The sequence below is a fragment of the Gekko japonicus genome, unplaced genomic scaffold, assembly GCF_001447785.1.
Source record: "Gekko japonicus isolate JY-2015 unplaced genomic scaffold, Gekko_japonicus_V1.1 scaffold366, whole genome shotgun sequence".
NCBI classification, from domain to species: Eukaryota; Metazoa; Chordata; class Lepidosauria; order Squamata; family Gekkonidae; genus Gekko; species Gekko japonicus.
This window is the reverse complement of record NW_015159721.1, coordinates 1,124,603-1,189,796: the sequence shown is the minus strand read 5'-3', so window position 1 is coordinate 1,189,796 and position 65,194 is coordinate 1,124,603. Positions and strand designations below refer to the sequence as shown.

At 45.2% G+C, this 65,194-nt stretch overlaps 1 protein-coding gene across 1 annotated transcript; it reads right to left on the bottom strand.

Annotated features, from left to right (window-relative positions):
• Positions 1-5,615: 5,615 nt before the first annotated feature.
• Positions 5,616-56,508, bottom strand: LOC107118855 (enoyl-CoA delta isomerase 2, mitochondrial-like). The gene is made up of 7 exons (XM_015421273.1): positions 56,397-56,508; positions 42,510-42,579; positions 41,243-41,333; positions 34,713-34,833; positions 17,916-18,005; positions 10,857-11,000; positions 5,616-5,771 (listed from the first exon to the last, which is right to left on the bottom strand). Exons 1-7 carry the CDS (start codon positions 56,493-56,495, stop codon positions 5,616-5,618), a joined length of 771 nt encoding a protein of 256 aa, XP_015276759.1. The 5' UTR covers positions 56,496-56,508.
• Positions 56,509-65,194: the final 8,686 nt, after the last annotated feature.

Below are 65,194 nucleotides of genomic sequence, written 5' to 3'. Positions count from 1 at the left end.
ATGCTGTCTGTTGGAGAACAAAGGATTGCTTTGTGACTTAAAGCACATGGAGTGCAAGGATGGGATTTCTCTTCAAAATCCCTTGGACTATTTGGACTGATGGATTCCTGAAGTTGGTAAATATGTATCCTTTACTGTGTAGTCAAGACAAATCGCCTAAGGTTTATTGTTTTTCAATCTTTATAGTCTAATTGCAAGGCTCTGTGCTGAATAAAAACTTATTCTTGTTTCTAAATGGTCTCTGATGTGTAACTGAGTTCTAAGGCTAAACTCCTATGCCTTCTCACCATATAAGCTACCTTTGTAAGAATTAAGCATGCATCTCTAGATAGAGGTGCTAATGTGTAAATCCCAGATGCCAACTGAGAGTCTGGAATCTCTAATCTCAGGCTGGTGAGGGACTAAGTGTAGAGGTTTTGGTGGCATATTGTTCTAAATCCAGAGAGGGTAGCCTACCTCTGTGCGTTGTTGTTTAATGTACTGGGAAAATATAGGATTGCTTCTCATCCCTGGACTGGTCTGAGGGGTTCAATCCTATACAGGTTCTTTATGTTGAAAGAGGAAATAACACATATTCCTTCACTAATAGTAACACTCCTTCACTAATTCCCCCAGTTAAAAGGTGACAGACCCATTAGGTAACAAAGGGCCTGGGGTTGCTACTGTGGCAGAGTCCGAATGGGGATGTGCCCCCAGACACAAGACTTCTTGTCCCCTGCCAGGCCCAGTACTTCTTTTAACAGGTGGCTCTCAGAACCTGGCCCTTGGTCCAAGAGAAACCTTGATGGCAGTCCATTCCCCCCCCCCTCCTAAAGTACTAAGGTGCATGATTTCTGATCTCTGGTGGGATAAGCTTGTGCATAACAGATAAAGTTATTTCCATAATTCCACCTATCAGATCCTACAGATAAAAAGTCAATGCACACCAGTTCCATTGCGCCAGTGGTGCTAATACTCTGTAGGACAGCAGCCATAATGGGCAATGTTTTCTGCTGAACACGAGTCTCACACGTCTTGGCCGCAGAGGCTAACAGAATCTGTCCATCAGTGCACATTTTTTTTAAATATCCCACAAAATATACCCAGTTATTATGGTATTTTTTTCACTCATTTCAATATTGTGCAATATTGTTCACAAGGGGAATGGGTGTCAGGGAAGAGGACACGTGTCCCTGTTGCTGAGTCAACTAAGCCAATGCTCCTTTCAGTTGTATTTACTGAGCGGTGGGTGGAATTCTGCATACAGCACAATACTTTCAATAGGATATGGATTCAGACACTATATGATCCTAGGCTCACAGCACTTAGTGTGGACAATGAAACTTCCAGCATAATATTGCAAGACAGGCTGCCTCCCTCTGAGGGACATATTACATTTTTCCTCCCTCTTCCACCTTCAAGTGAGGGGATGCAGGGGCATCAGTTGCCTGTAATGACACAATCCCATTGTTAAATATGGTTGGATTTGTGGTGCTGTAAAATCATCATGATTCCTCCATGGTCCCTGACTGGTTGCACTCAATAGAGGGTACTATGGCAGGCCCGCTTAAAACCCCATGATATTCAATGGGGCTTGGTCCCAGGAAAGGATCCCAAGGTTTACAGAATCCCTTTCAAATTAGGAAAGGGTGCTGAAAAGACAGCAATTAGGAGGACAACAGCTGTAAACTAGTGCAAAAGAATGTGTGGAAGATAAAGTTATTTTGGTGACCTCTTCAGCGCTCCCCTCCCAAGGCAATGTTTTCATCAAAACCTGAATTTCACAAAAATTCGGTGCTTCACTGTTCATAAAAGAGAGCTCACTGAAAAGTGACAGAGAGCTTTACAGAACAACAGTGGGACAGAAGATCTGGAAATAAAAATCGTTCTAGGTAAATCTGTGCAGCTATGTTCCTTATACCCTGACCTGGATAGCCCAGGCTAGCCTGATCTTGCCACCTCTCAAAAGCTAAGCAGGGTCGGCCGTGGTTTGTACTTGGATAGGAGACCATCAAGGAAGCCCAGGGTCGCTATGCAGAGGCAGGCAATGGCAACCCATCCCTGAATATCTCTTCCCTTGAAAACCCTATGAGGTTGCAGCCATAAATTGACTGTGACTTGACAGCACCTTCCACCACCATGTTCCTCATGTAAGATTTCCCCTGCAACCCTAAATCTGTTATAAAGGCCAAAATATGTTTTGGGTCTCCCTCCCCAAATGTATACTTCTCAGATAATTTAAATTCTGTTTTCCAAGTGAATTATGCAAAGAAAGCAAATATCCATCTGTGGAGTTAACCGTTTCATGTTAAGACAGACAAGGAGTCTGAAGTCTCATCCCAGCCCAGATTTGCTAAAGCTTTAAGTTTTTTTTCTGCAGGCATAAAGGCTAGAAACTTTATTTATTTTATTTTTAGAAGAAGAAAACTACAACCCTCAAAATTCTTAATGTTTTGCCACATGCTGCATTCTGCATTTGCACAGAAATTATAGTAACAAACAAAGGAAATCATACAGGGCTTATTTTAGAACTGTCATTTATTTTGTTGTTATATCAAATGTATGACTGCATATTTATTACAAACATTTTAGAATGCTAATAATAATCCAGTAGAAGACAGAATCTTGGGTACTTTATTATGGCTCTTGGAGGTGCATAGGAAGTATAGAAGAATTATCACAATGGGGATCCTTCGTAAACATTCAAAGACAGTTTTCCTTATTCTACACAATGTTGCATTTCCACTTTAGAAGCCAATTAGTAAAGTTTCCCCCCCAAGAAGTTGTTACAAGTGAATTCTGACAAGATCAAGTTCATATACACACTAGTAGTTTTATTTGCTTACAATATTTATAGCCTACTCTTCCTTCTTATATATTATCCCCAGACGGCAGAGCCGGCCCATTATTGTTAAATTTTAAACTGTCACCTAGGGCGACGGCTCAAGGAGGGCGCCATTCTGGCCAGCCTCGTCTCCTCCTCGCCCCGCACAAGAAGCCTCCCTTGCTGGCTTTTTGCTTCGTCCCCGGCAAGAGACTGCCCTCTTTGCAGCCCCCCAGACAGAAAGAGAAGCAGGAGGGGGGGACAGGCGAGGGGAACAGCCTGGGACGACGGGAAAGTGCTTCTCGCCCTCTGCCACCCCCGCGGTCACTTTGGAGCTCCTTTTGCAGCCTGGCACAGGCCCCCTCCCCTTGAGCAATCCTGCCCCCCTGCATGCATTTGCATCTTGCCCCCTCAGCCCGCCCGCTGCGGCTCCGGCGCCCACCCCCGTCCCGGACCACACGGGGGGGGGGGCACCAGAATGTATCCTCACCTAGTGGGCGAAAAAAACTGGAGCCATCATTGCCAGGTGGTCATGTAACATATTTTCAAATTACACTCATTGGACAAGGATACTTTTACTACTGCATTCCCTATGGTACTGCCACTCTGATGTAGTAAAGTCACACCAGCATAGCAGGACTATCACAAGTTTACTTCAGCATAAGTTCTTACCTGGTCACACCTATGATAGTAAAAGGGGGATAAATAGTTGGAGATGGTTGCATGGTAGGGAAGGAAGGAGAATCTCCTGCTTAGTAGAATCCTGTTCTCCTCTAGACCTTGTCCCCCATGGCACTGATGAACAGTTACCCCAGTAGAACAGCTGTCACAACTAAATTAACACCCAGAGGAATCAAGAAAACTGTTCTTCTGCCCCCACAGTCACATCAGAGGATTCTAGCAGAGCACCAGCAGTATGAGAAGAGTTCAAATATATTGAAAAGGATGGATCTACATCATTCTGTTCCCATGTCTATAAAATTATGGGCATGATTCTGGGGATCATAATGTTGAAGGGCATTTTGCACAAACTGCTGGAGGAGGAGGAGGAGGAGATTGGATTTATACCCCGCCCTTCACTTGGAGTCTCAAAGCGGCTTACAAACTCCTTTCCCGTCCCCTCCCCACAACAGACACCCTGTGAGGTAGGTGGGGCTGAGAGACCTCTGAGAGAACTATTCTTTCAAGGACAGCTCTCGTCAGAACTATGGCTTGCCCAAGGTCATCCAGCAGCTGCAAGTGGAGGAGTGGGGGATCAAACCGTGTCCTCCCAGTTAACCACTACACCAATATGCAGCTTACACTTAATGTTCTTAGACTCCATCTCAGTACGCTGCTGATAGATTCTAGACATACTTAGAAGATGGGACTAGTGCCATGTTTCTGAGACTAGAGTCTTAGGACTACTCAGAGGAGGTGGGTCCATGAGTCCTTTGTAAGGGCGGAGCTTGAGCCCCTCTCATTCCCATACAGTTAATGCAAAAATGGATCCCTAATTTTTCTAGGAATGTGGGGCAGGGTCTTTCTCATGAGAAAGGGAACAGAAGCAGTGTTTCCCTCTTTTGAAGGGTAAGTACTTGTACAGCTGCTACTATCCACAGCCACCTAGTTTCCAGATCACCTCTGACTATTTGCCAGGATCCGATAGCTCAACCATAGGAACTCTAACTGGCAACAAGGATGCATAGCCTAATACAGCCATCACTGTTATTTCAGGTATGAAATTGATCTGGTTTCACACTATTTTCCAATGCAAAGATTTTCATCATAGGGATGGTTGCCACTTTGTGTTCATAGACAATAACAGGCAATGCCACTTCTCAGCTGAGTACTGTTTTTTTTAAGCTTCTACAAGCAGCTGTCAAGGTTTCCCCAAGCTCTTTAGAACTTTGCCTCCAAACCAGAGTATCATGTATGACATCGCCAGTGCGATGATGTCACTTCCAGGTGACGTCATCACATTGGGGGTATTGCACGCAATGTCACACCCACCCCCAGAATACCCCCCATCCCCCTGCCATGATGGCGAGGAGACCTGGCAACCCTATCTTTAACTCTAACTTCCGTTTCAGGAAATTACAATCTTGAGCAGGTCAATTTCCTTCTCCTCCCTATATTTTATCTTTTTAATCCTTTTATTAATGCTCAACAGCCAACAAGTTTCTGTGCTTGGTGGAGCGTGCTCAAGCTATTTTTATTTTTCTTTGTTAAAACATTTACAAAGTAATATTTCTCCACATACCTGGAAAGTCTTCAAGTATACAGAAACTCTTACCTTATTCCTCAACCACCCACTTGGCATTTAAACAGAACAATAATCTGAAGGCCTCTCATCCTAATATGTATGAGCTATTTACACTACTGGATTTATAAACCAAATTCTCTTGTTCGTTGCAAGGACTCAGTGCTGCAGAGGGAGGAGGAGATTGGATTTATACCCCACCCTTCACTACCCGAAGGAGTCTCAGAGTGGTTTACAATCCCTTTCCCTTCCCCTCCCCACAACAGACACCTTGTGAAGTAGGTGGGGCTGAGAGAGCTTTCTCGAGAACTGCCCTTGAGAGAACAGCTCTAAGAGAACCTGTGACTGACCCAAGGTCACACCAGCAGCTGCATGTGGAGGAGTGGGGAAACAAACCAGGTTCTCCCAGATTAGAGTCTGCACTCCTAACCACTACACCACACTGGCTCACTTGGTGATCAGGACATCCTACCACATACACAACACATACAAAAAGGCTGAAAATTCATGCAGAGTGTAAATACAAATGTAAATTCAGTGATGGGAATAGAAAAGTGTTTCTGGTCAATTTCACAATTTTGACCCCTTCTGGAAGAAGCTTTGAAGGCCATTGTTGCACTCATCTGAAAAGATTTTTTTCGCAATCAGCTTACTCTCTTGCAAACTGACTGCATGCAGGATTTCTTTGTCCATACTTCTCATTAACTGTTTAGAGGTGGCTAGAGACTGGGTTAAAAAGGAAATGGGAAAATTATTCAATCAATCAATTTGTTTATTACGGTCAAAACCCCAGCAAATAACATTTCATAACTAATCTATAATACATCCAAATGTGACCAAATGTGACCAAATATCAAAATATACAGTTCAAAGCAGATACAGCTTAGAACCTGGATATACAAATTCCAATACCAAATCTAAAATTTTAGACCCAAAATTAGTAAAATTATTAGATATTTTTGTTTAGCCGCTTTCTCCAGAGTCTTATAGCTTGAATAGTAAATGTCGCCACTTTTAAAGAAATTTCTTGGTCCCTATCAGCTAAAGTAAAGGTAAAGGTTTCCCTTGCTTGAAAGCCAGTTGAATCTGACTCTAGGGGGCGGTGTTCATCTCTGTTTCCAAGCCGAAGAGCCAGTACTGTCCAAAGACATTTCCGTGGTCATGTGGCCAGCATGACTAAACGCCAAAGTGCACGGAACGCTGTTACCTTCCCACCAAAGCGGTACCTATTTATCAACTTGCAGTTTCTTGCTTTTGAACTGCTAGGTTGGCAGGAGCTGGGACCAGAGACAGGAGCTCACTCCATCACATGGCACTAAGGGCTCAAACTGCCAAACTACAGATCTTCTGGTCTACAGCTCAGCGTCTTAACCTCTGAGCCACAGCACCCCCTAAAAGCTTTTCTAAATAAAATCTGGAATCCCTCCCTGGGAACTGGCTACAAATCGTTGATATATAGACAGTTTGATATTCTGATAAATTTTACACTCAAGTAGTACATGTTCCTCTGTCTCTATCTTACTCTCCCTGCACAGTCTTTCATCATATGGGTGCTTTCTGTATTTGCCCTCTGTAACCGCTGAGGGCAGCATATCCACTCTCATAAGAGTAAATTTATTAGTTTATTTATTTATTTAAGTATTTTTACCCCGCCCTCCCCGCACGCGGGCTCAGGGCGGCTTACAGGGGGCGACAGCCCATGCATAAAATCCATAAAACAATAAAATCATGCTCTTCTATAGTCAGCTTTATCGAGATTCTGAAGGTATGGCATCATTACAACTTGATTTAATTTCTCCATGCCTGGAAGATAGCATTTAATCTGCGATCGATCATGCTGTCTCTCAATAATCAAAATTCTTTGTTTTAAAAATAGTTTGATGGAATTATAGTTTATTTGCATCAAAAACTGTTTAGAGAGACCATAAAAGCCCAATTTGAGCTCTTGTTTCTTTAACCCAAAATGGTGCTGTGGAATCCCTCAGAATTAAGCTTGCCAAACCAGTGGATTTAGACACTAATTTGAGCTAACACAAAATAATAGTAATCCACAGACAAGCCTTTAAAGTAACCATGCCAGTTTCCAGATGGATCAAAGAATTAGAGACACCAGGGGGGACTTGTAAAATATGTCTTTAAAACTTGGATTGAACTGTTTCTAAAGCTTACCAATGAGATTGGTGGGGGGATCTATTCAAAGGAGCCCCATACGATAATTAAGCAAGAGGTTTGGCCTTAAAAATCTTAACTGCTGTCGTTGCGTTCTGACCTCCCAGGTTCCAATAAAATTTCTCAATTGCGCTCGCACTTTTAGTTGCACTTGTAGTAATATAATCCACATGCGCCTTCCTGGAACCTGAGGATTGGAAAACTATTCCTAAATATTTAAAGCCATGAACTTGCTCGATGTCTACTGAATTAATTTTCCACTGGTGTAGTTTTGGGCTATTAGCAAACGCTAGAACCTTCGATCTCTGATAGTTAATTTTCACATGGTTAGACTGACAGTACCAAGCTAAAATTTGCATAGCTCGTCTAAGCCCAGTGGGAGTCCTAGATATTATCCACATATAATAGTAGGGGAATATGTTTCTCCGCAATATTGGGGGCATGCACTTCAGGGCAATTTAGATGTTCATGCAGATCGTTTATTAAAAAGTTAAATAAAAAGGGTGCCAAGATACAGCCCTGCTTAACACCTTTGCAGACCTTTATGGATTCCATAAGATGTCCTTGAAGATCTGTCCTGACCCAGATTTTAGTGGAGGCAAACCCACGCATTTTAAATCTCTACAAAGAACATGATCCGCTGCAGATGTCACCAGTAGATTTCCCTGCACAAGACCAGTTGGTGAATGGGAGCAATATGGTAGTTTCTGAATGATTTTTTCCCTGCTTTCAAAATTGATGCATTAGGTCAGAGATCGCCAACGTGTCTGTGGGCATCATGGGACCTGCCAACACTTTTCGTGTTGCCTGCTAAGTATTTGTAGAAAGTGGGTGGAGCCAGGTGGGGCTTTTGCCCAGCAAGGTTTCTGATTGGCCATTAGTGGTTTGATTGGCTGTGCTGATTTTTTTAAATGTGTCTTTGTCAGCAGCTGCCACCACAGCACAAGAATCTTAACTCTGTGACTGAATGTGAGCTGCAACAACCATTTTGTGGTTGGCTCTACCTCCCGTGGCAGCTTTTTCTGTAGTTCTGCTCACCACACTGTGTCAGATTCCCAAAGGTGCCCTCAGGCTAAAAAAGGCTGAGGACACTTGCGCTAGTTCATTATTTTTCATCTGTCATAACCCTATTTATGATATTTTAGGTGTCAACTAGTATAATATGTTTGATAGAGCAACATGCAGGGCTGCTGAGAGCAGGGGAGAGAAAGACTAGGGGAACAAAATTCCCAAACTTGAGCTGGGAGGGAGAGTCAATGTACTTCATTTTGCAAAGTCCATGTACTTCATTTTGCTCTCATCGGCACAATGTCTCTAATCTCAGGGCTTCAGCAACAGCAGGAAGCCTCTCTAGGAATTTCTAATTACTCATTTGAAGATTTTGTTTAACTTGAAATGAGATCAAGTGCTCTTGTGCATCAAGAGAGCACTTACTGGGTTTTCCAGTTATGTGAAGGGTTAAAGTGAGTGATTACAGATTCCTAGAGAGGCTTTCTGTCCTATTAAGCATGGGAAAATACTTCTGTCCCCCCCCTCACCTTTATTTAAACATGTGGGGGCAAAATAATGTTTTTCTAGGTGTTTGTACTGGGTCTCAGCAGCTCTGGCAACAGGTCAATGCTATGCATTTTGTGAAAAATATTATAGATGATTTATTATTATACTTTACTTGGGTGACTGCAATACTATCCTCTTGGTGGATTCTTCTTATAAAATTTAAAGAGAATGGAAGTCAAAGCAGAATACTGGATAGTATCTATAATATGTTTCAGGAATTATGGCCGTGACAGTCCTCGATTTTTGAGAGTATAGTGAGTAACCAAGCTTTTAATTAGGTTTAAGATACCATTTTGTTGTATAAGCATTATGAATTTTAGTAAAAGGTAGAGGTTCCCTTGCTTGAAAACCAGTCGAATCCGACTCTAGGGTTGTGGTGCTCATCTCCGTTTCAAAGCCAAAGAGCCAGCGCTGTCCAAAGACGTTTCCGTGGTCATGTGACCGGCATGACTAAACACCAAGGCGCACGGAACGCTGTTACCTTCCCACTGAAGTGGTCCCTATTTATCTACTTGCAATTTCTTGCTTTCGAACTGCTTAGGTTGGCAGGAGCTGGAACTAAAGATGGGAGCTCACTCCGTCATGCGGCACCCGGGCCTCGAACTGCTGAACTACTGACCTTCCACAGCCTGCAGTTCAGCGGCTTAACCACTTGAGCCACCACAGCTCCTTTATTATGAATTTTACTGTGCCATAAAGAGCTCTTAAACATTAGAAAACTGCTTTTTAAGACAAGTGAGCAATAAGCGACTGTAATTCATGCTTTGGTAACCTCAAGAAATAGATACTGACCTAAGGTGTACACGAAGCTGGTTTTAAAGACTGCTTAGAAGTTGCAGAACATGTTAGCTTGACTTTAAACGGTGGTCTAACAGAGCACAATGTGCCACCAACCCTCAGCTGCCTGAGCAGAAGGATACACGATGCTGTACACAACCTTTACAGTCTGAACCACCTACGTTACGCTGTAATCCCCAAGACCAATCAAGGGTGCCTTGTTCAGGCATGGAAGACAGGCATCTAAGGCTGAGATCCTAAACCTTCCTTCCTTCCTTCCTTCCTTCCTTCCTTCCTTCCTTCCTTCCTTCCTTCCTTCCTTCCTTGTTATTAAGAAGTAGGAGCTCAGTGGGATTTGCTTCCGAGCAAATATAGTTGGACTGTATACAACTCAAGTTAAAATGTCCCCCTCCCTCCAACAGATCCAAGAGCTGTTGGACCGGGTAGATTTAAATGGTTCTATAACTTGCAGTTGTAGACCTTTGTTTCATGGTGCCCATAGTTATTCTAAAGCTGGATTCCTGTGAATTGCCCCTTTAAGAGAACCCTAGGCTTTCCCTTGGGGGGCGGGCTAGGATTGCATAACATCCTGTTTCTTTTAATAAATAATTCATGAGTGGAGGTGAGCAACTGAAGTATTTCATGGCATGGAAGTAAATAATGTCACCTTGTAAATAATATCCAATTAAGCCTCTATTAAAGCCCTGACCTGGATAGCCCAGGCTAGCCCAATCTCATCAGATTTTTGGAAGCTAAGCAAGGTCAGCCTTGGTTGGTATTTGGATGGGAGACCTCCAAGGAATACCAGAGCTGTGACATGGAGGCAGGCAATGGCAAACCATCTCTGGATATCTCTTACCTTCAAAAACTCCACGGGGTCACCATAGACCAGCTGTGACTTGATGGCACTTTCCATCACCAAAGGGATAGGACAATTTCCCCTCCAAACAACTGGAAACCCTATTTTGAACTACTTCTGTCCAAGACATTTTCTACACATAAGATTTAAACCAAATTCACACATGCCACTGACACTTTGCTCTCCTGTTGCGGCTCACTTGAGAAAGTATGTAATGGCATCTCATCTATCTATCTATCTGTCTATCTGTCTATCTGTCTATCTGTCTATCTGTCTATCTGTCTATCTGTCTATCCGTCTATCTATCTGTCTATCTGTCTATCTATCATCTACCTATTTTCACTAGGTACTGGTGACAGAAGAAGTGCATACTTTTCCGGTAATATATGCCTAACAGTAATCATTAATGATGCGTGTGCAGTATTTTACCATGGATAGTTATTACATACATTTTTAGGAAGATTTGCATATGCTTTCAGCCTTGTCCAAACTTCTCCCTGAAAAGTACTGTCAGCAAAAACTTCAGTCACAAGTCCCTTGGTACATGCTTCATCTGCCATAATTTTCTTATTGAAAAGAAGCATCTCATTTGCCTAAATAAAAAGAACAAAAACAAAGATTCAGTAAAAATAAGGTGTGGCCTGCTTCATTTATATACACACAGCCCAGGAGGCTGAAGTTCATTCCTTATTCGCACTTCCTTATTAGTTCCTTATTCGTTACTTATTCACTAGGGAGAGTGAGTTGGAAAGCTCTGAACCCCAAAATAAGGTCTGGATCACCACATATCATATACCTCCACATTCACAGGACTCTCCCCTACGAGGGGACACATTCTGTGTGCTGGTCCAAAGCACGGTTCTCGTGCCAGCTGCTCCAAAGTGCACTGCCCCTAGGACAATCACACAAGCAGACACTGGAGCCAGGCTGCACCCCAAAATAATCTTTGGACCACCCCAAATGACACATCCCCACGCTCTGGGGACTGGGCCCTGCAAGATGACATGCAGTGACGGCCGGTCCAAACACCGGTTCTGACGCCACCAGCTTCAGTTCGCAGGGCTTCCCCGAGGCCTGTATTTCAAAGGACATTTGAAAAAGGAAGTGCCCCCTGCACCCAAAATGAGGTTAGGACCCCCACACCTCATACACCCCCGTCTTCAGCGGACCCTCCGCTTCGAGGGGACGCATTCTGTGTCCTGGTCCAAAGCGTGGTTCTGGTGCCAGCTGCTCCAAAGTGCAGTGCCCCTAGGACAATCACACAGGCAGACACTGGAGCCAGTCTGCCCCCCAACCGCGCTTTGGACCAGGACACAGAATGTGTCCCCTCAAAGGGGAGGGTCTGCTGAAGACGGGGGTATATGAGGTGTGGGGGTCCAAACCTCATTTTGGGTGCAGGGGGCACTTCCAAAATTGAAACTAGGGGGCAGTCCTCAAATGGATGAGGTCACTGAGCTCTCAAAACTCTTGGCTGACTTCGTGCGCCCCCTTCTGGACGAGATCACTGGCATTAAACAACAACTGGCAACAATTGGGCAGAGTTTGGCAGTGCAGCAGATGCAACTGACTCAATCCTTAAAAGCAACAGAGCAAATGGGAGAGAAGGTGAAGGAAATGGACGTCACTACTAAAAAAGTTAAGAAAAAGGTGCAAAACCTGGAAATGAAGCAAGCTACGGAAGAGTCAAAGCTTTTACAGCTACAAATGGATAAAGCAAATTTGGTCCTATGGTTTCAAGGGGTCCCAGAAATTGAAGGAGAGAATCTGAAGCAACGGTTGAGTGAAGCAATAGCCCCAGTGACAGATTTAACAGCGGAATACCTTTGCAGCGAGATGGATGTGGTCTACAGGTCCTATTCATCGTAAATCAAGAAAAATAATCGGCCTGGGGAAATAGTGGTCAGATTCTCGAAGAGACATTTGAGAGATGCTATTTTGAAAGCAACTTCGGGAACACCCTTGAAAATTGCGGGCAATAATATCAGAATTTTAAAAGACATTCCATTTGATATAAGACAGAAGAGAAAGAACTATAATAAGAATAAATAAGGGCTGAAGGACTCTGATTTGTGCCTGAAAAAATGTTGAAATAATTTGGGGATGCTCTGGGAATTTCTTTAAACAGTTAAAGGAATGGTTAAACGATAATTAATCCAGCATAACTGACTAAGTTCATTGTATTATTAGTAGTTTTTTTAAAATAGCATGGTGTTACGCTGATGTATTGATCTTCTACTCTTGGGTTTTTAGTTAGTTGTGGGTCTTTTTTCTTTTTTCCCTAGATGTAGTTCCCTTCCCATATTTTCTGTTGTAGTTTTGTAGTCTGAAAAAAAAATCAATAAAAACCTCCCCCAGGGGGATGAAAAAAACACACAAAAACCCCAGGATCACGAAACCACGGGGAAAATGGGGCAAAGCCGCGGGTCAAAATGCAGCCACGCGTCTTCAAGTGGGAAATTGACCAATAGAAGTGGGGCAAAGGGAGGCGTGACTGCAGCGCAGCTCTTGTGTGAAACAGTCTCTGTGTCAAGGTTCCTTTGACAACATATTTGTAGGAAGCGCTCAAGCGCATGCCCCCTTCCCATGATCAATGATGTTGGGATGCAGTGTCACTGATCACAGGGAGGAGGGTACACGCCAGCATGTCCTCATGCATTTGCACCACACAGATGACTCGGTGATTGTGCTGTGGCAGGGGGTAGGGCCAGTATGCTTGCATCTGCTCTCCCTTTCTGTGCGGTGAGTCAGCTCATGGACAGGTCGCCTGCACAGGGCTAAAATGCCATGATTGCACATGGAGTGTTTTTTCCACATTTAAATACTATGCATGGTTCTGATTCCCCCAATTTAAAAAAAAGTGTAGAAAAGGAGATGACGTACAAAAGAGAAACTCAAGCGACCGAGAGAAGGGTGGAGTATCATCTCTGAATGAGTGCTTTAGCACCTTTCGTTTATGGGGGGAAAATATGCCATGAGGGTATGTGATAGAGGTTCATGAATGGGGGCTAGAGAGAAGTGACTCCTTCTCCGTTCTCGAAGCCCTGCAATGAAATTGACTGGCATTAATTTCAGGATAAATAAAAAGGAAGTGCTTCTTCACACAAGACATAATTAACGTATAAAATTCACAGCCACCATGTGATGCTTGACATTAAACTTTGATGGCTTTTTCAATGGTTGAGACAAGTGGGTGGCTTTGCAGCAGCCATGGTAAAACTAATACACGGATCTCCAGAGTGAGAGGCCATATGCCTCTGATGACTGGCAGGCAATGCTCCCTGTAAGCTGTGGAGTCTTGTGAGTAAAAATTCTGCTCTGTGAGCTACTGGCATTAAAGTTGTGACCGAGCGATTTGGCTACTGCATAAATGAGTTTGCTCTGGAGCCATCCTTCCTGAGCTAAGGTGTGAGCCAGAGGGTAAAAAACCTGTGAGCTAGCTCACACCTATTCAGCTTAGAGGGAACACTGCTGGCAGGTGCTGGACACTGGAGAGCTCCACTGTGCCCCAGTTCCATCTGTTACATTTCCATCATGCCCTTCCTCCACAGAAATCAAGTACATAGCTTTTTTCTGTCTCATCGTCATAACAACTCTATGAAGTAGTTTAGACAGGGATAGGGTTGCCAGCCCCCCAACTGGAGGCAGGGAATCCCCTACCTCTGGGCCCTGCTCCTTGCTGCCAATCAGCTGGCCGGTGGGGGGCTTACCAGAACCAGGAGGGAGGCCCAGGCTACATCACTGGCAACATGGTAACGTCCAGGGCTCTCTCTCTCTCTCTCTCTCTCTCTCTCTTTTGTGTGTGAAAAAAGAGGTGCTGGAACGCTCAAGAGGGCAATGAAGTTTTCAATCTGTGTACCAAACACTCATGGACTTTTAAACATTGTTAAAAGAATTTTGTCGAAGAGGTTCCAGAACTCTGTTCCGGCACATTCCGCCAGGAAAAAAAAAGCCTTGGCGATGTCACTTTCAGCATGTACCAGAAGTGACATCATCATATTTGCGACATCTGGTGATACTCTGGTATTTGGGCAAAAGCTCTATGGTAGAAGCTCTATCATAGAATTCTTGCCCATATGCCAGAGCGCCACCGGGATGCCCCAGCATGATGACGTCACTTCCAGTACACTCCAGAAGTGATGTCACCACACTGTTGGTGACGTCGCCTGGGCTTCTCTCCAGCTCCTGGTGAGTCCCCCCATCCCCTGCCAGTTGCCAGGAGGGACCTGGAAACCCTAGACTGAGTGAGAACATATGATTGGCCCCGGGTCACCTAGTGATCAAATGAATCTGGATCTCCTCATTCTTATGGTTGGATCCAGGCAGCTTTTTCAAGGAATCTCACCCATCTCCAGTCCCTACTACAGCCCCTGGCTTTTGTACTTGCAAGTCCTGTGATCTGTAGAGTAGATTTTTTTTCTTTTTCTTTTGGTGATCAAAGAGAACCCCTCCTTCCCTGTTGGCCATCAGGAAAGCTGGTTGGATTCAATCTATCCTGACCACTATAGCTTACAGGCTATTTGTGAGCATTGTGGGGTATTTGACTAGCCACAGTTGGAGTCAGAAAAGCTAGAGGCTGATCTACGATGATCTAGCAGACATTCTCCCGCTTCCAACAATCCCTGTTGCTTACCGCATGGATAAAGAAAAACCTCCTATGCAATAAGTTTGGGCCATGTATCAATTTTCTTCCTCTTGTCAGAACATGCAGATATAAGGGAGCTCATGAGTATCAGAATCATGAATCTGATCTTTCCAAGCCACAAGCTGTGGGGATTGTTATATGAACCTCAGAAAATCCAATCTGGCAGGCTTAAAAAAGAATAATCAAGATGATGAAAGGGGAAACATACTGTTAGGGACAGAGTTCAAATATTTTGCATTGCCAGGCTGAGACAAGTCTTTCAATTACTTTTCACACATATAATTAGATGTCTTTAACATAGAATTCCCTAGTCCATCCTGCTACTGCAAAATGTACAAGACGTTTTTTAAAAAAAAAAAAAACACCAAAAATCTGCTGCACAAAAATAGAGCAGTTCTTTGTACAATTTACAGACAAATGTTTAAATTACAGGAAAGTGAGATGACTTGAATTTAGAGTTCTGGCTGTAGAAGGAGAGGGAAACTAAAGCGTAAGACTTCACAGTTTCCATTGTGATAGGAAGAAACTCTGGCCAAAGCTACATGGGATGATGGCTGACCTATGTTTTGCAACACAGAGCAACCCTAAATACACACAAGACAGTCGTGGGGGATCTAGTTTAAAGAGCAAAAGGGATGTACAGGTGAGGGGCACTGCCACCACTCCCCTTCTCATAATTCCTCTTACCAGGTGCTTTTCTTCTGGCCAAGTTCACTTCTGTATTGGGGCTCAGCTGAGCAAGAAGTGACTTCAGGCTAAGGATGCAAGCCTCCAGGTGAGTCTTTTCATGGGGGTGGGTGGAATACAGTCAGTACAGATCCAGCTCAGACAAGGAGGAGGAGGAGGAGGTGGAGAAGGAGAAGGAGATTGGATTTATACCCCGTCCTTCACTACCGAAAGGAGTCTCACAGCGGTTTACAATCTTCTTCCCCTTCCTCTCCCCAGAACAGACACCCTGTGAGGTAGGTGGGGCTGAAAGAGCTCTGAGAGAACTGCTCTCTCCAGAAAAACTCTGAGAGAACTGTGACTGGCCCAAGATCATGCCAGCAGCTGCATGTGGAGGAATGGGGAATCAAACCCGCTTCTCCCAGATTAGAGTCCACGCTCCTAACCACTGCATCAAATTGGCTCTCAAGAGGAGCTGATACATGTGCAATCTGATTTCAATGGGAATGACTCTCAAGTATCTGCGTGTAGCATTTTATCTTGGAATCTGATCACTGTGGCTCAGTTCATCCTACAGAAATGTATTGTGTCTCAGTGGCTGTGGAGATCTTCTTGATGGTCCTTAATTATTTCTATAGACAGCTCTGACCAAACCCCCATCTGAGTTAGAAGAGTTGGGCTTTTGGCCTAGCTGGAGCAGGGAAAAGGGAAGCTGATGGGTCTGTGTGAAAGGAAAATGTAAGGGGGGTTGATTTCAGAGAGAGAGAGAGAAGATTGATGGGTGGACAGCCACTGCTGGAGCTGGCTGAAGGCTCTTGGAGCTGTGGGGCCTCTCTTTCTCCGTGGCGATCTGGAAAGGGCTGTGGATCTGCTGCCCTGTAGGAGTGTCTCTTTGCTTCTACCAGTGCTCTACTTGTATATTTGAAAATAAAGCAAGTACCACAAAGATGGTCATTCCAGTGCTCTCTCTTCCAGGAGAACCAACACAGGTAAGCACAGGCCCGTGGGATTTTTCACCACAATAGGATTGAAATGTTAATGGTGTTCCTCTACCAATGCTTCCACAGATATTTGAAGATACACTAAGGATGACTGAATCACTTTAGTCTGTGGTCTGTATGAGATCATACCTTGAGGTTAGAAGAGCACAAGAAAATCACCCAATCCATACGACATCCTGTAATCCGTTCCTGTTTAGCAAGCCCCATGCTATTTCTGATCAAATTCAGTTTACATCATACTCAGCTCACGTCCAACCACTCTATTTTTCCCTGCTAAAAACTCTTTCAGTGGCTCATTGATGCATGCTTTTTCGTCATGCCGTGACTGGCTATCAAGTGATGGCTTGTTGGTGTGAATCACATCACAATTACAACACTACAGGTAGAGCTGTATAATTTTCTAATGTTATGCTTTTCAGGTGAATCAGTTCATACATCCAGATACAAGTCCTTAAATGTTCAGTATTCCAGAGTAGCAAAAATCAAGTGAGGCACATGCATGTATGAACCAGGCTCACGTGCAGACCAAATTCATGCCAGATTTACATTTACATTTTGTAAAGGGACTGCATTATAAAAGGCACATACAATATAGGTATGGCTTGCATTTCAATTTTTTTGAGTGGGGCATATATAAGAAGAAGAAGAGATTGCATTTATACCCCGCCCTTCACTCAGAGTCTCAGAGTGGCTTACAAACCCCTTTCCCTCCCCCTTCCCAAAACAGACAACCTGTGAGGTAGGTGAGCATCTCTGACAGAACTATGGCATGCCCAAGGTCATCCATGAGGTAAAGGTGGAGGAGTGGGGAATCAAACCTGGTTCTCCTAGATTAGAATCTGTGCACTTAACCACCACACCAAACTGGCTCTAATAATAATACAGCCCAGTCAAGATGGTATGATTTAGTTATTTAGATATATTTACCCCTCTTTTAAGCCAGTGGGGATATTGTTCTCTTCTGCTCTATTTGATTCTCACAACAACCCTGTGAGGTAGGGGCTGAGAGTGTGTGACTGGCCCCAGGTCACCCAGTGAGCTTCCATGGCATGAGTGGGGATTCAAACGTGGGTCTCCCAGGTCCTAGTCCAACACTTTAACCACCATGCTGCACTGGCTGTCTCTCTTCCTGTGACAACAAAGGCACATCATTTGGGCAGAGCCCTAAGCTTTTGTAACCTTTGTTTTTATCTGCTTACCTGTGCTGGTCCCATTATCTTAGGGAAGGTGTAAGATGAGCAACCTTCTGGACTCAGTCCCAGCTGAACAAAAGGAGCATGAATTGTTGCCTGCAATGAAATTTACATACATATGGGATCGAAAACAGAGATATTATCATTGGTCTTTTAAAAAAAAAACAACAGTCTGCAATCCTGTGTACACTTGCTACTTGCAAGTAAGTATTATTGAATTCATAGATTTATTTCTAATAAATAAGCATAGGATTGGGCTGTGATCCAGCAAACATTTGCAAAGTCTCCCCTTTCCTTCTGCTGTTTCCCCCGGAATGATGCCAAAGGACAGTCAGCGGGTATCAAGAGATAGTGATAGAATGCCACACAGTAGTATTTCCAGTCACTTCTATTTATCTCCTCCTCCAACCCCCCCCTACCTCATCTAGGTAAAGGTAAAGGTTTCCCTTGCTCGAAAGCTAGTCAAATCTGACTCTAGGGGGCGGTGCTCATCTCCATTTCCAAGCTGAAGAGCCAGCGCTGTCCAAAGATGTTTCCCACCAAAGCGGTACCTCTTTATCTACTTGCAATTTCTTGCTTTCAGACTGCTAGGTTGGTAGGAGCAGGGGCCAGAGATGGGAGCTCACTCCATCACATGGCACTAGGGTCTCAAACTGCCAAACGACGGATCTTCTGGTTTGCAGCTCAGTATCTTAACCTCTGAGCCACCTTATCTACATTGGCCCAAATTATATATGGGGTGGGGGTATAGCTCAATGGAAGAATACAGAAAGATCCTGAGCTCAGTCCTTGACATCTACAGAGGCTTTTCTGCATCAGGTTTTTGCTGCAGCCCAGCCTCTTAATTGTACAGGTTTTTCCCTTCCTGTTATCATTTGCTGGTCTTGTTCTCCCAGTTTTTCTGAAAGTTTCCCCCATGGTGTTTTTTTTTGGGGGTGGTGGTGGTTATATGTGCATGAGTGTGGGCACCTGGAAATCATGGTGACCTCTGGTGACTGACTGTGTGTGCACCTGCAAGTCGACCTCTGACCCCTCCTGGGGGCCTGGAAGATATTCAGAGAGGTGGCTGAATAAAGCCTGCCCCCGCCTCTGCTATTCCAAGGAGGTCTCCCATCCAAATACTTGCTTCCGAGATCTGACAAGATCAGGCTTGCCTGGGTTATCCAGATCAGGGAGCTTTCCCCCATGTTGATCTGGGGAAAAGCCAATCTGGATCTGGTGTGGAAAAGCTCTAGTCAGGCAAGAGCTTGAGTAGCAGGGCTAAGTGAAACCTCTGCCTGAGAGCCACACTTACATGCTACTGTTTTTAAAGAGTTGGGGCTGATTTCTCCATTGGAGCAGCAAAACACAGGAAATAACTCCCCCCCAAATGCAGGTTTTGCATGAGAAAATGACTGGGGGGGCAGGAGCTCTTCTTCCCCCTGTGGTGCCATTCTGAGCCTGTTTGAGCTCTCCTCTCTTTTTAGCAGCTGTTCCCCACAGCTGCTGTGTAGCTGCAGGGAACCCGAGTCTCTTTAAAAAGAATAATGTGTAGTTTGGCCCCAAGTCCCCGGAGAGCTGCCACCAGGCAGAGTTGATGAGACTGTGGTAGATAGACTAGGAATGTGACACAAGGCAGCTTCATGTGCTTCTAATCTCTTCCCAAGAAAGCATATCATTCACAAGGCTATCCTAAACTGGGGCTATCCAGGTCTGGGCCCCTCTTCAACATGACAAAATTATTTTCAGTAATAATCATGAAATAAAATGAATAATAATAATGGCCAGAAAAGAAACAGACAGTAAGAATTTTCTTGTGTTTAGCTTTGTATATATAATCACATCAGTAAAAAATTCCAATTCCAGCACACTATTCCATCATGAGAGCCAGTGTGGTGTAGTGGTTAAAGTGTCAGACTTGGATCTGGGAAATCCAGGTTCAAATCCCCACTCATGGCATGGAAGCTTGCTGGGTGACCTTGGCCCAGTCACATTGTTCTCAGCCTAGCCCTGACCTGGATAGCCCCAAGACAGCCTGATCTCATCAGATCTCAGAAGCTAAGCAGAGCTGACATGCAGGCAGGCAATGGTAAACCACCTCTGAACATCTCCTGCCTTGAAAACCCTACAGGATCACCATAAGTCAGCTGTGACTTCATGGCAAAAAAAAAAAATAATCCATCACACCACTTGTGTTCTGAGCAGGCCCTTGGAAGGACTTCTTCATTTTGAAGCCAAAGAGCTGACCATCTCAAACATCTACAAGGATTTTTTTTTAAGCTAGAAGACTACCTTTGTACTAACTTTTACTAACTAACACTAGCCAAAGCATCACAAAATAGTGATCATAAGCTTCACCACACTTTAACACACTACCCCACAAAGAAGATGCCCCCATCCTCCATTGTTTCCAAAGGACTAAAGTCAAACCAGAGAATCTCTGCAGTAGAAACTGAAGGGGGGGCATTTTTACAAGCCCAGCAGAACCAGTGCAATGTACAGAGTATCTAGCCGTACCAGTGCAATCACAGGGTGCCCAGCAGAACCCAGTGCCATTGTGGCAACGTCAGCTCAACAGGACTAATGTCAAGCATAGAATCACAGTCCAAGTGGGGTGGGGGTGGAAGCCCAGCAGAACTAGTGCAGTGTACAGTGCCCAGCAAACCTAGTGCTTTCTGTTCATAATATTAATAAAGGTTTGCTACTGTAGTACTCTTTAAATACATTATGTTACCAAGCAGGATAGGGATGAGAAAGTCTTCAGAGCAAGAAGTGAAAAGGGGGGGGGGTCATGGGAAAATTAGGTGAATGAAGAAAGAAAGAAATGAGAAAAGTTTGGAAAAGAGGGAGAGAAATTAGGAGAATGAAAGTTTGTTTTATCTTGCTGTTAGGGCTGCCAAGCTGCGACGGGGGATCCGCACGTCTTCACAGGATCCCTGCCGCGGGGGACAGCGATACGCATTGCACCGCCTTCGCCAGGATGTGACGCTATGCGTCGCTCTGCCAATGGGACTCCAAACAGCCCCGTTGCCAGAGCGACGCGTAGCGTCACATCTTGGCGACGGCGGTGCAACGCGTATCGCTGTTCCCCGCGGCAGGGATCCTGTGAAGACATGCGGATCCCCCGCCGCGGCTTGGCAGCCCTACTTGCTGTAACACCCTAACTACTGCTTTGCAAGATCTGGCTGAGCTGGGTGCAAAGAAAGAACAAGAGAAAGGCTGGACTACAGGAGAAAATGACCTGCAGGCTAGCAATTACTATAGCAGCTATTAGTGTGCTGGCTCAGTTGCTGTTAAGCAAGTTTGCTTCCATCTTGGAGAAAGGGAAGTCTAGTCAATCCTAGAGTGCTTTTTGCTATGCTCAGATTTCCCTGTATCCCTAGTGGCTGCAGCCAGAACTGCATTTTAAAAATAAAACGAAAGATGTTTGCCTGGACGCAGCATGACACTGGTTTTAAGGGCCCTCTGGCTGACTTCCTCAAGCTGCACCAAGGGCAGACCTCACCCCCTGCCCTGCCCTTGGTACGCCACTGTTTAGATGTTACTAGTGCTTGCATTGCAGTAGCCAGAACGTTTCTGCCCAGGAAATACTGCAGCTGGCTAACCAGTCAAAGCTGGTGAAAGGCACTCTTGACCAGAGCTGCCACCTGCTTATCCAGCAATAGGCCTATGTCCAAGAGCACCTGCAGACCACAGACCTGTTCCTTCAAGAAGAATGCAACGCTGTCCAGAACAGGTGACACCTTAAATCCCGGGTCAGACCTTCCACCCCCAAGTAACATTTCCATGTTGTCAGGATTAAACTTCAGTTTATTTGTTGTGGTTTAGTCGCACAGTTGAGCCCGACTCTTCGCGACCCCATGGACCAGATCACGCCAGGGGCCTTCCTGTCTTCCGCCGTCAGTTTATTAACTTGCATCTACTCCAGAGCTGGTTTGGTGTAGTGACTAGGAGCATGGATTCTAATCTGGGAGAACTGGGTTTGATTCCCCACTCCTCCACTTGCACCTGCTGATGTGACCTTGGGTCAGTCACAAGCTCTGGCACAGCTGTCCTTGAAAAAGAGCAGTTTCTGTCAGAGTTCTCTCAGCCCCACCCACCTCACAGGGTGTCTGTTGTGGGGAGAGGAAGGGAAAAAGATTGTGAGCCAGTATGAGACTCCGAGTGAAGGGTGGGGTATAAATCCAATCTCTCCTCCTCCTCCTAAATGTGCGGAGAACCAGGTTTGATTCCCCGCTCCTCCACTTGCACCTGCTGATGTGACCTTGGGTCAGTCACAAGCTCTGGCACAGCTGTCCTTGAAAAAGAGCAGTGTCTGTCAGAGTTCTCTCAGCCCCACCCACCCCACAGGGTGTCTGTTGTGGGGAGAGGAAGGGAAAAAGATTGTGAGCCAGTATGAGACTCCGAGTGAAGGGTGGGGTATAAATCCAATCTCTCCTCCTCCTCCTCCTTCTTCTTCTTCTTCTTCTTCCAAAACTGCCTCCTGGCACTGGCTCACAGTTTCTATAGCCTCTCTGGGATCAGCTGGAAGCATGAGATAAAGCTGAGTGCCATCTACATCCTAGTGACAGCCCATCCCAAATCTCTAGATGACCTCAGCTGAAAGGTCCAGGAGAAACAATAGAGTCACACTTGCTCTGTCCAGCTCCCAGCACAAGTGATTCACCACGGCTGTTTCAGTCCCACAAGCAGGCCTAAACCCAGACTGGAAGGGACCTAAATAATTTACCTCATCCGAGAAAGCTTGGCGTTGTCCAGCCACCATCACCTTGCTCAATAATGGAACATTTGAGACTAGTCAGTAATTAATTTGTGGAAGGATTCCATGCCCTGCACAACAGGTTTTTTTCTTCCCCAAAGCTTAGCTAAGAAGCCAAGGTGTGTGGTTGGGCCATGATGTGGAATGATATACTTAGGCTGCATCCGCCTACCATCTGATGTTGCCTTATTGTTTCACAATGGCAGTCATTCACAACTGGATTGAGAGCCAGTTTGGTGTAGTGGTTAAGTGCACGGACTCTAATCTGGGAAAACCGGGTTTGATTCCCCACTCCTCCACTCGCACCTGGCTGGATGACCTTGGGCAAGCCATAATTCCAGCACAGCTGTTCTTGAAAAAAGAGCAGTTTCTGTCAGAGTTCTCTCAGCCCCACCTACCTCACAGGGTGTCTGTTGTGGGGAGGGGAAGGGAAAGGAGTTTGTAAGCCGCTCTGAGATTCCTTTGGTAGTGAAGGGCGGGGTATAAATCCAATCTCCTCCTCCTCCTCCTCCTCCTCCATACAGAAAAATCCACTTCCCAGTATTGTCATAGCACAATAATACAACAGCCAATGATGTCTGGAGGTGGCTTTAGATACACAGAGCTAAAAGTTTGATTTGTGATACAGCAATTATGACAGATGCCAGGCCTGTGGTTCCAATAACATGTTTCCCTGCAGCATCTGTGAGCAATTCCCATGTTGTTCAATTGTCGGTGATTATATCATGTCATAAAAATGAATGCCAGCACTATCAGCACAGCATGTTATTGCCAGCCTATTATCCTTCAGTTACTAATACCAGCCGAAAACAGCAAGCAGGTCATCTGGCCTTTGCACGGGGCTACTAGAGGACACAGGTTGGCACATTTTCAGCCAACTCATTTGAAGTGCTTTGTGTTGTTGACTCCTGTCATCTCCAGTGAGGCTGTTTCTGTAGGGGACCATGGGACTGTGGTGCATCTGCCAAACATTCCTTGGCTGAAAACAAATTTCCTTTAGGCAGTTTCAGATCACTACTGAAGCTTCCTTGTGCCGTGCAGAAAAGACTTTTCCCTGATTGCCAATCTATTAAGTTTCTTGCAAGCATATCACATAACCAATGCTCCCGCTAAGCTGTGGAGTCTTGTGAGCAAAAATTCTGCTTTGTGAGCTACTGGCATTAAAGTTGTGAGCGAGCGATTTGGCTGCTGCATAAATTAGTTTGCTCTTGAGCCACGCTAACCAGTGTTCCCTCTAAGCTGAGTTAGTGTGAGCTAGCTCACAGTTTTTTAGCCTCTGGCTCACCCATTTCTGTCTTAGCTCAGGACGGATGGGTCCAGAGCAAACCAATTTATGCAGTAGCCAAATCGCTTGCTCACAACTTTTAGAGGGAGCATTGACTCTAACTCAGCTTAGGGGGAATACTGCACATAACCACGTTATCCAAGTCAAGTTATACTAAACTCCTTGTCCATGATTGGGAGACCATGGGCTGCTGCCACACACGCTAAGTAATCCACTTTCAATCCACTTTCAGTGCACTTTCAAAGTGGAGTTTTACTGTGTGAACTGGCAAAATCCACTTTGAAAGTGCACTGAAAGTGGATTGAAAGTGGATTACTTAGCGTGTGTGGCAGCAGCCCATCACTAGCTGCAAGACGCTGCACTTTATTAGGCTGTGTATAATAAAAAGTAAAGGGTTGAGGATAAATTCTAAAACACATCCCAAAATGGATGGGAATGTGCACCTTAAGGATATAAAAATTCTCTTGCAGAGCATGGTCCATCTAGTCGAGCATGCTCTTTGCTCAAACATGCTCTTTGCTCTGAAAGGCCATAAGTAGAGCATTCCCATGCTAGTTATTACACAATCTGGTTCTCAGAGTTTCAGAGGGTAGGCATTTTCTCAGAGGTATATTACCTCTGAACACAGAGACATCATGTAATTATCACAGCTGACTGGTGTTGAAATTCTTCATTAATTTGTCACACCCCTGCATACAGCCACCTAAGGGAATGGTAATCTTTTTACATATTGCACCATTCATTTCTAAACTTTTCAAGCAAATAGCAAGCCCTGCCAAAGCTCAGGCTGCCACTTTTCCTTCTCTGCTATAGTCAGAGAGTTTTGACATTCCCCTCAGTGTTGACTTCTGTCTTGAAGGTTTGCCTGCCACGTTAAGGAGGAAAGAGCAGCTGAGGAGAAGGACTTAAGTCCTGCCCCACCATCAGAAATAGCACCATCTGCTGTCCTCCTGACTGGCTGGGCATCAGATTTTCTGGGCCTGGCTGACCTCGTTTTGCTTGGTACCATCAACAAGGAGGCTCTGGAGGGCAATATCAGTGGGCATGGTCCCTCTAGTATATCCCTTTAACCTGACAGAGGGAATGTCTAAGCCAGGGGTGTCAAACATGTGGCCCAGGGGCCAGATCAGGCCCCCAGAGGGCTTTTATCAGGCCCGCAAGGGACTGGCTATCTCCTGCTTCTTCCTCCAGTTCTCTTGCTGCTGTTGTGCCATAGCTTGCTTTCCTAGACTCTCTCAATCGCTCAGGAGAGATAGATAGGCAAGCTTCTGCTCCCTGCACTGGACTGAGGCTCCTCCCCCTCCCAGATTGCTACAGCACAGACATGTTGATGCAATAATTCAGAGGCAGAAGTGTCAGTTATCAGAGACTGTTAAATAAACAAAATATTGCAAAATGCTAATGTTTCAGGCATGTTTTTATTTTAAGTAAAAAAAAATATCTGTGTTTGTGTCCTTTATAAAGTTTATATCTCTGCTACCTGGCATTACATTTAATGTCACACATGGCCTGGTCTGACAAAGTCCAATTTATGTCAAATCCGGCCCTCCATAAGAAATTAGTTTGATCCCCCCCCCCCGGTCTAAGCAGTGGGTGATGGGCAGATTGTTGATCTGGGAGATCAATCTACACTATGTTTTGTTACTGTTTTGGGTTGAGGGGTTAAGTTCCTAGTTTATTAGGCCTGTTTCCAGGTGGTTTTGTTCAGAATGTATAGGGTTTTGCCTAATGAAATGTTGTATTTTAATATGAAATATACTATTTAGGAAGAACACTGGTGGCTGGAGACAGATGGGGAGATATAGTAGTACTCACATAAGAACATAAGAAGACCCCTGCTGGATCAGACCAGTAGTCCATCTAGTCCAGCATCCTGTCTCTCATAGTGGTCTGCTAGTTCCTCAATTTCTATGCAATCTTTACAGGGTGAACTGCCCAATGGTCCCACTTATGGTTAGGTTCTTCCAGTCAGATAGCTGCTTTGTAAGAACTGAGGTTAACTTGATTTGCAACAATTCGGGGGGTGGGGTGGGAGGAATGTGTATTTTCTGATTCCAATCTCTGATTTCCCCGAAAGGAAATATAAAATCCGAGTCTGAGGGGATGGAAATGTGCAGTGATTACAAATTAATCCAGATCAGCTTGACAATTTATGCAGTTCTCTGCTCTCCCACCCCACACATGAGTTTTGCAAAAAAAAATTCTTTTGCATTTGTCCCAAGGAAATAACAAACAATTGCATAGTTCTTACGGAGAATAATCTATGCACATATCTGAAGGGAAACACTAGGCTACTGTCTGACCCCAAAATGTAATCACTCAGTATTCATGCTTGTACCATTTAGGAATAGGCCCTTCAAGGCCTATAATTATTGACTGCTTTTCGAGAAAAACAATGAAGCAGTATGAAATGGGTCTTCCTGGCCATCCACAAATTCTAGTAAATGTCTTTAAAATAGCTTTTTTAAAATTCCCCCCTTCCCTTGTGATACTGTTTTATTCATTCATAATACATAATAGGGAGGACATGAACATCTCCATGAGTTTAGCTGGAATAAACTGAGACTTGGTTTTTACTCTTTTGCAGTGCTAAGTGCTAAGCAAAGTTACACCCATCTGAACCCCACTGACTTCAATAGAAGAGTAGTTAGATTTGAGTAGTTAGATTTGGGATTTTCTCAGTCAGAAAATTTCATCAGGTCTTCTCAATTTCCTGATAGGGAGGCTTCAGTTTGATCAGGCTCAAGCTCCTGTTCCTTGATTTCTTCTTCCCATCTGAAGGTTCTTTCCTGGAATATTGCCAGATGGTTCCGATGTCTCTTTTATCTTGCCAAATTCCCCCCTCTCATTGGAACTATGATATTACCATGGTACAGGAGACCTGGACAGCTGTGGACCTAGCCCTTGATGGGTACCATGTTTTTAAGGTGGCTGGTACACCAGCAAAAGGCCCAGGAAGATTAAAGGATGCTCTGGGCTTATTCATTTCATTGGCACTCAGTGTTAAATGCCTAGAAAAAATACCCCTTTCTCAGCTTGTTATGGCGGTTCTTCTGCCTTGGGAGAGTAGCAGTTTGATCATTATAAATGCCTATCTTCCACCCACAAAGCAAGAAAAAAAGACATTGAAGAAATGTGGGAGTTCTTTGAACAATATGTCTCACTTATAATATCCGACCATCCAGAAGCTATGGTCCTGCTGATGGGTGATTTGAATCCCCACCTAGGACCTGACGATCCACATTTAGAGACCAAATTTAAGACTCTTATCAGAAAGTCAGAGGGGGTTTCTGGGAATTTCCCCTTCTATCGCCTGTCTAAAGATCAATATTCAAACTTTGCTGGCCTTTGTTTAGCAAAAGCCTCATTCAGGCTAGACCTATATGTGTTGAACAGCTCTTCACAAGGGAATTATCTCAGCGAATACACCTTTATGTCTGGATCGAAATCCAGCACTAGATTACATGCTGGCCTGTTCCCTTCTTATTGACAAGGTCAAGCACTTTGGACTTTTACCATACCTAGAACTTAAAGGAGATCATTTCCCTATATTTCTCCAAGTTGTGTTGTCTCCAGTTGAAGTTTTGTCTCTCGAACAACACGGCGGTCATCTTAAGTGGTCCACTCATCTCAATACTAAGTTGAAAGAGCAGCTTACGCCTGACAAGGTTCATCAACTATGCGCTACCTTCTTAAACCTTACTAATTCTCAAGGTCCTCTACTAAGTTATGACAACTTTATTCAGAAGCCAGGTTCTATCCTTTTTGGATCTCCTAGAAAACAGAGGCTTAAACCATTCAAGCCATCTAAACCCTGGTTTAATAAGGCATGTGTCAATGCAAAATCTGCCCTTTCCCTGGCCTATCATCGTTACATCCAATCTGAGGTGGATAAGAGGAAGGATGCTTACTTATTGCTCCCTATATAAAAGAAACAATATAAAATACAGGTCCTTAGAGCTAAAAAAGAATACTCTAGAGACCAATGGAAGATTCTGTTGCAAGCAGCCAAAGATAAAAACTCATTGATTTCCGGCAAGTTGTCAAATAATTAGTCACACTTGTGTTTTTCTATCCCTTCAGATACATGGGCTGCTCACTTCCAGTCTTTATGATGACTTCTATCAGATCCCTACTTTACTGGATCCAGATACCCTTCCAAGCTGGCCTCTGATTTCTGAACAAAAAGTTAAATCTCGTATAAATATTCTCAAAAATTGCAAAGCCCCCAGCCTGGATGGTATTCCACTGGAGCTATTGAAGGAAAATGCTGATTGGTGGGCTCTCTTTCTTGCATCACTTTTTACTTATATTGATGTGTCTGGTTGTATTCCCAAAAGCTGGGTCACAGCAGTGGTAGTCCCCTTTTTAAAGAAAGGCAGGAAAGATGACTCTTCCAACTACAGGTCCATCAGCCTATTAAGTGTTGTTAGCAAACTTTATGCTAGGCATCTTCTCGCTAAATTTCTATCCTGGCTGGATCAGGAGGATATAATCACAATAGAGCAAGCAGGCTTTAGGGAGGGCAGGTCTACTTTGGATCACTGCCTAGTTCTCCAGCATCTTATTGAAAAGTATCACTCTAAAGGGACATCTTCATTGTATGCAGCCACTGTGGATTTGAAGGCTGCATTTGACTCTATTTCTCGAGTCAAACTGTGGGATAAACTGGAGGCATCTTCCATAGATAAAAGGCTCTCTTACCTAATTCGCTCTCTCCATATCCACACCTCCCTTAGTGTTAAATGTAGTAAAATGGGTCATCTTACAGAACCAATTAATACTTTAAAGGGAGTCAGACTGGGTTCCCTGCTTGCACCTCTGCTTTTCATTTTTTTTTTTACATAAATGACACGGTAAGCCTTTTCAATGTAACAGATCATCACCCCCCAAAACTGGTTCATTGACACATTCCAATTCTACTGTATGCAGACGATGCTGTTATCCTTTCCAGGACCCCTACAGGGCTAAGAAGAGCTCTTCATAGTCTTGGCCTCTACTGCAATGCTCAACAGCTTGTGATCAACCATCATAAAACAATGGTCATGTCCTTTGGCAAGCATCCTAAACAAAGAATCTGGTCTATAAGGAGCCAGTGGCTAGAACAAGTCAAACTCTTTTAGATATTTAGGGATGGTTGTGCAGGCTACTGGCTCTAGAGCACTCCATAGTGATTATGTTGTGGGCAGCCAAGGGAGAAAGATCAGCTCTTAATATCATTAAATTTCTCTGCACTAAGGGAGGCTATTTTTCTCCAGCTGCCCTTAAGCTCTTTCAAGAAAAGACACTCTCTCAGTTATTATATGGGACATTTCTAGGTCCTCCCATTTCATATTTCACTCCTCTTGAACAGGTGCAAGCAACGTTTCTGAGATCAGTCTTGCAAGTCCCAGATGTATCTCAAATTCTACGATCCATCTGTAGATAGGGTTCCTAAAGATAACCACCAGAAATTCACTGATTTCGCTTTTTTATGCCTTAAGATAAACTCTAACCCTCATGGCCTCCTCCCACTTATCTTACAAGATGTCTTCAATCCAACTGGCTCAAGTCTATCCAAGTGAAAATCGCTCAACTTGGATTTTCCTCTTCAGTTCTCCTGCAGATGGGTGGAGATAGCCAGACAGGTTTTGAGGCAGAGAGTTGAAGATACTGAACGCCAATCTGACATTGCAAGATCTCCTAACTATTTTGTAGCACCCAATAGATGCTACCTCTCTATTCCAACTACTTATTTATACACTCTGGGAAATAATAACCAAAGAAGAGCCTTCACTCTTGCCAGATTTTCCACTTTACCATCGACAAGGGCAGATACTGTAGGATCCCTTGGGCAGAAAGACTCTGCCCCTGCAATAGTGGAGCAATAGAGACGACAGCGCATGTGTTCCTTCATTGCCCCTTCTACAATGGTATTCATTCTATATATATTTCCCCATTACTCCAATGATCTACAGATACTTCTGACTCAGCTAGCATTAATTTGCTTCTGTCTGACGTGTGTACTGAGACAACTCAGCAAGTAGCCACATTTTGCTCTCAAGTGATTAAACTTCGCTCTATTCAGATGTTGCCAGGCAATGAAGATGGAAATACTGATTGTGAGGGCGGGGTATAAATCAAATAAATAAATAAGTAATTAAAAAACCCCTTAATCCAGACTTATTTTATCAGGGATTGGGCAGCATTTCTTCTACATTTGAGGTTAATGTTAGAAGACATACATTGGCCTGATTAAGCACTGTACCATGATATCCTTTGATCTGACTAGAACAGGACGTTTTATTTTAATATTGTAAGTTAATGTTCAACCTTGTTGCCAGGTACTAGTGACAAGATTTGTTAATATCTCATATTTTGGTTGTTTTTATTGTTAATTTTATTATTCTGGTCATGGACTGTAATAAAAGATGTTGACTTTTTGACTTTGAGTCCAACAAGAGTTGGTCGCTAAGGTGCCTACTGAACTCAAATCTAACTGTTCCACTGCCGGTCAACACAGCTACCCTCTCAGACTATCTTCAATAGAAGAGTGTAAATCTGTTTAGGATTGCACTGTTAATATACCGAAAAAATTGTTGTGTGAAGCAAGCCATTGCAATTTTAAATTCAAAACTAGGTTTATTGTATAATGACAGCTGCCATATCAGTTATGAAAGATGTGTCCCAGACCAAATCTCTTTTCTCCAACTTCCTTTTCCCTCTCTTTTTGGGTGTGTGTGTGTGTGAATGCGTGCATGTATCCATGCCTGGAAGTCATGGCAACCTTTAATGACTCCTATTGGGGCATGGAGGATATTCAGAGAAGTGGCTTGATAGCCTTCCTCTGCCTCCCAATCCTGGTATTCTTTGGAGGTCTCCCATCCAAGTATTTGCCAGAGTCAGCCCTGATCTGATGAAATTGGGCTTGCCTGGGCTATCCAGGTCAGAGCTTCTTTTCCCCTTTTTGAGCTGATACCCTGACAGCATATCACCACTCCACTGCTGAATTGTCTCATGTCTCCAGATGTCAAGAAGATCCAAAGCCTCCTTATGCCACCAGGAGACACCTCACAAGATCACTCCCTCATCAGATATAACACAGCAATATCTCCTTAGTAGAAACGGCAGCAATTCAGAATGGTATGATAGCGGCAATACTAAAAAATGGGGTGGTGGTGGTATTTTTGTGTATTTTTCATATGTGCATGTGTGTGCACCTGGAAGTCATGGTGACCTCTGGCGACTGACCCTCATTGGGGGCCTGGAGTATATTCAGAGAGGTGGCTGAATAAAGCCTGCCCCTTCCTCCTGCCTCTGGTATTCCAAGGAATTTTCCCATCCAAGTACCTGCCAGAGTCAACCCTGCTTAGCTTTCGAGATCTGACAAGATCGGTCTTGCCTGGGCTAAAAATGTTTTTAAAACCCCCGCAACTGTGAACTCAGCAAGCAGCTCAGAAGCTGGCAACTGGCAATGACTAGAGCAACAGCAGAGAAAGACTTGCTAGGATTCTAACAAGCACAGGCTAGAGCTCACTTTCAGGCCTACTCTGTGGCAGTGATGGTGGCACTCCATGGTCATGGCATCTGCACAGTGCAGACCTGCAAAACTCTTCTGGGTTGTGGCTGACAAGAAAAGGTGGACTGCTCTGCAGCCTGCTGCAATCATTTCGCTACTCACTTTGCAGATAAAATCTCTCACATCCATTCAGACTTTGAGGCTACATTAGCAGCTGCAGGGCCAGATGACCCCAGGGTCCAGCTGTGTGGGATACCTTTCAGCTTGTGAAGTCTGAGGATATGGACAAGATTACTGCAAGTTTGAGATGTACCACCTGCTTGTACGACCCTTGCACCTCCTGGCTGCTTAAATCTGCTGGTGGAGGGAACTGGTAGGTTGGATTTGGGAGACAGGCCTGGCGTGATCTGGTCCATGGGGTCGTGAAGAGTCGGACTCGACTGTGCGACTGAACAACAACAAAATGTCTTCCCAAGAAGGGGGTGGTTGCTTGAAGGAGGCAGTGGTACATCTGTTCCTAAAGAAACCTACTCTGGACCCAGAAGAGTTGAATAGCTACCGTCCAGTCTCAAAGGAACCCTACTTGAGTCAGGCGATTGAATGGTGGTGACTGGCCAGCTTCAGTAATTCCTGAATGAAGTGGATTGTTTGGATCCATTCCAATCTCTTTTTAGGCCTTGTTATGGGACTGAAATGGCCTTGGTCACCCTGGTGACGACATGCTCCTGGAGGTAGTCAGGGGGAGTGCAACCCTGCTAATTCTCCTGGACCTCTTGGCTGCTTTTGATACCATCAATTATGGTACCCTTCTGGATTGCCTTTCAGGACTGGGACTGGGAGGCACTGTTCTGTGGTGGTTCTGATCCTATCTTACAAGACGGGTTGAGTACGGCTGGGGAATGTTGGACAGCTGTGCCTGTGTGAACCGACCGCTTTAATCCGTTTGTGAGACGTGCCTATATCGAGCCAAACTGCCAGTCTGAACTCGGCCTTTGTCTCTGCATGCCAGTCACTGGAACGCTGCATTTAGACTTCTGATTCCATATTTCGGTTCATTTTGCTGGTCTTATGACTGTTCTTAATAAACTTATTTACTTATTTATTACTTCTGATTCTATTTCTGTCACCTTTTACTTTTGCTTCTTATCTATCTTTAGCAATTTTAAGAGTTTCTCCAGTCATCCATTGAATGTTTTAATTTAATTTCTTTTGTGCATTCTTCCTTCATAATATCTTAGTACCCCACCCTTCATTTGGAGTCTCAGAGTGGCTTGCCATCTCCTTCCCTTCCTCTCCCCACAACAGACACCCTGTGAGGTAAGTGGGGCTGACAGAGCTCTGAGAGAACTTCTCTTGAGAGAACAGCTCTGAGAAAACTGAGTCTGTGTGGTGGTGCTGTTTCAGACAGGAATTCTGAGGTAATTGCTCCCTTTAACTCAATATGAAGTTCCTCACAAACTTATAAGATATTTTATTTTGTGTTTATTCTGGGACAAAACAGTTCTGGTTTTTATTTTCAGATCATGATGCTGCCACCAAATATGGCGATTTTGCCTTCCCTCACAGGGTTTTCCTTTATTTTGTTTTTCACTGAGCAGTCCCTTTTCCCTTTTTCTTTCTTGTTTTTCTCTGGCTGTCCCACCCAGCCATTTAAATATATATTATTAGATGTTGACCGATTCGAGGGAACTGAGGGGACAGACTAAAATCCTTCTTTTTGTCCTGGCTTAGTAATGGCACATGAGAAGGTGATGTTAAATCAAAAATAACAAACTGTCTTATTTAACGTTGAGAGGAAATGATCAGGTAGGAATCAGGTTTAGGATTTATGGGGGGAACAGGTAACAGGAATGAGTTAACTTCGTATAAAAATAAACACTAGATAATTTGTCACAAACAAGTAGCTGTTTCTATTATACAGACAGGTCTTTAAAACTTGAGAGAGATTTCTTGCCAGTTTTTCTTACATTAGCTAGCATAAGCTTCTTGGTCATAGACACTGAAGTTGGTGAGGGCAGGAACATTCACACAAGTTCCAGTTTCCTTCCTTATCCACTGTCTAGGGATCACTCCCACCCCCACCCCCCGCAATTTCTAGGAGCTATTTCCAGACCTGTTAGGGATGGGCTAAGCTTCACACTTCCCTAACTAAGGATCCTTCTTGATCCTCTCCCAGTCTGCTTCACTCTCTCACTGTTAACTGTCAGTTCTCAACTTCCACTCCTAACTGACTCTCTCAACTGAAGAATTCAATTTGAATCCCCTGTCACTTAAGGTTCCCAGACCGGGTTAAAGCATTAACCATTTACTGTCCATCACATGCTTGCCTTATTCCTGATTCTTCTTGGCAGTCAATCCACAAGCACTGGAACTGGATTGGAAACAGTTCTTCCGAACCTTCCCTCCCTCTGCATTTTCACAGTTGTAGAATCCATTTATTTTCTTCCACATGTGCCATTAATAATGAGGATATTCAAGGGAGGGTACTGTCATCACCAGAGGCATCACAGCAACCCCCCTTTTATCTTTTATGCATACTTATATCAATATATTAGTGTCGTGGCTGTATTTTAAAAAAAACCTCTTTAACATATCAATATATTGGTAAAGTGTTGTAATGATAGTTTAAGCAGATTATCTGAATTCCCTGCTTTCATTTTTTAAAAGTAAATTTCTATCCCCTTCCTTCATGCTTAAACTATCATTACAACACTATACCAATATATTGACTGACCCAAGGTCATGCCAGCAGCTGCATGTGGAGGAGTGGGGAATCAAACCCAGTTCCCCCAGTTTAGAGTCCGCGCTCCTAACCACTACACCAAACTGGCTCTCACCACTGTATATTTTAAAAAATCTTACAATTATTTGTGTGCAGTAGAAAAAGGAACTCTGGTAATGATCATTGTACAGACAAATAAAATGGACGTAACTGGGAAAACCCTCTAAATTTAGTTTTGTCAAGAGGATGTTTCACATGAAAGTTTACAACTAAGCTGTATCAGTATATAATTTCAATTTCTCACATATTAATTTAATTATCCAACTACCAAAAGGAATTCCACTCTGGCAATTGTTGTCTGATTCTCATCATTCCTTTCAACATTTCACAAATGAAAACCTGAATGTTTACACCTGAAACATCTTTACTCTTATAGAAAGTATCACTGCCCAAGACCTCACTACAGTGCCATTACTCACTGCTGAAGACTCTATTCTGTGTTCCGCATTCAGTAAAAGCCCTGCAACAGCCTATCCACTAATTTAAAAGCCAAGACTTACCCTTTCCATAGCATACACAATATCACACAGCCCAAGAAGAGTAGCTGCAAGGCCAATGGCAGGACCATTTACCAGGGCTACCAGTGGTTTTGGAAAGTCAACAAAATGATGGATAAATTGCCTAAAAATGGAACAGGAAAAAAAGAGAAAAATAGAGATTTATTATTATACGTCACAGTAAAACTCTAAAGCCTGCTCTGATTCAGGCTGTTTTAATACAAGGAAGTTTCAAAATAAGTAAAGGTGTTGAGTGGAGGTGTTGCCAATCTAGTTGGTCAGTATAGCACCTGCATCCTTCTGCCAATGTATGTCTGAATGTTCTCTGTGTATTCTTCCAATATGGCTTATACTTTCTTCTCTCTGACACAGGGTCATTTGCTTTGTATGCTTTGGGTTTGGCTTAGCAGGCACTTTTCAGGAGGAAAGCCTTGTGATATAATAGCAGATATCAGGGACTTTCCCCTCAAACCTTCACCAAGTCAGAGGTTCAAACTTGCATATTGAGGTTTTATACCCTTACATCTAAGAGCTTGGGATGGGCCTCTGCATGGATTAAAAATTCTCAAAACAAGTCCAACCCAGGTTGCATTTTACAAAATATGAATTGTTTTAAAAGGGGGGGGGGCTCAGCAGTACAGATGATAACAGCACAGATAATGGAAAACAACAAGTTACATGTATTTGGGGGCAGCATATTAGGCAGTCCTACCAATCCAAAATGGTGGTGTCAGCCACCATAACTAGGAAGAAGAGAAGCATTAGGTGAAGGGAGAAGAAAGTAGAAGCCAGAGTTGGTGGAGGTAGAGGCCAGTGGGAGGGAGAGAAAGTGGAGCCACAGTCCAATCAGGTATAAGTGAGAGGAAGGAGGACTGAAGCCAAGTGCGAAACAGGGGCCAGTGTGTGTGTGTGTGTTTACTCCTCCTCAGGGAGTCTTTGAAGGTCCCCTTCTTGTACACATGTTTGAAACATATATATCCTTCCTCTCCTACACTCAGGGCTAATCACAATCTTAATATAATAATTCCCTTACGTATTAGCCATTTCCAGCTCTCCCGTTGGCTGTGCAGTGCACTCCATCAGCCATTGGCCCATCAACTGCCACTCAAGAGTAATCGCATGCCATTGGCTGGGGCTGGGACATCTCCTCTTCCCTGCCCACTGCCACTTCAGCCACTGTTCCCTGTCAGAATAACTGCCAAACGGCTGACTCTCCTGACGAAGACACTTCTCCTGCTTGGCTCCTGCAGGACTAACTTTTCCCTCAGTGGCTGTTGCTAGGCAACCAAGCTTGGTTCTGTCAGTAAAAAGACTAAGGAATGAAGCCCTTTCCAGGCCTTTGTGGGGAACTCATTGGAGCCAGTCCTGACTAGGGTTGCCAGCTCCAAGATGGGAACTTTGAGGAATGGAGCCTGGAGAGGGTGAGGTTTGAGGAGGGGTGGGACCTCAGACAGGTACAATACCATAGACTCCACCCTCCAAACCAGCCACCCCCTCCTAGGGAACGATTGTTGCCAATCTCCAGGTGAGGGCTGAAGATCACTCAGATTTACAACTGCTGTCCAGGAGGGAGGGCAGAAGTCAGCTGCAGTCAGAGGGGCAGATAATGGTAGGCTGATGGTTAGCTGGGAAGGAGATCGGGTTGCCAACTCCAGCTTGGGAAATTCCTGGAGATTTGAGGGGTGGAGCCTGGAGATGGTGGGGTTGGAGGAGGGGTTGGACCTCAGACAGGTACAGTGCCATAGACTCCACCCTCCAAACCAGCCATTTTCTCCTGGGGAACCACTGTTGCCAGTCTGCAGGGGAGGGCTGGAGATCACTCAAAATTACAAGTGCTCTTCAGGTAGGAGAGATCAGTTCCTCTGGAGAAAATGGTGGACTCTGTATCATTATACCCTGCTGAGGTTGCCACAGCAAATTGACGCTGAGTGCCCAAGGCTGGGGCACTCTCCCTGAGCCTCTTTCTAGATCTTGTTGTATTTATTTCCACAACAGGCCTTATTCCTAGTAACACATAAAGCAGCAAGATTGTCACCTATGCTACCATAAGGGGTGGGGGTGGGGTGCTAGCTTGCCAGGACTGCTGCATTCCTTTTGGGCTTTTGTAATGCTCCCTTATCTATGGTCTTGCAGGTGGTGTGTGGTGTCTGGGATTCTAGGGAACCATGGGAACGCTTTCGGTTCTCAGCTTTGGCTCTAACGGCCTGGGGCTCCTTCTCCCGTGCGTGGGAATGTGGTTAATTGGCCTAAGGAAGGGGGGGTGCATACGAATGCCCTATATCTCATTATACTTGTAGGGGCGACGCCATTCTTAACAGTGCCTTTGTTAATGCATCTATAGGTCTTCAATAAAGTATAACCTTTCCAATAAGCGTGTACTCAGTTGTTGGCTGTGGAACCTGACAAAGATATAGTTTGACAATTTTTATTCTTTTTCAGAGGTGTAGTTGGCCCACAGAAATTAAAAGGAGGCAAAAGAAACACAGAAAATGCAATTAGGGTTGCCAGGTCCTACCTGGCTGCCGGCAGGGGGACCCCCAATCCTTCCAGTAGTTCTCCCTGAAGTGATGTCATCACGTTTCTGACATTGGGGGTGACGGTCTAGCTTTTGGGCAAAACATTATGGTTTTTTGGGCCTTGAAACCATAGAGTTTTGTCCCAAACCTAGAGCATTGCCCCCAACATCAGAAACACAATGATATCACTCCCAGGTGACATCATTGCACCAGCACCAGCAGTGCCAGGAAGGGGGCTTCTCGGGGTGGAGCTTCCCCCCGGCCAGCTGGGCCATGGCGGATTGGGGCCTCTGAAAGGGGAATGGCAGGGGAATGGCAACCGTACTATTTCATAGATGAAAGGACAGACTGTAAAGAGAATATTGATGCATTTAGTTCCTTAATTTACATATACAGGTGCAGTTTTGTTATTTGGTCAAAGATTTAATGAAATAGAACTTGTAGCACTTGTAGCATGTTTAAGGGTCATGTGAGGATGTCCCTAGGTTGTTCTGAAATAAAGTGCTTCCTAGGCATGTGTGGGCCTAATTTGGATCAGGACCACCATGAGTGGAGAAGAGGGCTCAGCCCCCTCCCATTTTCCTGATCTGAAACTGTGGGGGGAGGCAGTATTTGCAGCACTGGGGAAATATAACACATAACTCATCAATATACATATAGCCCCAACTGGGCAAGTAGTGCCCCAGAGCCCTTTCAATTTTGGAAGCACTGAACTTTAGAACATGCATTTTCACCTGACCCAGGGACATCTCTGGCAAAAATGTACTCTGGAGATCGCTTGTAATTCCAGGAAATCTCCAGGCCTACCTGGAGGTTGACAGCCTGGAGGGTGGGGGTTGGGGCAGGAAGGGCGGGTCTAGTTATTGGACTGAGCACTTAAGGAGGTGGTGACCCAGAGTTGGGAGGTGGCTGACGACTGACAGACAAGAGGGAGAGAGTGTGTGGGCATGATCAAGGAGTGCTGCTAACTACCCTGGGGTCAGGAGTGCTGTTAAATACCTGTGGGGATCAGACTGCTGTTCAAGGCTTTGCAGAGCTTATAATAAAGAAGACAGAAGCCAACCCAACTTAAGCATCTTTATGTACACTATGGAAGCAAGGCCTCCACCTAGCTTGCTTTGGGCTTCCTTGTTGCAGATGCCCAGCTTCATTTCCCCACCCTCGTCTGCAATCACACTGAAATATTGTGAAGTGAGTTATCCTTCACATTACCTTTTTAAACCATATGGTTTCCATTATCAGCCCATCATGGAGGAAACCGGTACAGGGACAGCTGTTTCACACAACATTTCCCTTCCGGTAAGAAGCCGTCTCTGAAGCACTGTGGCCATTTCAAACTGTGCTGCTTTATTTTCCTGCCATTTTCCTCTGCACACGATCTCCCTGAGAGGTTGGGGTTTTTTTTAAACATTTTATTGGGAGTGCTATTTTGCTGATTTGACATCCAGTTATAGCGTTATAGCGCTCCCAATAGAACATTTTTTTAAAAAAAGAGGAGAGATTGCACATCGGGGGAAAAGGGCATGAAAAACCCGTCACTGGAGAAAGCGCTACGGGGCATTTTACACAGCCCACTGTAGCGATTCAGATCATCCTGTTATAGAGTTATAGACATCCTGTTATAGCGTTATAGCGCTCCCAATAGAACATTTTTTTAAAAAAAGAGGAGAGATTGCACATCGGGGGAAAAGGGCATGAAAAACCCGTCACTGGAGAAAGCGCTACGGGGCATTTTACACAGCCCACTGTAGCGATTCAGATCTGAAAGAAGGGTTTGAAGACCTGAGGAAAGCAGTTTTTGTCAACAACGCCTCAGACGCGCTTCCCAAATGGGAGACAACCGGCATTGTATGAACAGGTAAATATATTCTGTTAACAGCTGGTTGCTAAAATGGATCTGTTTGAAATGACAGGGAAAAACGTTAGTAACCAGTTCCTGTAACGGAATAGATAGCCTGTCTGAAATCCTTCCCTGTTTTGGGCTTGGATGCTATACCTTTGCTCTGTGCCCCAGTTGGGGACCGTGAGAATACTGAGTGTTGTGAAGGCATAGACCACTTTGAAAAATATTTTTTGTACTGAATACGCCGAGACTGTTTTTCAGTGTTGTCCTTCAAGCTATTGGTTTCAACTTGATAAAGCCATATTGGTGAAACTTGGAGCATATTAAGGAAGCTGGTAGTCCCATAGTTCTTCTTTTGGAACCATTCAAGTGTTCCTCTTTTGGAACTGTTGGAGTAGATATCTTCTGGAAGCTCCTTTTCCCCCTTTACACTGTGAAGCATATTGCTCATTAGGAGGGACTGAGCACTTTGAAGTGTTTTGGATTTTGTAAGCCATATTCAGGACTTATGTTAAATCATTTTTGCACTGATTATGAATTGTGTATTGTATGAATAATTTTGCTTAGAATTTGGAAATTGTATAAATGGTTTGTTTATTTGTCTATAAATGAATTATTTGTTTATTATTATTTATTGTTTTTTAAATTGGTATTGATGCCACACAGTTAATTTCTTTGAATCCCCAGTTGGGGGAAGGGGATCCCCTGGTCTGGACCCCCTTCCCCCTGCTTTAGGGGTATCAGAAAGCAGGACGGGAATAGCTGCTGGGTGCTCCATTATACCCTATGGAGACAAGTCCCCATAGGGTATAATAGAGAATCAATTCATGGGTATCTGGGGATCTGGGGATGCTGTTCTTTGAGTTAGAGGCACCAAATTTTCAGCATAACTGCTGGTGCCTCTCCTAAAAAGACCTCTGAAGTTTCAAAACGATTGGACCAGGGTGTCCAATTCTGTGAGCCCCCAAAGAAAATGCCCCCATCCTCTATTATTTCCGATGGAGAAAAAGCATTTAAAATTAACACAGTCCCTTTAAATGCAACGGCAGCTCACCCAGAGCTTGTTTCAGAGTTCCCTCTCCCACAGCCTCCCTCTCCTCTCCCGGAGCCTACTGGTAAGTCCCTCGCCCACTTGTCAGCCTCACCTGGCAACCCTAGCTTCTGTGTGCCCTTCTGTTTGGGCACTGCAAATGCAGTCCTTTGTGGTGGAACCTCCCATACTAGGTTCTTTGGGCTCATTGGAAAATATTGGAATTGCACAATCAGAAGCACCTAATGGAATCCACTTTCCAATATATAGGACAGATGGACTCACATTCTAGTTGTATCTGAAGAAGTGAGCAGTGACTCATAAAAGCTCCTATCCTGCCACAAATTTTATTAGTCTTTAAGGTACTACAGGACTCTTTTCTACTGCTACAGACAGACTGACATGGCTACCCATCTTGATCTAGAAGTGCCTAATGTGAGAGGAAGTGAGCTCTGAAGCAGAGGGCTGACTCTGCAGTGTTTGGACACAGGGCAAAGGTACAGGATCCAAGCCTTAGTTGCTGATGTTGTCCTCAAATCAGAAAACTAAGAGGATGTTATTCCGGGACATTTCTACCTTTGAAAGTAATATTTCTGTTTATTTAATGGCTCTCTAAGAAGACATTTAGCTGGATCTATACTTCTCCAACCAAAATGAAACAACAGTTTGGCACCACAACTCCATGCAGCCAGTGATACTTGACCAGCCCAAATTAGGGATTTATTTATTCATTTAATGAACATTAGGTCTGGAACCACATGGCAAGCAGCTTTTGGATCCTGAGATAATTTCAAAAATATTGTGTGGTATGGTGTGTTGCATGACTTGAATGGCCCAGGATAGCCGGAGGTCATCAGATCTTGGAAGCTAAGCAGGGCTGGCCATGGTTAGTACTTGGATGGGAGACCACCAAGGAAGTTCAGGCTTGCTAAGCACCTCTGTTAGTCTCCTGCCTCAAAAACCCTACAGGGTCAACATCATATGGCTGCAACTTGACACCACTTTCCACCACCAATGTGTGACCCTTGAAGGAGCTCACTGGATCATTTACATCAATGCCATAAACTGCAATTGCAGTCTGGATTGTGTCTTTCTGTAAATCAAGCAATTAATACTGAGAATGTATTTAAAAATTCCTTCTTACACCAGCAACTTTCCATCATCTTTCATTATCTCATCGACATTTTCAGAAAAATCTTTGAGATCATTCCCACTACTGAAGTAACTGCCGCATCCTATGGAAACAAAACAGACAATAACCCACATTAACAAGAATCCAAAAATCATTTTTAAATTCAGCATACTGATTTACCACAGTGAGAACTATAATACAAATACCTCTGGATAGAGTTCTAGGGATATGGGAACAGATAATGTTGAGTAGATACATTTGCTTGTGCATAACCATTAACTAACTCTAGAGTTATAACCTGATATCTTATTCCTGATTTCTTAGGTACAGGAGCTGTAAGGAAAGACTAGAGCCCTTTTCAGACATTTGATTTTGGCACTCCATTCACACATAACAAGATCACACGTTATGCACGATCCTCTTGTTATGTGTAATTGCCATTTTGTGTGAATAGAGGAATGTGTGCATTTTCCATGCATGTTCAGCTTCAGTATGTGTCCGTATGTTCCCTCAAAAATCTGGGGTTCTGTTCACACTAGGATTCCCAGCCCCCCTGGTGTTGGCAGGGGTCCCCCACCACCAGCCCTACCCCCACTGCTGATCAGCAGGGGCACTTACCAGGAGAAAAAGGAAGACACAGGTGATGCCACCGGTGATGTGGCAATGTCACTTCTGGAGTGCACAGGAAGTGACATCATCATGCCAGGGACATCCAGGCGACACTCTGGTATTTGGGCAAAAACTATATAGTAGAAGCTATTTTTACAATTGAGTTTTTGCCCATATACCAGAACATTGCTGCAACATCACAGTGTGATGACATCATTTCCTATGCACACCAGAAGTGATGTCACCATGTTGCTGGTGACATCCCCTGGGTCTTCCTCTTTCACCTGGGAACTCCCCCCCCCAGGAGGGACCTTGCAACACTAGTTCACACATATCAAAGTTGAATGTTCATAGAAGATGCACACATTGCCCCATTCACACAAAATTGTGGCTGTGTGTATTGGAGAATAACTCAGAATAATGTGCACCCTTGACCATCTGAAAAGGTCTTAAAAAGCCCAGTCCTTTTCCACCAAGGAACCTATATAGTTCATGAGTTTTTAGCTTTTATATTTACAAGCATGGTTCCACAACTGTGAAAGCTGGAAACGCATGCCCTTTTTAATTATTGAAGTCTGAGTTTTGCAGGAAATCCAGGCAGATTTTATGCTGTGAAAGGTTTGGCCTCCATTAACAGACTTTCTCACAGAACTCCCAAGAGTCTAAATACCTGTTATAACAGTTAAAGTGGAGTCATCCTTGGCAGCTTCATCAAGCGCATGCATAATTTCTTCGTACATCTGGATAAAAGGAGAAATGGGAGAGTGGTGGGAGCAAGGAGAACAGTTTATCTTGTACTGTCTAAATACCATAAACAGAACAGTGTGGTATGGTTGTTATGAGCGTAGAGAGCTGGGTTTGATTCTCCACACAAAGCCTGCTGAGTGACCATGGGCTCTCACTCTTTCAGCCCCACTTGCCTCACAAGGTGACTGTTGTGGGGAAGGAAGGGAAGGTGATTGTAGGCCACTTAGAGATTCCTCAAGGTAAAGGAATGAAAGGTATAAAAACCTACTCTTCTTCTCATCAACAACATTATTCCTCCATTACCTATGGTGCAATGGGGAACCACCATTGGTCATTATCTGAATTACAATGCAGTCCCAAATAGAGTTGCACACTGCTAAGCCCATGACATCATTGGGCACAGAAGGGTATAACTCTGCTTAAATTGGCACTGTTAGCATTTGTGTCTAAAAAGTTTTCTGATGCCGAACGAAACTGGGGGATTTGGGAAAAGGAAGCGTCAGCGATCCGGCTGGCTCTCTCCACTTGGAGGCAGTGGCTGGAGGGGGCGCAACTGCCGTTTGAAGTCTGGACTGATCATAAGAATCTGGAGATGCTGAAATCCCCCCGTTCTCTCAACGCTAAGCAACTTCGTTGGGCGGACTTCTTCGCTAAGTTTCGATTCACACTTCGTCATTTCCCGGGGGCGGCTAATTCCCTGGCTGACGCGCTCTCGCGCCTCCCACAACATGACAGTCAGCGTGAGATCATCATGGACTCTGTTTTTTCCCCCTCCCATCTGGGGGGGGCCGTAGTCACCCGGGCGCAGGCGCGAACGATTCCACACTCTGATGAGACTTCGCCTTCCCTGTTCCCTGTGGGAGGGGGGGCCTGGGTCCAGAAATATCTTTCTGCTTTTACTGCTGAGGATGATGCCTCCCTTAAGACATTACCTGATTGTGTCCGTAGCCCTGAAGGTCTGATTTATTCTGGAGACAAATTGTATGTGCCTATTTCGATGAGGAGGGAGGTGATGGAGTCTGCTCACGGTTCGAAACTGGCAGGGCATTGGAGTTTCGTTAAATCTTTGCAACTCATCCGCAGACAATTCTGGTGGCCACAAATGCGCAAAGACCTCTTGATGTTTGTTAGGTCCTGCCAAACCTGTGCCTTAACTAAACCCAGGATGGGCAAGCCTCCTGGTTTACTGCAGCCACTCCCTACTCCGTCGAGACCATGGGAAGTGGTGTCCATGGATTTTATTACTGACCTCCCTGCGAGCAAAGGGAACACTGTTATTTGGGTGGTTGTTGATTTGTTTTCTAAGCAAGCTCATTTTGTGCCTTTTCCTTCCTTGCCTACAGCTCAGAGGTTGGCGAAATCGTTTATGTCCCACGTGGTGAAAATTCATCAATTACCTGCTAAGTTAATTTCTGACAGGGGGACCCAATTTGTTTCTAAATTTTGGAGGGAACTTCTTTCCATTTTAGGGGTCGAACAAGGGCTCAGCAGCGCGTATCATCCCGAAACTGACGGACAAACGGAAAGGGTTAATCAGACTCTGGAACAATACCTGCGTTGTTTTACTAATTATCAACAGAATGATTGGTGTGAATTATTGCCTCTTGCTGAATATTGTTATAACAATACGGTCCATAGCTCCACAGGCATGTCTCCTTATAAAGCTGTATCTGGTTACGACAGTCCCCCCCTCCCTTTCTTGGAGGGGATGGGCCAACGTCCTGTGGGGGATGCTGATACATGGTGTATGTCCTTGCAAAAAGCATGGCCGCTGCTATGCCAAACACTTGACGCAGCCAAGGCTGCTTACAAGACCCAGGCAGACAAGGGTAGGGTGGTGGGGTTTGATCTGAAACCTGGGGATCTTGTGTATGTCTCGACCAAGAACATTAAGATGCTGCGGCCTAGCAGAAAATTGGGATGGAAGTTCATTGGTCCGTTCAAAGTGCGTAAAGTCATAAATGATGTGGCAGTTGATGTTGTTTTGCCTAAGAATTTACGTGCCTTGCATTCTGTCTTTCACATGAGTCTATTGAAGAAGGATCCTGGACCGTCTCCTTGGAGACCAGAGACTACTCCTCCTCCGCCTGTCATATTGGAAGGGGATGAACATTTTGAAATAGCTGATATCCTTGATTGTAAAGTGAAACGTGGTAAACTCTGGTACCTTATCGAATGGGTTGATTTCGGTCCCCAGCACCGCGAATGGGTGGAAGAAGGGGATATTCGGGCCCCTTACCTGATCCGTAGTTTCCACAGAAGGTTCCCGGACAAACCGGGAGGTCTCCCGCCCAGCCCGGGAGGTCTCCCGCCCAGGCCGGGAGGTGTGTTGTAAGTGTATTTTAAGGGGGGCAGTATGTCAGCAAGCTGCCATTCTGTTTTCTGTGACCTCTGTGTACATATCCTTTCCCTGTTACACCCGGCTTGGCTTCTATCATCCTGCTCCTGCTTTGGAATGCAAAAGATAACTGCTGGAGGTTGTGTGGGGGAGAAGATGCTGTAATGCTTGCCTATTGATTTTCCCAGGACTACTGCACCTGTGTTTTGTCTGATGTTCTGCCTGGTTCCCATGTACTGGGCGCGCAACCGTTTCCTTAGCCCGCCAGCGGGAAAGATATTCATTGGATCTGTATCTGTTTGAAGTTCCTTTATTATGCTTGACCTAACTGTGTATCCCCAGTTCTAACAAAGAACGTGTTTGAGTATGTCTTCAACGCTTTGAAATAAATTTTGCTTTTCTTTAAAACGTGGATTTATTCTCGATGCTTGGGGATCCAACACAAGGAAGGGGCCTTCCAGGGGGTCTATGCCAGTGTTCCCTCTAAGCTGGTGTGAGCTAGCTCAGTTTTTTAGCCTTCAGCTCACACATTTTTTGTCTTAGCTCAGGAAGGATGGCTCCAAAGCAAACTGATTTACGCAGTAGCCAAATTGCTCACTCACAGCTTTAATGCCAGTAGCTCACAATGTAGAATTTTTGCTCACAAGCCTCCACAGCTTAGAGGGAACATTGCATGTAGTAGGTTTTCAACTGCCCCTGCACCACATGGACAAGTCATTCTGACACATCTTTAAAATTGAACAACTGAAACGGGAACGACTTAAACACTTGCTTTAACTCTGAGGTTTCCTTTCTCACAGGCAATTTGGGAACTGCTTCAAAAGAAAAAATCAAGTGGAATCCTGGATGCTTGATTTTCATCTCCTTAGCAATCTGTGAATCTGAGCCAGCCAAGAATTATTATATAGTAAAGAGAATTGTTCCTTTAAACATATTTAGGGGAGCCTGGAACAGTCCATGAATTTTAATTTCAACCAGTACTTTAATGTAGTAAACCTTATTTTAGTGGTTAATAGATAGCATTACCAGCTCTGGGTTGGGAAAATACCTGGAGATTTTGGGAATGGAGCCTGAGGAGGGTGGGGTTTGGGGAGGAGGAGGAGGAGGACAGCCCCGTCGCCTGGATTTTTTTTCAGCGCGGTGCCGGGGGTGCTAATTAAATTAAATTAAAAATTAAATTAGAATTAAATATTTAAAGATTCGCTGAGGGGTGATGCCAACAATGTTCTGGATGCCAACAATGTTGAATTTGGGAGGCCTGTGCACATTCAGAAAAATAACTGATGATTGGCTAATCCCATTAGGAAGCCAAGATGTGGAGATTGATTCCAAATTAGAATAAATAAGAAGGATTGATTTGTTGGGAAGCTGTATTAACCCTGAAGAAGACCAGATATGAAACAAGTGAATATCCGGTTACTTGTTGTTGAAGCTTCCATTGGTTTTGTATTAGACAAAACTTTACTTGGAGATTCTCTGTTATCGAGTTGTCACTTGCCTCTTCTGTGCATTGTATTGTTAATTGTTGTAGTCATTACTTATTAATTGCTCTATAGACATTCCTATGTCTAGTGTGGATATTGTGTGGAAATTTGCGCAAAAGTAACAAATACAATAGGGCTGCGGTGGCTCAGAGGTTAAGATGCTGAGCTGCAGACCGGAAGGTCTGTAGTTTGGCAGTTCAAGACCCTAGTGCCGTGTGACAGAATGAGCTCCTGTCTCTGGCCCCAGCTCCTGCCAACCTAGCAGTTTGAAAGCAAGAAATTGCAAGTAGATAAATAGGTACCGCTTTGGTGGGAAGGTAACAGTGTTCCGTGCGCCTTGTCATTTAGTTATGCCAGCCACATGACCACAGAAACATCTTCTGACAGTGCTGGCTCTTTGGCTTGGAAACGGAGATGAGCACAACAGTCGGGTTCAACCGGCTTTAAAAAGGTAAAGGTAAAGGTTCTCTTGCTCGAAAGCCAGCCGAATCCGACTCTAGGGTTGCAGTGCTCATCTCCGTTTCAAAGCTGAAGAGCCAGCACTGTCCGAAGACGTTTCCGTGGTCATGTGGCCAGTGGAAAACGACAACCCCGTATCCATCTCCATGCTGCAGGGGGACCCCTCTATAAGAACAGTTACATACACTTTGTTAGGGCTATCGGGGGGCAGGTTACATACCAGGTGTTGCTGGTGGTGGGCCGAGAGGGTGTGGAGGTCGATGTGCTGGTCCGGCGTGGTCTGGTGTGCGGACGACTTCGGGCACTGTCCTTTGGAGTGGCAGATCCTGGAGATGTGCCCTGATTTGTTGCACGTTCTTCAGATGGCGTTCCTGAACCGACACGACCGGCGCTTGTGTTCTTCCCCGCAGCTAGCACACTGAGCAGATGGAGCCAAGGATGCCTTGCTCGATTGGGAGGACTGATGAGGGCTCTGAGACAATCGATGGCGGACCTGTAGAACCTCTTCCTCGTCTGAGGCATAGGAACCTACAGTTGCTCATGTGCAATGGACTGCCTTGGCACAGCGGTCTTGGTGGGCCTTCTCATAAGCGGTGGCCTTCCAGATCGCTTTATCGAGATCCAGGTCATTCTGGCTGACCAGCTTCCTCCAGAGCTTAGGCTCCCGTAGTCCCAAGAGGAACTGGTTGAGGAGTGCTTCAGCTAGGTCGGAAAACAAACACCTAGTAGTGGCCCGTCACAGAGCCGCCAGGAAATCGGAGGTGGTCTCATCAGGGCCCTGGACTTTCGCAAAAAAGTCAATTCGCTCCACAAACTTTGTGGGTTTGGGAGCCAGGTGGTCTGTGAGTGCCTTGACCAAAGAGTTATAAGATTTGTCCTTGGTCAGCCGGGGCGCTATCAAGTCCTTTAGCAGGAGATGGGCCTCCATCCCACAGTGGCAGAGAAGGTACGCTTTCTTCATACCCGGTTCTGTGACATCATGGAAGGTGAAGTGGCTCTCGAGGGTCTCCAGCCAGGTTTCCCACTGCAAGGATTGGGAGATATCGAAGGCAGGGAGGCTCTCAGATGCGGTAGCCATCTTACGATTCCACGAGGAGGTGAACGGTGGGAACGGCTGTAGCGGACGTAGTGTAGGAGCGGTGCAGTGCTGCTCTTGGGGTCAGCGATGCGATGCTCGGAGCTGGGAGCGGTGCGATGAGCGAAGTCACCGGAGATGCGCTCGGTGCAGCGGCTTGTAGCAATCTCAGCGCGGAGACTCGGTGCGATGCTTGAACGTGGTCTCTGTTCAAGGGAAGATGGATCCCATCCTCGTCACCAGTGAAAAGTACGCAGACAGACAAGTGATTCAGCTAACGTACTTTTATTAGTGAAGAACAAGACAACTTTAGCTGGCTTGCAGGCCGGCTTATATTCCCCATGAAACCACCACCCAGAACACACCCCCACACCACAATAGGTTATTTACAGTGGCCGAGAGTTCCATAGACTCTCGGCCGGGAACCTAGCCCTCAAATAGGTGCGGACTAGGATCCACTTAGCTCATTGTCTCTTCGAGCGAAGCTCGACGTTTGCGCTTGACCACGTGGAGCCCAAGCTGGCCACGTGGTCATAACTGGATATATTACAGTAACAAAGTTTGTTTCAAATGTCATTGATTCTGAGGCTGTTAGCTGAATCAACTATCCTTGTCTGCACAGGCATCAAAATCCCTGTGGGTTTTCTTCACACGCCTTAGTTCTAGGAAGAAGCTTGAGTCTACTTTTCTGTGTATAAAACAGATCTAATTTGTATTTTACTTCTGCAGATAGGTAGCCACCAAAAACATAACTCCCATGGTGTCAGGCCACCATGCCAACAGGGTTACCAATAACCTGGGTCACTCAAATCACTCTCAACTGGCAATGGCCAGTAGTAACAGATATAACCAGGCAATCCAGGCAACCAACATTGTCAGCATGACAGCACTGTCCATTGAGGATTCAACGTCTGAATCTGACAATAACGGAGCACTTTGTCATCAACATTTTGATTACAGACTTTCTAAGTGTCAAGGGAGATAACAGTGGTCCTCTTATTTAGGATTTAATAAAATTTAGTTAAGCTTTTTTACAAAACAGTGAAAATTTTATGTTGTGACTGAAAGCATGACTATACCAAAGAGAGAGAGTTGGATTTATATGAGTTCAGCTCATAGAATAATAGAATCATAGGTTTGGAAAGGACCAAATAGGCCCTCTAGTCCAACCTCCAGCTCAATGCAGGATTAGTCTAAAGCATTCCTGACAAGTGTTTGTTCAGCCACTGCTTGAAGACAGTGATTCCATTGTGGAACTACTGTTACTGTTTTTTTTTTAAAATCCTAATATCCAGCTGGTCTATTTCCACCCATAATTTAACCCCATTATTGTGAGCAGGGATGGGCATAAACCGGCTCATGAGCAAAAATCCGGCATGGACTTGGGCTGGTTTGGCGCCTCCAAATCGATGTTCAGAGAAGGCACCTCCTCCGAACATTTACCAGGCTATTTTAGTGTTTGCCTGTTCGGGCCATTTAAACCTAACAGCTGAATGCCGTGGGTTCACACCTTACCTGTTAGGTTTAAATGGCTGCCAGCCATTTCAGGCTAACAGCTGACAGACACACCCTGTAAAGAATGTTGGTTCCTTTAAAATTTTGTTCTGATTCAAAGTGTGGTTCAAGTTTCAAATGTGGCCTGCTTGTGAGTTAAATAGAGTTCAAAATTGCCTTGCTGAGAAAGAGCATGGTGACCTTATGCAGCACTGATAACACCAGCTGCAGAAGGGAGTTGAGAAGCTGGTACCGAATTTCCAATTAGCCACACCCTTTTCAATTAGGCCCTGATTTACACCTGTGGAAAAGGGGCCAAACCTAGCTACAGATTGGCTTTGTTCCTTCCTCTCAGGTCAGACCACCATTTATGTCACCTGTTCAGCCACTGGTCCAACACTTTCAATTTATGCTTTCAATTTAATACCCTGCTCTAATCCCATAGTTGGGGTCTCTGAGCGGCTTACAAGTTGCTTGGTGCTAATCACTATGTGTCATCACTAAGAGACCTTATTGGTTCATATAGTCCTGGAACCACAAGGGTCCCTCTAACCATAAAGACATGAGATTCTAGTCTATTCTCAGCTGGCTTGATAGTGGTTACTTGAGACCTAGCCATGTACACATCTCCTTGGATACTTGCTTGCATGGGCCATTCAGCTCCGGCCTTTGGTAGCTCAGGAGTAGAACCACTTTGGATCACTGGAACTTCCATCTGAGGATGGGTAATATCTTGTAACTTGGAACCAATATACTACAGTTTTAGTTAGCCTTTAAATCTCTTGTTTTGTTGTTTTATCCTCACAGTCTTTTGCTCCTGTTTAAAGTATTCTTGCACCTTAAGAAAAATATATTTTAATTTTTTTTTGTTATTTGCTTTCACAGTCTTCAGTCTAAATCCAGAGCCTAGACTGGCAGACCACCTACCATTGTAACTGTTCTTTGTGAGAAACTGTGAGAAACACAGAAACCTTCTGTGAGCCTACCTCACAGGGTGGACTTTCTTATTTAGATCCAGAAGGGTTAGAAGTTTTGCCCTTTAGCTTCCGACTTTTGTAATTCTGTGTTTTGTAACTTTGTGTTGCAGCCCTGTACCATAAGGCGCTTGGCCTGGGCTGAACTAAGTGACCCCTTTGACACACTTGCCCCACTGTTAGGTTTAAATGGCTGCCAGACATTTTAGCCTGAATTTCATCTGCCAACCATTTAAACCTAACAGCAGGATGAGTCCACCTGTCAGCTGAGCCATTACACCTGTTGGTTTCAGCCCCCCCTGCTTCAAAGCAGGGGGAAGCAAAATAGATGGTTAAATGGCTGCTAGCCATTTAACCTTTCCTGGGCAATTCCCCTCCCCCTTTGCAAGCCATGGCTTGGAGAAAGGGGAACCAAACTTGCCGGTTTGGTTCAGGGCCTTTTGGCTTGGTTCAGGAGTCACCCCGAATCCTGAACAGAATAGGATTTTTTAGGTTCGTGCCAATCCCTAATTGTGAATCCTGTCCTCTGCTGTCAACAGGAACAGCTCCCTGCTTTCCTCTAAGAGACAACAATTGAAACCTTTGTTTACAAAAGTTTGTGAGACAGCCTGTCATTGCTTGTGTGGGGGGAAAGTCTTCTTATTCTTCAACCCAATTATGACATATTTTTATAAGTGTAAAGTTCAAAATTCACAGTCAGCAGTCTATGAGTGACCAAACAGAGTTCGCTAAAACACATTAGGACTTTAATGACAATTCTTTATATTAGTTGTTGTAGATTTTCCAGGCTAACATATAATTCTTTATATAATCATTTTCTTGACATGAAACAGATTCTCTAATTATTCAAGGAATTTGAGTGATGGAAGGTTCCAATGGGTTTCAGCCTCTAATTAACTCTAATTTCCATGAGCTTCAGCCTTTAATCATACACATAAATCAGGGATCTAAATCATTACAAAGTTCTTATTTCAAAATAATAGCTCATATTTTTTAAAGAAAAAAATATAAGAGGTAATTATCAAGAAAGGGGTTAAATCAACATTGCTTTACAGGTGTAATGTATCCATCTCAGACCGTGTGCGTGGCCATTTCAACACGCGGTCAGGTGAAGCGACAGAGCTTCGTTCTCAAGAACAAGCAGATCCTAGCTGGCACCTATCGGTAGGCTAGGCTCCTGGCCGAGAGCCTATGGAACTCTCGGCCACTGTAAGTAGCCAGTCACTTGGGTGTGGGTGTGTTTGGGGGTGCGGGGTTATGCACACATAAACCAGCCTGCGAGCTGGTGACTCTTGTCTTGTTCTGAGCTGAAATAAGTATGAGCGCTGAAATCACTAGTAAGTTTCAGTACTTTTCAGTGGCGACGAGGATGGGATTCTAACTCCCATGAACAACGACCCGGGCGAAGATTCGAGCACCGCATCGAGCCCCAACGCCGAGACTGCCGCATGCCACTCCACTTCGCACCCTGGTTCTCTGGTGGCCGCTCACTGCTCCGCTCCTCGCTCCATACCTCGCCCTGCTGATCCCGAGAGCAGCAGCGCTTCCCGCCTCGCTCCATCCGCCACTGCCGCTACTGCCGCTCCCGAGCTACCCTCACGACATGGAAGCAGTACGATGGCTACCTCCCAGGAGAGCATCGCCGCTTTCGACATCTCCTGCCCCATGCAGTGGGAGACCTGGCTCAAGATCCTAGAGAGCTATTTCGACTGCCACGACATCGTAGACCTGGGTAAGAAAAAAGCTCATCTCCTCCGGTCCTGTGGCATCAACACCGTCTTGCTGCTTAAGGACCTCATTGCACCGAAGCAGACCAAGGATGAGTCCTATGTGGTGCTGGTGAAAGCGCTGACTGACCACCTTTCACCAAAGCCCACAAAGTTTGCAGAGCGCATGGATTTTTTTGTGCGGGTCCAGGGGCCAGTTGAGCCAGCCTCCGAGTTCTTGGCCGGGCTCCGGCGGGCGGCCACCAGGTGTTCCTTTCCCCACCTGGAGGACACCTTGCTAAACCAGTTCCTTTTGGGTCTCCAGGAACCCAAACTCCAAAGAAAACTGGTTAGCCAGGACAACCTGAACCTAGACGAGGTGCTCAGGGAGGTCGCAGCCTACAAAAAGGCGCACTAAGACCGCCGCGTGCGGGCGGTCCATCGCACGCAAGCAATGCTCGAATTGGACGACTCCGAGAACGAGGAAGTGCTCCAGGTCCGCCGCTGCTCCTCCCAACAGCATCGCCCCGGGGAAGCACCATCGGCAAAAGCCCCCTCTGCATCATCCCAATGTGCCAGCTGTGGGGAGGCGCACGAACGCCGGGTTTGCCACTTCATGGACGTCGTCTGCTGCTCCTGCAACAAGCCAGGCCATCTGGCCTGGGTTTGCCATTCCCGATGACAGCCTCAAAAGCCTGGCCCTCAAAAGACTTCAGCCCACCAGACAGCAGCAGATCTACCCACCGACCTCCATACCCTCTCTGCCCACCACCAGCAGCACCAGGTATGTAACTTGCCCCCCGATAGCCCAAATAAGATGCATGTGACGGTCCTTATAGAGGGCCCCCCTGCAGCATGGAAATAGACACTGGCTCTAACGACTCCATCATTTCAGAGGAGACGCTGCACTCGCTCTGCCCACAGGGGAGATCCCTTCTGCGTAAACCACAGGGGTTTAAGTTACGGGACTTTAACAAAAACCCTGTGGCGGTTCAGGGCTGGGGCAAGTTTACGGTGCAATTTCAGGACTTCCATGGTAAATTGGACTTGCTGGTGGTGGAGGGAAGGCTCTCCAGTCTGCTTGGACTTTCGTGGTTCGGCCCCCTGGGACTGACGATCGCGGGGGTGAATCAGCTCCGGGCAGCGGACTTTGTGGCTGTGTGCAATGAGTTCCCCAGGTTTTCGATGGCACACTCAGCCGCTACACAGGAAACCCCATTTCCCTCAACCTCGACCTGGCTATCCGCCCCATCCGTGTTAAGGCCAGACACCCCCTAATTGCGATGAGGCCAAAGATCGAGGCAGAGCTAGACCGCTTGGTGGCCCAGGGGGTGTTAGAGCCTGTCGCTTCTGCACAGTGGGAGACTCCGATAGTCACCCCAGTCAAGCCCAATGGCGATGTGCGGATTTGTGTGGACTATAAATGCACATTGAACAAAGCCCTCCACGCGTACCCAGTCAGCCACGTGTTAGCCGCACTGGCAGGGGCGAGGATTTTCAGCAAACTGGACTTGGCACAGGCCTACCAGCAACTGCCGGTGAATACTGCCACGGCAGAAACCCAAACGATAGTGACACACAAGGGGGCTTTCAAAGTACATAGGCTCAAGTTTGGGGTATCGGTCGCGCCGGGAATCTTTCAATCTTTTATGGTCAATTTGTTAAAAGGTATTCCAGGAGTGCAGCCGTTTCTAGATGACGTGCTCATCGCGGACCCAGATACCTCGACCTTCGCCAACCGACTGCGGGCGGTGCTCCAGCGTTTCGACACAGCCAGGCTGAAGGTCAAGCGGGAGAAATGCTTGCTCGGGGTTCCCAAGGTGGAGTTCTTGGGGTTTGCCGTAGACGCCCAGGGTATCCACCCCACGGAAGAGAAAACAAAGGCTATCTCGCAGGCTCCTCCACCTACATCCAAGATGGAACTACAGGCTTTCCTAGGCCTATTAAACTTCTATAACTCTTTTCTCCCTCTGAAGGCCGCTGTGACGGAACCTCTGCACCGCCTACTGGATAAAAATGCTTCGGGGGTCTGGGGCCCGGAGCACGCCGCTGCTTTCCAGGCAGTTAAAGACCTTCTTGTCTCCAACTCAGTCCTCTCCCATTTCAATGAGGCCCTTCCCGTGGTCCTGGCCTGCGATGCCTCTCCATACAGGGTTGGGGCGATCTTGAGTCACCAGTTTCCGGACGGCTGGGAGGTTCCGGTAGCTTATTATTCCTGCACCCTGTCATCTGCCGAGCATAACTATGCACAGATTGACAAGGAGGCGCTGGCTATTGTAGGGGGGTGAAAAAATTTCACCACTACTTGTATGGTCAGCCGTTCACGATCCTAACAGACCATAAACCACTCCTCGACCTCCTGGCCCCCAACCGCCAAACCCCCCAGATGATGTCTCCCCGGGTGCTCCGGTGGTCTGTTTTTTTGGCAGGTTACTCGTATGTGCGGGTCCATCAGCCCAGAAAAGCGATGGGACATGCTGACACTTTCAGCCGCCTCCCGTTGCCGTCATTGGATCCAAAACTGGAACCCGCTCATGAGGCCGCGCTTCTGGAAGCTATTCCCGATCCTTTGCCACGTCTTGGACTGGGTGAGAAGGGGGTGGCCTAGGGCCCCAGGGGGGCGGACTTCACTGCCTTTGCATTCCACAAGGATGAGCTGTTGGCACACAAAGGCTGCTTGATGTGGGGTGGCAGAGTGGTGATCCCAGCCCCTTTAAGGGAACGAGTCCTTACGGCGCTCCATGAGACGCATCCCGGGGTGGTCCGGATGAAAGCTTTGGCCAGAAGTTACATCTGGTGACCGGGGCTGGATCGGGACATTGAGGACCGGGTCAAGAGGTGTCAGCCCTGCCAAGAATCCTGGCCCGAGCCTCCCCGGGCTCCCGCTAGAGCCTGGGAGGCCTCGCACAAGCCCTGGTCTCGGCTCCACTTGGACTTCACGGGGCCATTCCAGGTTCAAATATTTTTTATACTTGTGGATGCATACATCAAATGGCTCAAGGTCGTTCCGGTACCATCCACTTCCTCGAGAGCCACCATGTGGCACATCTTCAGTGCCCAGGGTATTCCCGACACCCTAGTCACCGACAATGGCACGGCCTTCACCTCTAGCAAATTCCAGGACTTCACCCGTTATTACGGAATTTGCCACGTCAGATCGGCCCCATTCCACCCAGCAACCAATAGCCAAGCCGAACGCATGGTTCGGATGACCAAGGAGGGGCTCTGCCGTTTGGACAGCAAGGACTGGGACTACAAGCTGGCCGCCTTCCTCTTTGGCCAGAGAACGACACCCAAAATCCATAATTTCAGACGAAATGGCAGCGCAAGCCCGGTCTACGCCCGGAACTATGCGCAAGGCCCGCCATGAATTCCGGCCCGGGTGGTGAGAGTCCAGGGACCCAGGTCCTACGATGTTTCCAGCGAAGATGGTCTGATACTTCACCGGCACATTGATCAGCTGCGGCAACAGGTACTGCCACGCAACCCCAAGGACTTCGAGGACCCAGACACCCCGGAGACTCCCACTCCGCCTCAGCTACCGGACAACCTGGCCCAGCGAAATGAGGTTCCCATCGAAGCTCCAGCCAACCGCACGACCGGGCCCCGAGAAACAGCGCTACCAGCACCCCAACCGCCAACTCCGCCCATCTCTCAGCCGAGTGCCCCGGTGGCACATTCCGCCCCGGTTCCCGCACCTCGCTGCTCTACAAGAACCTGTAAAGCCCCCTCCTATCTGCAGGACTTTGTGTGTGGGTGTCTTTTGGACGAAGGGGGGAGGGGTGTAATGTATCCATCTCAGACCACGTGGTCAGGCGAAGCAACAGAGCTTCGTTCTCAAGAACCATGGGACAAGTGGATCCTAGCCGGATCCTATTGGCAGGTTAGGCTCCTGGCCGAGAGCCTATGGAACTCTCGGCCACTGTAAATAGCCAATCACTTGGGTGTGGGTGTGTTTGGGGGTGTGGGGTTATACACATATAAACCAGCCTGCGAGCTGGTGACTCTTGTCTTGTTCTGAGCTGAAATAAAGTATGAGAGCTGAAATCACTAGTATGTCTCAGTACTTTTCAACAGGCTATTTTGATTAAGGCTCCATGAAATCAGCTGCATCTCTGAGAACATTTTTTGCTAGATAATGGATACATCTTGATGACATCTGTGTGCCCAGCCCTCTAGCTGATTTAACTGGAACCACATGCCTGCTATTAATTTCAAATGTGGCTGTAATGCAATTATTCTGGGTTCTATAACCAGCAGCTTTTGCTTGTTTTACTCACCACAAGGTTGATAGCATTTTTCTTGTCTGGGCGATTCAGCATTATCTTTGTGATCTTATCCTCTGTGGTGACGAGAATGGTCTTATATTTGCCTACCATTTCATTGACGGGAGAATTAAAAGAAACCAGGCTGAGTTGGGTGTCTACAGGCGCAAGGCAGACGGCATTCTGTATTCAGCAAAATACAAAATTACTAAAAGTCCAAGAATGCAAAGTGTGACAAACCTCGTTATTTATCGTTTGCACAGTAATTTTGTCCCACTTTTCTCTCTTCGAGAAGATATCATAAAATAAATGTAACTTCTTTACTCACTGCACAATTATGAAAAAATATATATTGCACAAGTATGATACTTTTATGCATAAATACGATTGTACTTTGTATAGTTATTTAAGTGCCACTTCTAATCAATTCTAGAAGTTTTTCTTTCAGAAAGGCCATGCATGCTCTTTACACGTCAGAATCATTGGACTGTGAGTGGAACCATCTCAGCTAAGGGATAAAATTCTCTCCCTAGCACAACACATCAAGAGTTTTTACAGTAAAAGAGGAGGGGAACAAAAAGTTTGTGAATGCTTTTGGTGGCTTTTGTGTTGGGTTTTGCCCATATTTATTGTTTTGATTTTATTATTTGTTAACAGTTTTATATTTTTATACTTTTTGACTTGTTGCAAGCTGCTTTGATTTTGGTTTCAAGAAAGGGGGGGAAGGATATAATCATTTTAAAAAAGGAAATAAGCGCATGTAGATCTGACTTCCAAAAATTTTGGAATATAATTTGCATGAAAGAGACTCACGAGTGGTTGGCCTCCCGGAACATAGAGACACACTTTGGCTCAGATCCTAAATTGCATATGTGCCATCTGATGTTCACGTGCATGTGAATTTAACCATTGACCTCCCCATCAGGCAGTGGTGTACCAAGGGCAGGGCGGCAGGAGTGGTCTGCCCCGGCTGCAGGAGATAAGGGGATCCTTGTCGTACCCCAGAACAAATCTCAGGACTGCAGCACAGAGATAATTGGACTAAAAGCTCCCTCCCGTTTCTGTGCTTCCAAACTGTCTGGCAGGGTTTAGTGGGCTACAGGGCTTTGAAAACACAGCTGGGAGGCACTTGCGAGTCAGTTTCAAGGCACAGGAGTTATGCAGAGAAGTACAGCTGTTGACTGTGGAGTAGTTCCAGGGGCCAAACCAAGCTCTTCTCCCCCATTAGAACCATTGTTGGGTCCAGTTCTCAAGCTCTTGCCAGGGTGGGATTGGAAACAGCCTGGTCTCAGTGAACTGGAAAGTGCAGCCCAGCAGAGATTTTTTAATGTTAATGTTAATATTAAGCTTACTGTTTCTTATTAGAAATCTTTCATTTCCTCCCCACACCTTTATTCCTCCCCCCCCATCCTTTGCTTGCTTGCCTTTTCATACTTGAAATAAACAGAGCTTCTCACCGAGAAACCATATACAGAGAAAGAGAGAGAAGCAAACCTTGTTTCTGATCTGACCCAATGCTGTATTTCTGTCTATATAAATAAATATATATTAGAGACAAATATTATGTTAGTAGGGTTGCCAGCCTCCAGGTGGGGCCTGGGGATCTCCCGCTTTTACAACTGATCTCCAGCTGACAGAGATCAGCTCCCCTGGAGAAAATGGCTGCTTTAAAGGGTGGACTGAATTTTGTATGTCTCATAATTAAAAGTATAATGTTCAGTAGCTGGATCCTTGCATGGGCTTACTTCACTCTTGAACACTGTTGTTTTTATTCATGCACTGCAGGGGGATGGGACACTCAGCATTCACCATTTATTGTACATATGTACTTAAATACATAAAGAGAACACAAGTCACCATTTAACTCTTCTCTAACAAATTAAATATCAGTCGGGCAGAAATGACTGTTACTGCTTTCTGTGCAAAAACACTTTCAACTACAAACCAGAATGAACACAATAATCCATTCCCCCAAATGTCGCTCTGAGAAGAAAACATTTAATAAATAGATTATTTTTAACAATATTGTTGTTTAGGGGGGGGGAAATCAAGCTCTAATCTTTCTGAATTACACTTACCTTGTTTAGTGGTCTGTTATGCCATTGTGACTTAACTTCATTTCCCAAGTGCTTCATCTTGTATGTTTGCATTTACTGGAGCAAAGAGATAAAGTGGTGGTTCTTTATTCTCTGCAGCTCAGGTCACAGAGGAAGCTCCACCCAGTGGAGCTCTTACCTAGCATGTTTTTTGTAATGCTCCAAGAATTTCACATGCGCTGTTTTAACAGTCCTTAGAATCATTCGATAAGGGAGGCTAGTGCCTTTGTTATTTAGATATTCAAGTTACTCCAACAGCCAAGGGCTATCACAAACAGTATCACATAGTAGCATGTTAGAGCAAGCAGTGGTTCAAAATATGCAGGAACTTACGCAAGTTTTTCCACACTTATATAAAATGTTTTTGAATTGGCTCTTGGCTACTACAGCTATGGCAGATAGGTATATTCCTATGGTTGCCATCTCTGGGTTGGGAAATTCCTGGATATTTGTGGGTGGTGCCTAAGAGGGTGGGGTTTGGGGGGGCGACTTCAGCAGGGGATTCAGCCATAAAGTCTACCCTCCAAAGCATCCATTGTCTCCAGGTGAACTGATCTCTGTAGTCTGGAGATGAGTTGTAATTCTGGGAGATCTCCAAGACCCACCTGGAGGTTGGCAACTCTATATATTCCTGATTCCAGCTAGGTGCAAGTTCCACTTAATAAACTCAAAGGGATAATGTATAATGGCCAACAGACTGCCATATGTTAAAATGATGATAGCAAAATAATGCCAATGATGTGAAATTATCTAGTTTACGGTAAAGACATCATCTTTTTTTCCAGAGATAGATTAGGGGGAAGGAGTTCTGCTTCAGGGGCTGAATTACTTTAAGAAGCTATGTTAGGATCAACAAATATTATTGTTCACAAAATTCCCTCCAGCAAATTGAGAAGGGTAAATATTACAGCAAGAAACCACACAGGAGCCGGATAACAAATTTATTCTGGCATATACTTTCATGAGTCAGAACTCACTTCATCAGGTGCTTGAATTACTCATTCATTAGGCAGATAGAGCCTAATGGGGGAACATTTCATGTGTCTGATAAAGTGAACTCTGACTCATGAAAATTTATGCTGAAATAAATTGTGTTCATTTTCATTTCGCAAATACGATTAAACCAGGAGACTTAGATTCAACACCCAATGATTCAATATCAGAAGAAGAGGAGGAGGAGGAGGCCAGTTTACACAGTAAAATCCAGTTGGAAAGTGCACTGAAAGTGGATTGAAAGTGTGTGTGACCACAGCTTGAGACTCCGAGTGAAGGACAGAGTATAAATCTAATTCCCCTCCTCCTCCTCCTCTTTTTCTGATATTGAATCATTGTTCATCTAGCTCAGTATTTTTGTTCTGACCAGCAATAGCCCTCCAGAACACGAGTAGGGAGGTCTTTCAGAAGACTGTCCCCTGAGGGCCAATTTACTGCTTTTAGAGTCTACTTAGTGGACACATGGACTAGATGCAAGCTGGGAGTTCAGTGCTGGGAACGTAGTTATCAAGCACTTGTGGACATAATTTGGATCAGAATTATGGTGCATGGGAAAGAACATTTACCCTCATCCCACATTCCTGGTCAGAAACAGCCCCAGGGAGCTGCTATTTGCAGTTATACCAATGGCTACATGGAAGTTCTCCCAGTGGGGCAACACTGACTCAGATTGGGAAAATTATATGTGTATATGGAGAGGTTTAGTTGGGCCCATGTGTGCCTGGAGATTAAGTTCCCACCTCAGAACTCCTAGAACATGTTTCTCAACATGGTGACTTGGTCCTTGAAAACCTTCAACTAGATATTTCAAAGACTGAACATGGGACCTTCATGCTCTACCCCTGAAGAACTTCCAGCTTTAAAACTCTATGCTGACGGTTAGCTTTGGCCAAGACCAATTTAGGTCTAAGTTTAAATGCAGCCAAGCAAGCTTTAACTGTTGTTATAGAATTCTTGCCTTAGGACTTAATTCTCCACAAGCTTTGCCTTTGAGCTAGCTTAAAATAAGAGCACTTGTCCATTACTTTTATCTTCAACACTTTGTCACTGGGTCATGATGTTTCACTGACAGGTCTCCTTCGCGCTTGCAGAATCGGATATTCTCTTTCTTTCTCTCTCTCTCTGTGTAGTATTTTGATTGCTTTTTAATTGTTGTAAGTAACTTTCAGACTCTTCAGGGAGAGAAGCAGCAAATAAAAAATTCTATGTAGCTAATTAACTAATTTTTCTCATTCATCTCATTATAACAGCCTCAGACCTCTAAATTTGGTAGTGTTTAATTGAAGGTCAGAGGAGATGAATACCACTGCAATAATTTCTCATTGAGTATTCAACAGGGGAGCAAAACTAGCTCAATAATTACACAGAACCTATGAGCCCATCAAGTCTAGCTCTTGGGCAGAGAAGGAAGTGCTAAAGGCAGGCAGATTCAAGACCCGTCCATCTCTATCTCCCCCTTTTAGCCACACTGTCGTTAGACACAAGAAAGGAATGAAGGAGCTGAAGAGAAGTTGGAAACAGCATGATATCCTAGGGGGAAATTAGCTTGTTTCTGGAAACTGAATGCAAGAGACGGCAGCTCAGAATAGTGTCAGCGGTTGCTGGTCATCCCATTGAGTTCTGGTGTAACGAAGTCTTCTTCCTCGTAAGATTAAATTTCTTCTGAATCTTGTTTCTATTTATGAAATAAAGGTGACCCATGGAAAATGAAAGCTTATTTTTTCTTTTATATACGTATCATGTTCTCTAAAAACACAGAAATCTGCAGCATGAAAACACAACACACCAACTCTTTTGGATTGCTGTGAAAACCTCTAGCTGTGGTTTTATTTGTTGGTTTTAACATTTTTATACTGTTCTATGGTTTTATCATGTTTTACTTTTTAAGCCACCTTGAGTAGCTTCTCTGGAGAAGCAACAAACACATTTCCTGAATATATAAATAAAATGCACAGATGTTGCTATTAAGTTTTGGGTAATTCTGTATCCCCAAATTGATTTTGAACATCCCAGGGTTTTTTTTGCAAGTCTGACTGTACCCCAGGTTTGCAGAGCTCAGTATTTTAGTTATTGATAGAGGAAGTGAACTTGCTTAAGGACAGTGAGAGATGTTAGAGTAGGGTCACTAGCTCTAGGTTGGTAAATACCTGCAGATTTTGGGGGTGGAGCCTGAGGAAGGTGGGGTTTGCAGAGGGGAGGGACTTCAATGAGGTATGTCATATAGTCCCACTGAACACGACATTGGTCAGGCCGCACCTGTAGTATTGTGTGCAGCTCTGGGGGCCTCACTTCAAAAAGGATGCGGGCAGAATGGAGCGGGTGCAGAGGAGAGCAACGAGGATGATCGGGGGGCCTGAAGACCAAGCCCTGTGAGGAAAGGCTGATGGACTTGGGACTGTTCAGTCTGGAGGAGGTTGAGAGGGGACATGATCACTCTCTTTAAGTATCTGAAGGGCTGTCACTTAGAGGAGGGCAGAGGATAGGACTCTGTTAGAAGCAGAAGATAGGACTCGCAATAATGGGTTTAAATTAAAAGGTACCAGCGGGATATTATGAAAAACTGTTTACAGTAAGAGTTGTGCAACAGTGGAATCAGCTACCCAGGAAGGTGGTGAGTTCCCCCTCACTGGCAGTCTTTAAGTAGCAGCTGGACAAACACTTGTGAGGGATACTGTAGGCTGATTCTGCATTGAGCAGGGGGTTGGATGAGATGGCCTGTATGGTCCCTTCCAACTCTATAATACCATAGAGTCCACCTTCCAAAAAAGCCATTTTTTCCAGGTGAGCTGATCTCTGTTTCCTGGAGATCAGTTGTACTGGCGGGAGATCTCCAGCTGCCACCTGGAGGTTGTCAGCCCTATGTCAGAGGAAACTTCTGAGTAGCTAAGCATGACTTTTGGTGTAGTGGTTAAGTGGGCGGACTCTAATCTGGGAGAACCGGGTTTGATTCCCCACTCCTCCACTTGCACCTGCTGGATGACCTCGGGCAAGCCGTAGTTCTGGCACAGCTGTCCTTGAAAAAGAGCAGTTTCTGTCAAGAGCTCTCTCAGCCCCACCTACCTCACAGGGTGTCTGTTGTGGGGAGGGGAGGGGAGGGGAAAGGAGTTTGTAAGCCACTCTGAGACTCCCTTGGGTAGTGAAGGGGGAGGTATAAATCCAATCTCCTCTTCCTCTCTTTTTTTTGCTTTCTAGTAAACAGTATATTAAAATCCAAAGAAAAATCTTGATTTTTAAAAAAGATTATTGCTGAGTTTTTTTTTAAGTTAAACCCTCCCCCCCCAATGGTTGGATGTGCAATTCCTTGAACTATGGACTTCAGCTTACAAAAGTAAGAGGTGGTAAAGCCATTGTGAAATAAAAACATCAAAAAGTCCTGTGTATTCTACATTATCAAAAGACATAGTGAAACTGTCCCCCATGACCCAATCAGCAAATGCTTCCAGTCATTTCATAAGGAAAATGAGTAGGTTGGAACAAGTGAAGCACTGTAAAGTTACAAGCACACCCTCCACCTCTAAGGCAAACAGGTCTCTCAGTAGTGCCTCCGGGAAAGAAACAGAAGTGGAGCAGCAGCTGGGGCTCTGTGGGAACTGATGACATAACAACCTCTCTCTCTCTCTCTCTCTCTCTCTCTCTCTCTCTCTCAAGTTCAGGGCAACCACATCTTGCACATCTGGAGGGGTAGCCTTCTTAGGGCTAAACTTGATGAAATGCTAGCAGATCCATAAATGAGACCCCTCCCCTTACTGTTTTCTATGCATACCTGCTGGGGACAGTATGATTCTGATTAGGGCCATCGCACACACGCACACACTCACTGTTTTCCTGACCGCAGGCATCTACCCCTGAAGCTCCTCTTTATTGTGAGAAGCATAAAGGTAACCTGTGTTCTCTCCAGCTGGAGATGCGAATGCCTGAAAACAAATTAAAGGAAAAACATGGTGGTGGTGGGGTTTCCCTGGATTTTTCAGGACTTCTTTTTCAACTTTTCTGATGGAAAAACTGGGAATTTGGGGGACCACTGGGAAAAAATCCTGTGAAATATTTTCTTTTTTGGAATGAGTAAAATGCTTTTTTAGCCACTCAAAATTTATGACATGAAGATTGTTGTGCACGATAATCTACTACAGGTCCCCTCGTCAATCCAGTGGGGGGATTTGGGGGAGCATCCCGGGAGTGGGCGGGGATAATGGAATTTCAATATAACAATATTCTAGTGCTGATTTTTAAAAAATTAAAAGCCTTCTGGTAGGGAGGAAGAAATGGCTGCTGAATTTCCCCACCCATACGACAGTCAGATTTTCCCTGAAAGTTTGGAGGAAAGCAGGATTGAAAAAGACTGACAAACATCCTGGAAAACCCTGGGAAGTTTATGAATATACCACATTGCTGTGGGGAAGCAGGGAAAGAACCCAGTTCCCAAAATCATTGAACTTGGGGCAGATCAGGGTCGGTCCCAGGTTTCCAGGGGTGGGGTTGGTCCCTCTGCCCTAGGACACTTTCTGTCATGAGCCGGGCTGGGAACAGCATAGGGTGCACTGTCACAGCATGCAGCAGGTATAACAAGAGCACCAACTCAAGAAGCATAGGTAAGGTCCTGTCCAAGGTTAACCACAGAGTCAGAAGTCTAGTCCAAGAGTCAGTCCATACAGCAAGATCTGCAAAATCCAAGGGTTATTCATAAGCAGTTTCAGAAGCAAGACAAAGGGAGAGTCAGGAAACAGTCCAAAGAGTCACAGGGTAGAGGCAGGATACAGTGCAGAGGTTGCAGTCAGAGGGATTTCAACTTGTTGTTTCCATGCCCAACAGCCTCCCTTGACTTGTTTTTATAGCCATGTGCTTAAGGGTCATGCTTCCAACCAGCTTCTTGGGAGTATCCCTGCAACTCCTCAAGCAGCTGGTGTCAGGCCAGGAGGCATGCACTTTGTTGTCTCTCCTGCAGTTCTGTTCATAGCCTCCATCTGTGATGCTCTAAGGGTGTGGGTGATACTGGAGGGGTGGAAACCATCAACTGAGTTTCACCTGTTGAATCACCAGCTGTTGGCTGTGAATCCTTCCTGCTTGTCAGCTTCTGCTGACTCAAAGCTGGCTACATGGGGCTCCTTTTCTCCTAAGGGGTCCTCTTCTCCTGAGGAGTCCTTGCTCTTGCTGGGCCCTGGCTGGTCCATGACACTTTCTTCCCCTGACCAGCACTAGAACCCCCACTCATGCCTTAATCCTCACCTGCCTGTGTGTCCTTCCCACAGTCATTTGTAAGCCTTTCTACTGACCATATCTCCTTTCCCCAGTGGTGCTGGGTAGTGTGTGTAGATACGAACACTATCAGTGTGCTTGCTGTTGGGAGAATTTGGGTGTGTGGGTGTGTGTCTGCACATGTCTGTGAAAGCGTGTTTTACCCATGTCACCCACACTCCCCCCCCTCAGTTCGTCTGTCTCCTGTGTGTTGCCCCTTACCAAAGGCAGAAGTACAAGCTTGGAATTCACTAGTCTCTTCTTAAAATAAAACTTATCTTTATTATAGCAAAACATTCAGAGTCCTAATTCCTAAACATTTGATAGAATACACAGAAAAATAAACATGCAGTTTTCCCCACCCCATGGCATGCAGCTAACGAGAGGCTCTCGGGTTGACTCCGAATTCTCAGGAGAAATAAGCCTCTCCCCTGATCCTTCAAGAGTCAACGAGGGTCTGTTGTAACCGACCACTATTTATACCCAAGATCA

What these genes read in the sequence shown, in the direction of transcription:
- LOC107118855 (XM_015421273.1), bottom strand. Translation starts at nt 56,495, where the DNA reads ATGGTAGGCAAATATAAGACCATTCTCGTCACCACAGAGGATAAGATC. An exon ending in CACTTTAACTGTTATAACAG is followed by an intron (nt 41,334 to 42,509) that starts GTATTTAGACTC and finishes TTGTTTCCATAG; the next exon opens with GATGCGGCAGTTACTTCAGT. An exon ending in GATGATGGAAAGTTGCTGGT is followed by an intron (nt 34,834 to 41,242) that starts GTAAGAAGGAAT and finishes TTCCATTTTTAG; the next exon opens with GCAATTTATCCATCATTTTG.